The following is a 72,089-nucleotide window of genomic DNA, read 5'->3' on the forward strand; positions in this document are numbered from 1 at the left end:
TAAAATTTAATGCTTAACATGTGTTCACACTAGAAAAATTCATAATAATATGAATTCAAACCGGTCCCACAATCAGGTCCCACAATAAAAAAAACAGTCAAATATTTTTAAAGCAAAAATATATAATATATGTAGGATGGCATATCACAGAAAAACAACCAAATATGAAACGTTTTTCAAGAGTTGAATGTTTGAATTTAATTTGTACCACGAAAATTGAGATAACGATATTAAAAAAGTATTGTATATAAATGAGATTATGATAATTTTAAATACTGAAAGGTTCATTTCTGGGACATTCAAAAAAATAAAAATAATTTATATAAAATGAGATGAAGGGAAAAATGTTTTACAAAGTTCTCAATCATAAAGATCCAAAATTGAAGAATTGATTAAAACAAATTATACAATTAAGATAAAAAAGAACAAATTAGTAAAGATGTAAATTTTAATGTTTGAAATTAATTTATAAATTTTCAACCATTTAAAAAAATCATAAAATAATATAACAAATATGTTCTGATGATGTTTAGAATCATGTGACAAATCCTTGATTTTTGTAACCAATGTGTAATACTCATGCCCAAACAAAGACAAAAAAATAGAAGATATGACTTTTGTTGTCGGAAGAAATGAAAAATACCCCCAACAACAATATGCATGGAAGGTTTTGGAACTTACGAAAGGGCCCACCCAGTTCCTGCACTGCACGAGAGAATCTCTCCTCAAGCTCTCCAGTCCAGCGAATGTAAGTCTTCGCAGTAAAGAGTGAAACATTTGGATTTAGAACCAGAACATCCTCCCCGGGATCTCTTGGCATCTCAATCTGCGGCTGCTGGGGCATCTCGAAATGTTCGAGTGGCTGCGGCTGGGGAGCTTGGTGGGGCTGCGGCTGTAAAGGTTGGTAGGGGTGCCACTGGGGTGGTGCCCCATAGTAGAGTGGCACCCACTGGGCTGGTATCCCCAACACCTGGGATGGCTCGGGCTGGAAAGGAATCCCGAACTGATCCTGGTATGGCTCGGGCTGGAATGGTACCCCGTACTCTGGGAATGGCTCGGGCTGGAATGGAATCCAGAACTGATCCTGGAGTGGCTGCGGCTGGGATGGTTCCTCGAAATGTGGGTGAGGCTGCGGCTGTGGAGGCTGGAGATGGTACATTGCTGGATTGTTGGGAACTGAATTCATCAGGTGCCTTCGGTTCACATCATTCCTGGTGTACATATGACGATGTGCAGAAGGATGACCCCAATTTGCACTCACTGGGAAGTACGACATGATTTCTGTGTTTTTGTTGTTAAATTTGTCTACGATCTTATTTCTGTGTTGTGCAAACATGGTGGCCTCGTTAATTTATAACAGTAAATATGTTGTGAGTTACAGATGTAACAGTTCTGTATTATTGTTTTTATGTGCTCCGCTGAATAAAAAGATACTTTTTTTCAGAGAAAATCGTGGGACCTATGACCCACTTGTTTATATTTTAAATAAAATATAATATTATGAAAATAAAGAATTCAATCTCATTCACAGATGAAATTTAAATCCATGAAATATATATGATCATCTTCTCCATGTTTATACATATCAAAGGTTTCATCACATTCCTGAACAAAAAACTTGTCAAATGCTTTTAGTTATAAGTTGTATTTTGATTATACTGGCAACTAGTTATATCCTCCAAATGATAATATTTTGATTATATTTTTGATTAGGTACATTCAGAGAGTAGTCAAAATTTTTAATAAAATCAGTCAAATTTTATATAAGATCAGAGATGGGAGTCAAATTTTGTGGGATGATAAATATATTAATTTATACAAAATAAAATTAACTATAGGTGTAATTTAATGGGGTCAAATTGAATTCTATTACCACAAAAATACTTCTTTAGTGGGGCCACCTTAAAATTTTTATACTACCAATATTTTTATAAACAAAAAACAATTATTTGGGGTTATGTCATTTTTGACTTTGTGACCGAGACTATTGCATTGTTTGCTCTAATGATGGTTTTTTGATTTTATCTGTATACATATGTTTATTGAATATTTCAGTTTTAGAATTTTAGTGGGGTCGGCTGCACCGTTGTCAATACATTGACTATTTTAGTGGGGTCAGTAGTTGTCAATACATTGACGATTTTAGTGGGCCAATTGCATCCAACAACAATACATTGATCACATTTATTGGTACATATTTTTGTAAGATGGTAATGAAAAATTATAATCAAAGTCAACCTTAACTTATGATTGGAATAATTAATTTGAAAGAAATATGCAAACAACTCATTAAATTTATAATCATTTGAATTTGAATACCATTCGATGTCGAAACAAAATGCATAGAATCTGAGGTGTCAAGTGAACTATTCATCCTTTCTTAGTATATGTATCTCTCATTTAGATTATTATTATAGAGTGACACTTTGAGATCTGTTATATAAATATAAAATTCAAAAGAGAAATAGTTGATAAATAATTTTTTTCACTAATCATCTATTCATCTTCACTTATAATGTCTTTTTACATATTTTATAGTATATTATATATTCTGCTTATAACATATCTACGCGTGATTTTATCCTCTTATAAAGGATTTTCGCATCAACAAAATATTTATGCGTCTAACGTCACTATTTTCGTACTCTTCAATTTAAATTGTTATTTTTCTTATAAATATGATAAATATATTAATTTATACAAAATAAAATTAACTATAGATGTAATTTAATGGGGTCAAATTGAATTCTATTACCACAAAAATACTTCTTTAGTGGGGCCAACTTAGAATTTTTTTACTACAAATATTTTTATAAACAAAAAACAATTATTTGGGGTTATGTCATTTTTGACTTTGCGACCGAGAATATTGCATTGTTTGCTCTAATGATGGTTTTTTGATTTTATCTGTATATGTTTATTGAGTATTTCAGTTTTAGAATTTTAGTGGGGTCGGCTGCACCACTGTCAATACATTGACTATTTTAGTAGGGTCCGTCGTTGTCAATTGTAACACCCCAGTCCCACATCGAGTCGTGTGGAGACTTTAGTTCAGTTTATAAGCATAAGTATTACTACGAATTGCACCAACAAATCATGATCTTTTGGGGGCTTGTGGTGGGCTTGTGAATTACTCAAGTTGTTGCAATTAGGCTAGTTTATTTGGGCTTATTTTCGGATTCGGATTTCGGGACTTGACCCGATTTTCGAAAAATACTCGGGATTTGATCCGGGTTGTTTCATATGGTATCAGAGCGAGGTTCTCGAAAGCTTGATCCGTCAAGTTGCCGGAGGTGGGGACACGAAGGCTGGTGGTATTATCCCGCAATGGACAGAGATCCGGTGGCGGGGACACGAAACCAGCCGGTATTATCCCACAATGGCTAGAGAGGTTCGATCTGGGCCTATGGGCTATCCATTTCGGCCTGATGAGGACGTCAGGAATTTAAGTGGGGGAGTTTGTAACACCCCAGTCCCACATCGAGTCGTGTGGAGACTTTAGTTCAGTTTATAAGCATAAGTATTACTACTAATTGCACCAACAAATCATGATCTTTTGGGGGCCTGTGGTGGGCTTGTGAATTACCCAAGTTGTTGCAATTAGGCCAGTTTATTTGGGCTTATTTTCGGATTCGGATTTCGGGACTTGACCCGATTTTCGAAAAAGACTCGGGATTTGATCCGGGTTGTTTCATAAATACATTGACGATTTTAGTTGGCCAATTGCATCCAACATCAATACATTGATCACATTCATTGGTACATATCTTTGTAAGATGGTAATGAAAAACTATAATCAAAGTCAACCTTAACTTATAATTGGAATAATTAATTTGAAAAAAATATGCAAACTCATTAAATATATAATCATTTGAATTTGAATATCATTCGATGTCGAAACAAAATGCATAGAATCTGAGGTGTCAAGTGAACTATTCATCCTTTGTTAGTATATGTATCTCTCATTTAGATTATTATTATAGAGTGACAAACAACTCATTAAATTTATAATCATTTGAATTTGAATACCATTCGATGTCGAAACAAAATGCATAGAATCTGAGGTGTCAAGTGAACTATTCATCCTTTCTTAGTATATGTATCTCTCATTTAGATTAGTATTATAGAGTGACACTTTGAGATCTGTTATTTAAATATAAAATTTAAAAAAGAAATAGTTGATAAATAATTTTTTTCACTAATCATCTATTCATCTTCACATCTTTTTACATATTTTATAGTATATTATATATTCTGCTTATAACATATCCACGCGTGATTTTATCCTCTCATAAAGGATTTTCGCATCAACAAAATATTTATGCGTCTAACGTCATTATTTTCGCACTCTTCAATTTACGTTGTTATTTTTCTTATAAATATGAAATTGTATTAACTTAGTTTTTTTTATTAACAAGGAAGATTTTATACTGTAAATCAGCTAACAAGACGGTCATCAACTTGATAGAAACATTCCTCCTATCAATGACTCGATCATGACTCCTTAGCTAAGAAGTGAGCAGCAGACCATCTAATAAAGACTAACTACACATCGTTAAACACTTTCATAATATTCTTACACTCCTCGATCACTACCTCAAATGATGAAGATATAGAAACTTTGCTTCGAATGGCTTGCACCACGAACAAGCAATCAGCTTCAACTATCACCAGATTCCATCTGTGTTAACTTAGTTTAATCCTGCAAAATTAAACCAAATCATACTTAATGGGTTGTTTTCATCAATAATAAACTTAAAAATCAAATATGATATAGATAAATTAATGATATTCATATTATACTACCGTCTGTTCGAATATTATAATATAATATGGGTCTTCCTATTACACACTAACAACCACTTTTTAATTAATTAGATGAAAAATTATGATTGATGAAAATTTTTGTGCATAATAGGCCATCATTATTACTGAGAACACCAAAATAAAAATGATTCTTACTTTTTGTCATGTGTGAAATTCATTATACTAGTACAAAATGGACATTTAGCATCGGTCAAATTAGGCCTTTAGCGTCGGCATTCCAGCGTAGTATATGCACGCGACGCTAAAGGGTGATCCTTTTGCATCGGTCAAATTAGGCGACGCTTAAAGTATATTTTCGTCGGTTCAATGCCGACGCAAAAGAACCATTAACCGACGCTAAAAGCTGTTTTATTGCTTCGGTAGTCAAACAGCCGACGCTAAAGGGTGAACTTACAGCGTCAGTCGGTCAAAGAGCCGTAGCAAAAAGTTGACCTTTTTGCGTCACCTGGTCAGACAACCGACACTATATGGTAAGCTTATAGCGTCGGTTGGTCAAAGGGGCGTAGCTTATAGTGGATGCTTTTAGCGTCGGCTGTTTTTCTGAATGCCGTCACTTAAAGTTTATCCTACTGCGTCGGTTCCTTTTGAAAATGCCGTCGCTTAAAGTCCTTTTTTTAATAAAATATTTTTATATATATACAATAATAACCTGCTCATCCTTAATTAATAACCTGCTCATCCTTAATTCATGTAAAGAAATCTAAATGAAAGTACACAAAGAGAATAACACTAAATCAAACAAATTTAGTTAGCTAGGAATCTACATCCATTACAGCAATCAAAATGTACATTGAAATTATATTACAATCTGAGTCTATGAATTCTAGTAATCAGTCTAAATTTTTCTTACTACATACAAACACTAAGAAAGTCTATGAAATCTACCAATCAGTCTGAGTCTTTTCTTCATTTCTTCACTAAAAACTTGGAGTGACCTTCATAGACTGTCCATCTGCATAATATAAGTAAATCAATACATGAGTTCTATATATGATTTCAAATAAGTACACATGTAAGTTAATTAGTTATGGCAACAAAAAATAATCTAATTCATCTAAGTCATACCTGATTATAGACATTCAACGGTAAAAAATTCAGCCCACAACTCTTGAACCTCATTAATTTCTTTCTTCGTATACCTCCTTGAACCAAGACCCTTGCAATTGCAGATAATAAAATATTCAGATGATAACATATTGAGTTTAATATTTGATCCTAAAAGATTTATTAACTAGTTTTTTCTTACCTCTTTCCAGTTAGTGTTAGGATTTTTTTGAGAAAGCGTGATTATTTCATACATGTACCTCATTATAAAAAATCCACACTCCGTACCTCCTAGTTGTTGAGGACACTACAAAGAGAAACAAAAAATATTTATGAGAAAGAATCATGTCAACGAAGAGAATCATATTAATGAACAAGATTACTACCTGAACTTCTGTATGATACCAAAGAAATTCCTTTCTGTTATTCTTCCTGCCACCTTGTGGTACATACAGTTTAAATGCACTATGCAACAGGAATAGGTCAGTATGTAATCCACATCTTTTATGTATAATTAAGTACTGTAAATTAAAATTAAAATATGTCTTACGTTCGTGCTGGTGTCGTCAACCGTATATCTCGTTCCCTCCTCAAAGAATCGAACACATAAATAACACTTTCTTCCAAACTGAACATAAGCAACATCCAGTGATCACTACAGAAATGCACACATAAAATGATGATTACACATACACATAGATTATAATATCAACAAAATGACTCAAATAAATTAATTTTGTTCTTACTCTTGGATGTATGGTGCAAAGATAAAACGCTTATCTTTGTTCGCAACTAAAAACTCTGTCATATACTGAATGACTTCATCAATACGTTTATAGTCACGCTTGTGATTTATCACCAGTCTAGATGGTGAAAAAAATGCAAATGTATCATCGTTCAGCTCTTTGCATAATTTCGCAATGTACCTGCAACATTATATATCACAATAAACATGCATAATAATAAACAATTCAAGAGCAGATATTTTAAAAAAGATTATTCTTACTTCGAAAAGATTTCCAAGATGGGTATATTTAACCAACACTTTTTTAGAAATTGATCAACATTTTCATATGTCACATAAATGGGAATTCCTCCATCTTGAAAAGTAAAGGTTGCACCTTTTGAACCAGATTGCTCAAGCAAGTACCGTAAGGATCGACAATTTTGAGTTGAATTTTCATCACCCGAGCCTTTCTTCACTGGAGTGGTTGAACCTTTACTCTCAAGCCTTCTGACAACATTTTTCGGGCTTTTTTCAAGACCTTTTTTCTTCTCCAAAGATACGGGATCCTAATAAATCACCATTAGAAGCAAAAAAAAAAAAGCAATTGAATGCGAAAAAAATTCAATGCCAAGATATAAATTATATACCTGTCCTAAGTTCACGAGCTCCTTAGGCCACTGCACAAAACTGCCCTCAGCATTTCCTATTGTTTCATGTTCAGAACAAGGCACTGGAAGGGGAGTCAGTTGATATTCTGGTACAACATCATCAACAGATACTCTAATATTTTGTGGGGCGACTGGATTATTATGGATCATGTTACCCCTTTCATTGTTCGACGGGAATACAGTGCCCCTAGCCACAACAACTCTACCTTTGACCTTATCCAGCACGCAAAGCCGACAAAGAGTTGGTGTCTGCATTTTAATACAAGTACAGTAGCATTACTTAGAACTTTAAATAAAGAAAATGAAGACAATTATAGTATAAATACTAACTAGACAATTGTTATACCATCAGCTCTGATATATGATCTTCTCCTCCTACTGACTGGCAGCTACTTCGAACAATACCAGGACTTGGGTTTTCGATATCATCCATGAAATTATTCTCAGGGAGTGATAGGCCTATTTGTTTTAAATACTGAAAGATCCCATGAAGTTTTGTGTTCATCATCTCCATCTTTTCATCACACTCCCTCTGAACTTTCTTTGTGATTTCTTGTGTGATCGTGGCCAATTCATCCATTGAGATGACCCCACTCTGTTTGCTTTTTCCCGATCCAAAGACATCTTTGATTTTTGCTCCTCCACCAACACCTCTAACACGTCCTCCATGTTCCCTACGTCCAAGTGCGCGTGATAATATATCATCATGACCCTGTGGTGTCCAACTTCCGTCTGAAACTTGCTTCTGCAACTCTCCCTGCATGATAAGAATGATATGAAGTCGTGAGAATTCAAAATAATGAGGTCTAAGGCGCAAGAAAAAGGTAATCACAATTTAATAAAGCGCAAAATTAAATAATTTACCATTTTATCAAAGACTTCCTTTGTCTGGCTATTTGGGATGTAATAACTGCCGTCCTCCTTCTTTTTTGTACGTGCTCTAACCCAGTCATAACTCCGGCTGCTACGATCACTCGATAAAATTGACGAGTCAAGAGATTCCAAATTTTCTAGATTAGCTATGGGGTCCTCAATCCATACCCCTTCATCATGGTCATTGCGTGCATAATTTATATCTACATTGTCTTCCCTTAATGTGGTCGTTTGTATACCAATGGAGAAAGGGGGATTATCGTCAAATTGATTATATTCCTCCTCGTCTTCAACATTATCAATTCCAACAATGCATCGTTTACTTTGAAGAACAATGGACCACTTAGGATCAGCGGGGTCTCGAATATAAAATACTTGGTTAACCTGTGTAGCAAATATGAATGGGTCATCCTCGTGGCCAAACCGAACAAAGTCTACTAAAGTGAAACCCGAGTCATCCACCCGAACACCACGCTTTATATCGAACCATTTACATTTAAAGAGAGCAACCTTGAAATCCCTGTAGTCAAGCTCCCAAATTTCTTCAATCACCCCATAGTACGACTTCTTTATATCTCTTGAGGTCATGGAATTGCCTCTATCAAATTCCGTGGAAGAAGCTTCCACACAGACTCCAATATTTTGCACTGTACTTTTCTGATCTTGACATTGTGTATAGAAAGTATACCCATTAACATCATATGCTTGGTAAGATCTCACTGGCATGTCAGGACCATATGCTAGCCATTTAACTGTATTAGAAACGGAAGAATGACTTGATGAATATTGCAACATCACTCGATCTCTAAACCATTTAACAAATGATCGATTGTGTTCATTTGTAACCCATTTTCCGCTCTTAGAAGGATGATTTTTTTGAATATCGAACAAGTGCTCTTGTAAGTAGGAATGGACATCAGTCATGTGTTGCAATACGAATAAATGGGCTCTGTCAAGCATTTCAGCACTAGGAGATATCATTTTATGTCCCAACGTACCCTGACCTTGAAGTCTTCCTTCATGACGAGATATTGGAATTCCAACCCGATCAGTAGATGCTAGATAGTCCGTGCAAAATCCAATAGTCTCTTCAATTGTATACCCTTCAACTATACTGGCTTCGGGCAGACGTCGGTTTCTTACATATGCTTTTAAGATACACAAGAATCTCTCGAAAGGATACATTTGGTGCAGATATAAAGGACCACAAATCTTAACCTCTCTCACAAGATGAACCACTAAATGCACCATTATGTCAAAGAATGAGTGAAAGAAGTACATTTCAAATTCACAAAGTGTGACAATAATGTCAGCTTGCAATTTATCTAATGTCATGGGATCAATTACCTTACTGCATATAGCATTAAAGAAGAAGCAAAGTTTCGTGATCGCTAGTCTCACGTCCTTGGGCAATATGCCACGAATTGCAACAGGAAGTAGATGTTGCATTAAAACGTGACAATCATGTGACTTCAAACCTATCAGCTTCAAATCTTTCATTGAGACAAAAATTTTAGGGTTCGAGGAATACCCAGATGGAACTTTCACAGTAGATAAACACTCACACAAGCTGATTTTCTCTTTTCTAGACAAAGTGAAACAAGCTGGAGGTAGATATGTACGTTTACCAGATTGTTGCGGTGCTAACTCTGCCCGAATACCCATCTCCTGCAAGTCTAATCTGGCTTTCATGCCATCCTTTGTTTTGCCAGGTATATTCAACAAAGTTCCAATAATGCTTTCACAAACATTTTTTTCAATATGCATAAAATCAAGACAGTGCCGGACTTGCAAGTGCTCCCAATATGGAAGATCCCAGAAAATAGATCTCTTCTTCCAGACGCTACTTACGGTTGGCCTTTTATATAACTTCCCAAGCACAACATCAATATCTCTCGTTGAAAAACCTCCTTCCCGGTTAAAGGTAAACGAGCCACTCGAGTTTCGATAGTCCCATCAAAAGACTTTTTGTTCTTACGATAAGGGTGGTTAAGAGGAAGAAAAGTACGATGACCCATGTATACATTTTTTTTGCAATTGTGTAAGCGAATGTCAATCGTCGCATCTACACAAATCGGACAAGCATTAGCTCCTTTGACACTGTACCCAGATAGATTTCCGTATCCAGGAAAGTCGCTTATGGTGCAGAAAACCATGGCATGCAGGATGAAGTTTGTTCGGCTGTAGGCATCATATATCTCCACACCTTGATCCCACAATAACATTAGATCTTCAATAAGTGGCTGGAGATAAACATCTATGTCATTCCCTGCCTCTTTAGGGCCGGGTATTAGCAACGCCAACATTATGTACTTGCGCTTCATGCATAACCAAGGAGGCAAGTTATAAATGGTTAAAACAACCGGCCAAGTATTATGTTGTGAGCTTAAAGTGCGATACGGATTCATGCCATCTGCAGAAAGGCCAAGTCGAAGGTTTCTAAGTTCTCCACCAAATTCCGGAAACTTTCCATCAATGGTTCTCCATTGTGGTGAGTCGGCTGGGTGTCGGAGCATCCCATCAGATTTTCTTCCTTCAACATGCCATCTCAAAAGCTTCGCATCATTTACATTTGCAAAGAGTCGTTTGAATCGTTCCACTATAGGCAGATAACGCAAAACCTTGACCGGAGGCCTCTTCTTGTCATTAGTACAAGAATTACTTCCTTCCCGCTTGAACCTAGATGCTCTGCATTTTGGACAGGCGTGTAGATGTTCATGCTCGTTGCGAAACAACACACAGTGATTTGGACATGCATGTATCTTCTTCACATTCATACCCATCGGACACAATATCTTCTTCGCCTCATAGGTGGAAGTGGGAAGCTCATTCTTCAGCGGAAGAATGTCTGCCAGAAGTTTTAGCATTTCAGTGAAACTCTTGTCACTCCACCCATTCTTCACTTTAAGCTTACACAATTTAAGGGTAGTTGACAACCTCGTAAACTGATCACTGCACCCGGGATACAAAGGTTTTTTGGAGTCATCAACCAAGTGTTCAAGAACTTCCGGCTGGTGCATTAGAAGATCTTCAACATCTTCAATCATCTCATGGACCCTGTCGTTTTCTACATCATCTTCTTTATTGGTATCCTCCATATCATCTCCATAATTTTCATTATTTCTGCTAATTGTCTCTGTTTTTTTAGATTGTATTCCTTCACCATGCCAAATCCACTTAGTATAATCTTTCATGAAACCACGTCGAAATAAATGTTCACGCACTGTCTCGACATTAGGATACTTTTTTAAATTAGAACAGTCGCGACAGGGACATGTGATCATTTCTTCATTACCATGTTCAGTGCCTTTCTTCTTTAAGTTCTCCACCGCACATGAAATGAATTCATTAACCCCACTAACATACTCATGTGCGACCCGCGGTAATTTATACATCCATGTGGCACGATCCATGTTATATATCTATATACAATATATGAAAGAAAAGTTAGTAGATAAATATATATATATATATATATATATATATATATATATATATACACAATTCATCATGAATAATCTACTTGAGGTGAATCAAGAACTCTGTTTAATCTCGTCGTGTTTTGGTGTTTAAAATGTGTAGTTGGGTGTTTGGGTGAAAGGGGGTTGGTTGTAGGGTGCACAACAATTATATAAACCTTGGCATTAAAACCAAATTTGCTAGAGAATTATGGGGCAGTCAACGCTAAATATTTATATTGCATAAACTGGCCATGTTTTAGAGTTTTCTGTAATAGTATATATCATCACCTTACAATACAATTAGGGGTCATTTAATAAATCTGAACAATTAATATATGAATGAATAATATATCTGATTAATCTGAACGAATAATATCATTTGATTTGTTTTTGAAAATATCTGAATGACTATTTTTTTAATAAATATATGTTTTAGTTAAATAAACTTTAAACTCATTAATCATCATAAAAATATTTTATGTGTAATATGAGATGCATATGATCTTGTTAAATATATTCTATAATAATAGTCTTTTTGATATTTAGCACATAATTTGAGGTGGAAAATATATTTTTACATATTATCTTTCAGATATTCTTTTTTGAAATATAAATGTTAAATTTATCTATAACAAAATTAAAAACAATATAGAAAGAATAATGATTTTTTTTCATAGCTCAAACTAAACAATGTAGTTGGGTGTTTGGGTGAAGGGGGTTTGTTGTAGGGTGCACAACAATTATATAAACCTTGGCATTAAAACCAAATTTGCTACAGAATTATGGGGCAGTCAACGCTAAATATTTATATTGCATAAACTGGCCATGTTTTAGAGTTTTCTGTAATAGTATATATCATCACCTTACAATACAATTAGGGGTCATTTAATAAATCTGAACAATTAATATATGAATGAATAATATATCTGATTAATCTGAACGAATAATATCATTTGATTTGTTTTTGAAAATATCTGAATGACTATTTTTTTAATAAATATATAGTTTAGTTAAATAAACTTTAAACTCATTAATAATCATAAAAATATTTTATGTGTAATATGAGATACATATGATCTTGTTAAATATATTCTATAATAATAGTCTTTTTGATTTTTAGCACATAATTTGAGGTGGAAAATATATTTTTACATATTATCTTTCAGATATTCTTTTTTAAAATATAAATGTTAAATTTATCTATAACAAAATTAAAAACAATATAGAAAGAATAATGATTTTTTTTTCATAGCTCAAACTAAACAATGTAGTTGGGTGTTTGGGTGAAGGGGGTTTGTTGTAGGGTGCACAACAATTATATAAACCTTGGCATTAAAACCAAATTTGCTACAGAATTATGGGGCAGTCAACGCTAAATATTTATATTGCATAAACTGGCCATGTTTTAGAGTTTTCTGTAATAGTATATATCATCACCTTACAATACAATTAGGGGTCATTTAATAAATCTGAACAATTAATATATGAATGAATAATATATCTGATTAATCTGAACGAATAATATCATTTGATTTGTTTTTGAAAATATTTGAAAGATTATTTTTTTAATAAATATATAGTTTAGTTAAATAAACTTTAAACTCATTAATAATCATAAAAATATTTTATGTGTAATATGAGATACATATGATCTTGTTAAATATATTCTATAATAATAGTCTTTTTGATTTTTAGCACATAATTTGAGGTGGAAAATATATTTTTATATATTATCTTTTAGATATTCTTTTTTGAAATATAAATGTTAAATTTATCTATAACAAAATTAAAAACAATATAGAAAGAATAATGATTTTTTTTCATAGCTCAAACTAAATATAAAAAGTTAAAATATTATTTCAGAACAAATAAAATATGATTTTTCTAAATTGTTATACCATAGAGATGTATAATTATATGACTGATTTTGAAGTATTAAATCATTCTTAATGTAAATCCTTACCAGGAAAAAAAAACCATTTTTCATGTAAAGGTTGATTTTAAGGTAATCTAGCTGGCACATCTATAATCTGTAGCTGAAGTTAACTTCTGTTATGTGCTGGTATATCTGTGTTAATGTCTTACGGTTTATTTGTATCTATAGCTACAGCTGAGAAGTAAGGAAGTAGCTAAATTTGTCAATTATTTTTTCTGTTGTAATTAGTTGTTTTGTACTTTCAAAAGCAAGATTCTACCAGATAATTTCAAATATCATAATTTCTCAGGCCCTTAACAAACAATAAACAGAAAAGTCATAATATAATTTAAGTTGATGCAAGTTGTACAAGTACTAATAGCTCAACTATCTTCCACGAAAAAAAAGTTGTAAAGAGCAAACAGAACTTACGAAGCAATTAGCATGCAAGTATCACCAAGCAGTAGAAGTCTTTGTTCCTCTATAAAATTTTTAGAAAGAAGTCCTGTAGTTTACTCACCTACCTGGATCCAACAGCAAGTTATCATTTAAAAGACCAGAGACAAGAGAACCAGAAATAGTGGACTACTTAAGTAAAAAGGGTATAATGTAATAATCTATATTTATCTTGAAGGATTGATTCACAGTGGTCCTATTAGCACAGAAATAAAAAGACAGTGGAATATGCATGAGCAAGTTGATAAGATTATCATACGCATACAATGAAGGTATGTGAAGTAGACCAATGGCCCAGAGCCCCTTACAACTTCTGTTAATTACTGCTAGGCTTAGAGAACAAGAATTAAGTAGCATATTCTATACTTTAAACTAACAGTGTCTATATATACAGACATAAGCTACTGAATTCTAGAAAATGTTAATGTATACTAAGCAGACCTAATAGGAAAAAGAGAAAAGAAGCTCATAACTTCTTTTGACAGCAGTACTCTGTTATGCTTTTTGATATTATGAGCTTCAGTGTTGTGCTAGAGAATTACCTGTTTAGTGTATTATATTTTAATCTTTATCTAGAGTTAACCACCTATTGAAACTCACGAGTCTAAGTCGAGTTGTCTGTTAGGTTGAATCTGTAGAACTAGCAGACTCGAGCAATAACTAAGTTATATGGAGGCATGTGGTATATACTAGAACCTGAATTGGCACAAGCCGATACTCTAAGGGAAACAGGGTATTATTATTTTCATGCCTCTTCTGACATAAATAACACAACAAAATGCCTACTGCCAGACTATATTGTACATTTTTGCTAGTACTGCAATTTCTACTGAATTTCCAGTTTACGATATTCAGAACACGGAAAGAAAAATAGAAACAGAGAATTTCAAGAACATTCATAACACGAAAGAGACTGATCTTATATATCCTCTCCTAAAATCTGTAATGGCCTTGAGAATAATAGTAGAATTTGCAGAGCTAGCTAGCTTAATTTGTACATGATCAAAAGCTAACAATTAACACCTAAAATCAGATATTAAATTAGTAACTACTACCAGTAACAGAGCAGGTATATCAAGACATTTAAGACACCATAGTTTAGCTATTCAAAATATCACTTAGACATACTTTGCGTTCTGCTAAGAGAAAATAATAGTACTTAAGTCAACTGAGAATTTTAATACAAGCATTTTTGGAAAATCTTTTATAACCAGCTATGCTCTAAACATGCCCAAAAAATCTCTCAAAATTTCTTACCATAGTTATGTCACGAGTTAGAAAGAAGACTAATCAAACATTGTACAGGGTAACAATACATATTTTAACAGTATGTTCGATTTAAAACATTTATCATCATAGAGAGTACATAATCAATTAGCATTGAGCCACACAGCATATTCAGATCAGAGGGCACACACAAGTTTCAAAATATCATTATAATTAAGCTAAGAAATGGTATCAAATATGGTAAAAATTCATGTTTGCAGGGTAGAAAAAACAGAACAATTTACATATGTATCTATGTATGTATGAAGATTCTAACTTCTTCAATGTTATGTATGTCGATCAGTATAATCAAACTCAGCAAAAGATCATTTCTAAGTGGGCAGTTTCACCAAAAACCGTACAAATCACTCTTATACTGTACAATCAGAGCAATCAAAACAATTTGAAGCCAACAAATATAGCAATTAAAGATACACCCAACAAATATAGCAGAAACCCCTCTTTTAGTAGAACCCAACAAATTTAAACCAACGAATTTGGCAAGAACCCATCTTCTTCTGATTAAATACAAAATAATAAAAACCCAGCGATTTACATACCCAGCAATTTGGCAGAAACCCTTCTACTTGTGATTTAACAGAAACCCCTCTTGTGAATTGAACCAATGGATTTGGCAGCAACCCCTCTTCTTGGGTATAAACCGAACGAGCAAATTGTAGATAGATATAGAAGATTTAGCAGCAGTAGAGGCCAAAGAATCTATACACGAATCTATCGCAGCAGCAGAGGCCAACGAACCCAACGAGCAGCGAGCGAATTGAGAGAGAAGCGAATTTACGTGTGAAGCTATCGTGGGTGAGAGGTGAGAGTACTCGATATATTATGTCCTGAGTATACCCGATATATTTGAGTACTGCTCGTAAGTTTTGACTTTTAATTTTTAATTTTTAAAAACCAATTATCTATGGCGTCGGCATGTGAAAGAGGCGTTGCTTGACAAACTCTATTGCGTCGGTGTTAGGTGAACCAACACAAAAACCAAATTTTAGGCGTCGGTGTTTTCAAGACCGACGCAAAAGGATGCCTTTAGGTGTCGGTGCTTTGAAGAACCGACGCAAAAGGATGCCTTTAGGTGTCGGTGCTTTGAAGAACCGACGCAATAAATTGAAGAAAATCACTTCTTGCGTCGGTTAATATCAAAACTGACGCGAAAGAGTGTTTTAGGCGACGACATTTTAAAAAGGCGACACAAAAGGTGCGTTGCAAAAGGTGTTTTTTGTACTAGTTTATATTATGTGGTGGCCGTTTATGTGTGCTTATAAACACACACTAAATATCTATTGCAACAAGCAGAACTTATAACATCTGGGGAAGTATGAAATTAATTTCTGCCTTGGTGTGAGAGTATGCCGGCCAACTGATGAAGAAGTTCGCAAAATGGGTAAAATTATACTTCAGCAGTATTGAAAAGATGATGAGAACCACATCTACATCCAGCTTCAATATGGAAGCACCACCACCTATAGCAACGTTTGAGTGCTATCGCCTCCCGCCGTCCTGTGTTTGGGTTCTTCAGCTCCATTTCAATCTGTGCAAAAAAAAAAATCTTATACATTAGTTACTGTCACACAAGGAACATAAATTATTGTTTGAAACATGTCATACTAGAATTTATGTTATAGTTTTGACAAGAAAAAGAAGAATTTACGCTAAAATCATATATGATAGAATATGTAAAATATTTAAATTTGATAGGTGACAATAAATTCATGTATTAATATTATATCTACATATTATATATATATATATATATATATATATATATATATATATATATTTGTGTGTGTGTGTGAGAACTTAAACATTATTTTATTAGAACATCTTTAGCTATCATTTTATTAAATAAAATAAAAGAATAAAAAGTTTGGAAATGACAAGATGTAAAGGAAAATATAAAAAGAAATCGGCAAAGGAAAGTAATTCATATCTTGTTGGTGATTACATTTCACTTTAGAATATAAACTTTTCTTCCATAAAAAAATAAAAGTTTATTCTCACTCACATAAGATATATTTTTTTATAAATTAACAGGATACTATGGTTTCAAATAAATAAATAATATTATGTGAGAGAAGAGTTATAATTCTATCTTTATGGCTATTATCTCCGCATACATGTATTTTTAGATATTCTCACATCATTATGTGTGTAGCTTTGGGTTTTCTAAATTTTGAAAGTAAACTTTTAACAAATTAAAATTATGTATATATATATGTACTATCAATTTTTTTATATCATTATATGTTTTTCAAATTAAATTAATCTTTTGGTTATTTCAATTATTTTGATTACAAGACAGAAATTGTCATAAGATAAAATATGCTATTATTTTATTTTAATTTTGAAATAATGTAATAAATTATACTTAGAAAAAATAATCAAAACTGTGAATACTTTTACTTTTTTGAGTACGTCAAAAAGTAAAAAATAACATATACTCTCAGCTCTCAAATACCTGACTTCTTACTTTTGGACATGTGTTAAAGTGCTTTGAATATAGTCTAAAATATTCTATATTTCTTGAATGAAAATATTATATCAATAGTTTTATTCAAATAAAAATATCCATAAATGATATTTTTAGTTATGTGTCAAATCATTTTAAAGTACTTGCTAAAATGTCAAAATAGAGATATTTAAAAACGGAGAGAGTCCTAAAGTTTTTGCTTAAACTGCAAAATCTGTATAAACCAATCCGATATTAATCCGATCGAAACCGAACATGAAATGAGGTTTACGGTTTGATTCGACTAATTTAAAAAACCGTACGTGGTTTGCGGGTTTGTTTGGTTTTATATTAAAACAATCTATTATACAACCGAACCGCATATATATGTGAGTGTGCGCGCGGAATATTGTAAACACTATAATCTAGCTAGAAAATATGTAATTTTCATGGGATATGTGAGGTTTCAAATTAAGTGTTAAAGAGTATGAATTCTTACTATTATAAGTTAATCTGACAATAAGACTTATTGGATCTGTTTGGATCAATTTTTACCAACTTTTTATGTGTATGTAAATTTTTTTCAAATCAAATTTTCATTTTGTGTAAATTCTTACTAGCAATATGTAATTAAGTGATATATACATATAGAGGTACACATTACAAATTTAGTTGTTAATTAATATTAATTTTTTATAAAATTAAATTTTATATTCACTTTTTTCACTTCTATGTAACTCAAAATAATTTTTTCCAATATTTTTTATCATTACACCATGCGGAGCAATATCCATAAATTAACTTTTAACTAATTTATATATATTTCAACTCACATTGACATATATATATAATTTTTTTTATACAAATTCAAATATTGATTCCACATATTTCATGTCAGTTATTCATATTCGATTTCATATAATTCTGGTCAGTTTTTCTGAATCACATTTTACCAAATTTAAAGGCGTATAGTAGAGATAATACAAAATTAATACGGAATACATATGTATATATATAAGGAAATGATATCTCTTAACTAAATAAAAATATGATAATTTGTTCCTTTTGGAGAGCAACAATTTATATTTGGGGACATGTCTTGGTAGCATTAAGAGAGGGCAATCATCATAGGGATAGATCACAAGAAATGGGACCAATCAAATCTCTGGTTATAACAAATCCTCTCAAGCTTCTTCTTTTTCCCTAGCCGTCGTGAGGGGCTTTCATCGGTTTTCACCGGTGGAAAGCCCCAAATCAGTTATTTTCTTTGTTTTGCTCTTGTTTTTCAATAATACTCCTCCCCAGGTAAGGTTTTCTATATTTCAAGATTGTATCTTTGTTTGATAAAATCTTTTTTGGGTGAGTTTTGTTCCCAATTTATTTGGGTTTTGTTTATTCTCTCCTTGTGAGAGCTTGGTGTGTTTTTTTGTGTGTTTTGGCGTGATTCAATGTCCAGAACGTTAGATCTGCCAGATTTTCAAGAGATTGATTGCAGTTACGATCAATAGCTCAAACGAGTTTTGATGAAGTTTTGATGAAGGCTATACGTGTATATATCAATTTCAACAAATCGTTTGATTGTGTCTTTATAAAGACTAGATTAATCAGCGATATGATTTGTTTTATGTTTGTTCGACTCGATTGTTCTTGTAGATGCCGTATGGCTTTTCATTATTGAATTAATTTCTTTTTTTCAAAAAAAAAAATTCTCTGGCTATAACAAGAGGGGAATGTTTTCTGCAAAGATTGTTGATCAGGGGTTGCATCATCTAACATAATTCAAATAAGACTGATTGGTATGCTTGAACCAATATCTCACAAACAGTTTGAAATAATGTGGCTCAAAGATTTTGATTTAAATATTTTAAATAATTAATATGTAGTTTGCACTTTGACGGACAATGAATGTCTTATCAAACGAGCCATGTAAGATCTTAAAACTGATTATGAAAAGGAAAATTGAGATTTTTAAATTAAATTAGACTTATAAAATGGATGTGTATGTCGTATGGGTCATTATTAATCTATTATATACATTTTTTTTAAAAATAATTTGATAATTATGCGCGTATGTCACACATTATTTGAGATTATTGACTCGTTCATTCAAAACTTGTTAGGTATGAGGAGATATACTTTCAAGAATTGGGTATACGATGTTTTTCCTATTCTGTGAAACCGTGATATGCTTTCAAGATTACATCTGCACATACACATTATATTTGAAAACCAAACTTTATACCCATTCTAAGATGAATCTACCTTACAATTTTTTGTAAAAAAAATATTTTGTTTGATACTTCTATGAAGTTTGTTGTCCCACACATTTTTTTTAAATTGAATAACAAATTCTCAAAAATCAATATCATATAAGAATATTTTTTTTAATTTTCTTCTTAATCTACAATTTAAAATTTTATAATATCAAATATTACAATCACGAAATACAGTATCTGTTATAGAACTAAAAACGGGGGTGAGCGATTCGTGCTTTGGACTGGTCTCGGTGCGAGATGCCTACGTATCTTCCGCGTGGAGAAGAATCAAGTCCAAAACGTAGTTCTATTTATGAGGGGTAGAGCCCTTTATATAGGCGCTTCGGAGTCAGAAGTCGGATGGAAGTATGTGTCCGTGTATCAGACTTCTTATCGAAGTATGCCTCGAGGCAAGAGATAAGATAGAACTCTTATCCTTCCGTTGTTGATATTTATTCGAACTCTAGAATCAGATGTATTGTAGAACTTGTATTCGTAACTGGACCTACAATTGGGCCTTTATTAATTACGAAATTAATATTTAAGAGCCTCAGGCCCTATTTAACTGGGCTTTAGTGTTCTTGGGCTTTTAATATCTAATAATAATTAAATATTACTTCTGACCCATATCATTTGCCCCCCAACTTTCGACAAGTTTTGTAAAAACTTTTCAAAAGTTGCTGAGACCTTATCGGCTTTCTGAGCTTCGTACGTCATGCGAGAAAGCTAACTTCTGTCAATTCCTATCACCCAAGGTCTGAAGTTCCATAAATAGCGCAAGGATCTCACCGATCTTGACTACTTTGAGATAATTCGAGAGATGATTTGAATTGACTGTATAGTAAAGATAGCTCTGTTTCGTATCCTTCGGGATTGCATTTCATTTTTTAATTGGAATATCAGAAGATACGAGTCCTTTTTATGACCTTCTGAGTAGTTTCTGAATCATTACGGGTCCTTTTTATTTGTACAACAAGTATCCTTTTCAGATGTATGCTTGTAATGGTGCTCTCGAGCATTCCCGTATTTATTCCAGGGCTTAATTCAATTAAATTGGAATTTCTGCGGTCAAATTCCAATTTTCTAGAATTTTTTGAGCCTTTAAAGAATTTTCAAAATATTTTTTGAAATTAAAATCCCAATTTTACTATTTTTCCTGATTTTCCAGGAATTTTTCCTGTATTTTTCCAATTTTTAGGAATTCTCAGAATTTAATTAAAGAATTATTTAATTCTTTAATTTGATCAATCAGCCCTTGAATGGAATGTGTCTCCCGGGCGTGCTTTGCCACGCCAAGGAGACATATTCACTGCCACGCCTAGGAGACATGTCTCCTGGGCGTGGTTGCTTTAAGCCAGCCATGGCTGGTTCGTGTGGTGCTTCCTTGGCGTGTCTTGCCACGCCAAGGAGGTATGTCACCTGCCACGCCAAGGAGGAATGCTTCCTTGGCGTGGATGAGTTAGCCACCCGTGGCTGAGTGCCATGCTGCTTTCTTGGCGTGCTTAGCCACGCCAAGGAGGCATGATATACACGACGCCTAGGAGACGTGTCTCCTGGGCGTGTGTGGTTGATGCCTCCTTTGGCCCGTCAAATTGATGCTTCCTTGGCGTGCGTGGGCACGCCAAGGAGACATGTTTACTCAGGGTGCCTCCTGGGCGTTGATAGATAAGGCCTGTCCTGGCTGATTAAGATGATGCTTCCTTGGCGTGCCTTACCATGCCAAGGAGGCTCGTTATTTAACAGGCCAAGGAGATATGTCTCCTAGGCGTGGATGAGTGTAACTTGCCAAAGATTGATAAAATAGTTGTTTTCTAGGCGTGCTATGCCGCGCCTAAAAAGCATAGTTCTGTACCCACGCCAAGGATACATAGTTAATTTATGGCCTTAACGAAATTGCCATTTATTTTTCAAGTAAACGATGTTTTTTGCTCAACAAGTGAATGTGCCCTAGGCGTTGCATGCCCCGCCAAGGAGACTTGGTATGTACCACGCGTGGAAGATGTCTTTTCGGGAGCTCAGTAGTGTTATATGCTGTGGGCCTTAGTCTATAACTTGTCAGGCCTATATAGCTTATTTTTCTTTTAATTTTTTGTGGGTGTCTCCCAGAATTCTCGAGATCCTTCTAGAATGGATTCAATTTTTCAAATTCGTGGGCTTCCCGCCCCTGACACGGCCTAATGACCGGCCCAAAGCCCATTTTATCGGTAGCAACCTGTTCATTTTAGGGTTTACCGGCAAGTGAACGGGTTGAGCTCTTCCTATATAATGTGTGACTTGGGAGTTCATTTCTCATTTCACCCAAAAGTTTCCAAGTTTAAGTGCTAGAAAACCCTCTCAAACACTCTCAAAATTCTCTAGTTTCTCGGCGAATTCTTAGGCGTATCTCCGGCAATCTTCAAGTTCTTTCCAGATTCCGGCCGATATTCAAGGGTTTTCCAGTTTTCCGGGCGATCTTCAAAAATTTCCCAGGTTCCGATCAATCTTCATCTTCTCTTCATTCATTTCTGGGTTTCAAACCTTCATCACAAAGATATCAATGGCGGATTCTTCATCCTCTCAACAATCTCAACAATCTCAGCTATCCCAGCCTCCTGTGGCCACCGCCAAGGTCAATCGAGGTAAAAAATCTCTCGTCCATGCAAGTGTTTTTTCTCTTCGTGACTTGCTTTCTGAATTCGGCCAAGCTTTTCCAAACTTACTCCATTTAGATGCATATAAATTTCCTTCCAAATATGATCAAAAGGACGTTGATGCCATAGCCTATCTTTTTGGCATCAATGGGCCTTATAGTGCCGTGGCCCCAGGCCCAAATGACCGAGCCTGCTATCCCAAACCTGGGGCCCTTAGAATTTACAAAGAAACTTTTTACGCGGGCTTCAGATTGCCTCCTCCAGAGTTCGTTTTTAGACTTCTGGCCGAGGCCCGCGTTTGTCCGACCCAACTCCAGCCCAATGGCTGGAAATTTATTTATTGCTTTTTAGTCCAGTGCAAAAAGCACGGCATCGAGCCCAGTGTCTCGGTTTTTAGATACCTCTTCAAATTCGTTAATGCGCCCAACGATGAGGGTTGGGTCAAGATCCAATATAGGACCTTGGCCCGTAGCATCTTTGTTTCAGGCTCCGCCCCTGACTCACTTCCCCACTGGAAGAAACAGTGGTTTTATTTATATTTGAATGAGGGGAATTGGGCCGACTATTTTTACTCGGACTTTAGCAGAGCCGAAGATGGGCCTGTTAGGTCCCTAAAGTTGGGGGTGGAGGAAGAGGCCGCAATAAAAATCTTGACCGGGGACTGCCTCCACCATTGCTCCGTTCTTGTTTCTGAGGCCTCGCTCCAGGAACACGGGCTTAGCGATTTGGGCCCAGAGGGTATTTTACTTTTACCCCTTTTTTTTTTTTTTGGGGCCGTATTTATTTATCTTGTGTTCTAATTATTTCTCGTCTTTGTGTTCGCAGCCCAGGAAAGATTGAACACAATCTTTGCAAAAAGGGAGAAGGCCGCGGCGAAGGCTGTACCGGCCGAGGTCCAGCGGGTCAAGAGGCCTAGGAAAAGTGGGGCCCAAGAGGTAGTGGAGAAGGTCCCTACCTTCTTGGCTCCAAGGCCCAAGACCGTGGATGAGGACCCGAGTCCTTATGTGGTCCAATGGGGCCTTTTAAACAAGGACACCATTGTGGGCGACGCCCGGGCCGCTGCGGAGTGGTCCAAGAACGTCGTGACCCCTCGCGACCGGGCCCACGTGGTTGAGTCCTCAGAAGACCTCCAAATAGGGATGTTGGGGGCCCAGGCTGTGGCGACGGTAAAGCCCATTTCTCTTTCTATGTCATTTCTTTACTTAGAAATATTTCTTCCGTTATGTTTTACTTAGTCTTTTTTGCTTGCTTTCTCGCAGATGAACACCTATCTCCAGGCGGCCGTCCACAACCTGAAAACGGTGAGGGCGGAGAAGGCGATCGCGGAACGCGACCGCGATCGTTATTTCGAAGCCTCAACTGCCAACTTTGAGCAGTTCAGGAAGGTGGAGGCCGAGCTAGTGGCCGAACAAGAGAAGGTGCGGTCGTTGGAGGCGGAGTTGGAGAGGGTGCGCCGGGAGGCGATTGCTGATTTTAAGGCATCGCCGGAGTTTGATGACCTTGTCGCGGCGGAGTATGACGCCTCCTTCCCTGAGACCTTCAAGTCCTGTTGGGAGAGGATTATCGATGAGGTGGGGGCCCAAATCGAGGAGGTCACCTTGGAGCGTTTTCCGGTTCCCACACTTCCCGGAGAGGAAACTCCCTCTCCGATGGCGGTGGAAGACCTCGGAGAATCGCATCCAATTGATTCCCAGGATGGGGAAGTCCCCACTGAGACCCTCATGATCGAAGATCCCAAACGGGCCGAGGAGGATCTAGTGGAGGAGGTTGAGGCCCAAGATGAGGCCAAAGCGACGGAGGCCCAGGAAGCAGCCCAGGACCAGGAAGACGTCTTTGACGACGGCCTTCCTTAGATTAGGTCTATTTACGGCCATGCGCGGCTTTTGTTTGTAAAATATCTATTTAAACATTTATGTCAACCCTTCGGGGTTTAACTTATTTATCTAAGTCATATTTGCATATCGCGCATTTAACATTCCTTACTTAGAATATTCAAATCGCTGGAACTTAAACTTTCGCGAGTCAAAGTAATTTTTACTTAGAATTTCAAACTCCCAGTTGTCTTCTAATTAAGATGACCCTTCAGGGCTAGTTGACTTTTAATCGTCATATTTTAACTTGGACTTCACTTAGAGTCTTTTCTTAGCTTCAGGCTTTTCTGACTTCTCCATGTTTAGGATGTTATATTTGAATATAAATAAGTCGAAGTCATTTGGGAGAATCAAGGCCAAAGATCCTTGGAACTTTTATTAATATCATAGTATAAGAGATAAACTATTCTCGGAATCAACTACATGGCAGTGGTCAACATGACCTTATTTTTGGGATAACTATTAACTTCTGTTATCACAGAGTATACATTTAAATATAATATATCTTTAAGTTGGTTGCATGCCAACTTCTAGGGACTTCATCTCCTTCCAAGGTTTGGAGTTTGTATGGGCCATGGCCTGTGACGGTCTTAACTTGGTAGGGGCCTTCCCAATTTGGAGCCATCTTGCCTTTGGGACCTACCCCTGAAGCCTCAATTTTTCTAAGGACCAGATCTCCTTCTCTAAAGTATCGCTCCTTAACCCGCAGGTTATAGTAATAGGAAGCTCGTTTCTGGTTTTCCACAATCTTAGCATGAGCTTCGTCACGAATCTCATCAATCATATCAAGTGCAAGTCTCATACCTTCTTCATTGGCTTCTGGCTCATACTGCTGGACCCTGGAGGACGTATGAGTGATTTCAAGTGGCACCACTGCCTCGGCTCCATAAGCTAGCTGAAAGGGGGTTGCCCCAGTTGAAACTTTACAAGTTGTTCGATACGCCCATAGTATAGGGAGTACCTCATCGGCCCATGACCCCTGGGCTTTCTCAACTCTTTTCTTCAGTCCATCAAGGATTATCCTATTGGCCACCTCAGCTTGTCCATTAGCTTGAGGATGGGCAACTGAAGTGAAGCGTAACTCAATCGAGTAATCCTCACAATAACTTCTAAACTCGGCATTATTAAACTGAGTCCCATTGTCTGTAACCATGACTCGAGGTATTCCGTACCTACAGATAATATTCTCCCACGCAAATTGTGCAACTTGCTTGGTGGTTATCTTGGCCAACGGCTTGGCCTCAATCCACTTAGTGAAATAATCAATCGCAACCAATAGAAACTTTCTCTGCGCACTAGCAAGTGGAAACGGTCCAAGAATATCCATCCCCCACATTGCAAAGGGGATAGGAGTATTAATAGACGTCAGCATCTCAGGTGGCTGTCGTACAACGGGTGCAAACCTTTGACAACGATCACACCTTTTCACATAGTCTTGAGCGTGCTTTAGCATATCTGGCCAATAGAATCCAAGGCGAGTTACTTTATGAGCTAATGCTCTTCCACCGAGGTGTTGGCCACATACCCCTTCATGAACTTCTCTAAGGGCTTCTCGAGCCTCATCCGGCCTCAAACATCTCAAATAAGGGATCACAAACGATTTTCTATATAAGACCCCCTCAATGAGTACATACTTAAGGGCCCTCACCTGTAACTTCCGCGCTTCATCAGCATTAGGCGGTAGATGACCGCTTTGTAAGTACAACTTAATCTCATCCATCCAAGTGGCCCCGGTATCAATGGGGGCAACTAACTTTGCTTCGATGCTTGGGGTTCTCAAAACCTGATAATAAACGCTTCCTGAACACACCTCATCATCGGAGGATGCAAATTGTGATAAGGCATCAGCCTTGGTGTTCTCCTCCCTCGGCACATATTCTACCAAGCATTCTTCGAATACTGCCATCTGGGTCTTTACAATCCTTAGATATTTTAACATAGTCTCCTCATGGGCTTCAAACTCACCATTCACTACGAGCTTTGAGTCACCACAGACTTTCAAATTCTTTACCCTCAAGGTTCTAGCCAAACCAAGTCCAGCTATTAATGCTTCATACTCTGCTTCATTATTGGTGGTCGGAAAGTCTAGCTTAATAGCATATTCCACAGTAAAGCCATCAGGGCTTTGGAGCACAAGTCCTGCACCACTACCTTTTGTTTTTGAAGCCCCGTCAAAAAATAGTAGCCAATATTCTTTTGGTTTTTCTTCCTGAGTAGGTTCTTCTACCTTGTCTCCCTTCCCCCCGACTTCCTGGTTGCTAATGGTGCATTCAACTAGGAAGTCAGCTAAGGCCTGAGCTTTAATCGCCGTTCGAGGTTTGTATCGGATATCAAATTCTCCAAGCTCAATGGCCCACTTGATCAATCTTCCACTAGCCTTAGGGCTATGTATAACATTTCGGAGAGGTTGGTCTGTTAGGACTTCTATCTTATGAGACTGAAAGTAAGGTCTCAACTTCCTCGAGGCCGTAATCATGGCCAAAGCAAACTTTTCGATCACTGAGTAATTGAGCTCCGCTCCATGCAGAACCTTGCTTACATAGTATACTGGTTTCTGGACTTTGGATTCCTCCCGAACCAAGATGGCACTTAGCGCTTGTTCCGAGACAGCTAAGTATACATACAGGGTTTCGCCCTCTACGGGTTTTGATAAGAGTGGTGGCTCTGCCATATATTTCTTTAGATGTTCGAAGGCCACTTGGCTCTCATCCGTCCATTCAAAGTTCTTAACCTTCTTTAATGCTTTGAAGAAAGGCAAGCACTTGTCTCCTGACTTGGATACAAATCTTCCTAGGGCCGCAATCCTTCCTGTTAGCTTCTGTACATCCCTTACATTCTTGGGAGGTTCCATGTCAAGGATAGCTTTTATTTTGTCAGGGTTGGCCTCGATACCCCGTTTAGAGACCATTAGACCAAGAAATTTCCCGGAACCAACCCCAAAGGCACACTTGGCCGGGTTTAACATCATCTTATGCGTCCTCAGGACTTCAAAGGCCTCTCTAAGGTGTTCAAGGTGATCCGCTTTGTTCAAGCTTTTCACCAACATATCGTCTACATATACCTCCATAGTCTTTCCAATCAGATGTTTAAACATCTTGTTTGCAAGGCGTTGGTATGTTGCTCCTGCATTCTTAAGTCCAAAGGCCATAACCAAATAGCAAAATACACCAAAGTCAGTGATAAACGATACCTTGGGTACATCGTCCTTGTCCATCCGGATCTGATTATATCCGCTGAAGCCATCCATGAAGCTCAGCATCTCATGGCCAGCGGTGGCATCTATCAACGTGTCTATCCTTGGAAGAGGGAAACAATCCTTGGGACAAGCATCATTCAGATCAGTGAAGTCTACACACATCCTCCACTTTCCATTGGCCTTCTTGACCATAACCGGGTTAGCTAGCCATTCTGGAAATTGAATTTCCTCGATAAACCCGGCTTCCAACAACTTATCGACCTCCTGTTTAATGGCTTCCGGCCTTTCGGGAGCGAAATTTCTCTTCTTTTGCTTAATCGGTCTCCTATCAGGGTTCACATTCAACTTATGAGTCATGAATAAAGGATCAATACCTGGCATGTCAGCCGCTGTCCAAGCAAAAACATCACGATTGTTCCTTAAGAATTTTACTATTTCTTGCTTCAAGCCTTCCTGAAGTAAGGCTCCAATATAAGTAACCTTTTCGGGTTCCTCAGTATACAATGGGACTGGAATCAAGTCTTCGGCAGGCTTGCCTCTTCTTTCTTCCTCTTCTCGGACATCGAGATCCTCTATGGGTAGTACTTGCCCCCCGGCTCCTCCAGATCTTAAGGCCCCAATATAACAGCTTCGGGCCATTTTCTGATCTCCTAATTCTTCTCCAATTCCGTTTTTAGTCGGGAATTTAATCTTCATGTGGTAAGTAGATGGGATTGCCTTAAAAGCGTGTATCCCGGTCCGTCCAAGGATGGCATTATAGGTTGACGAAGCTTTAACAACCAAGAAATTTATCATGCATGTGGCTTGTCTAGGCTCGGTACCCATAGTTACAGGTAGTTGGATCATGCCTTCAATCTTGGTTTCCACATTGTTAAAGCCATATATTGGCATGTCCGAGGGTGTTAGTTGAGTATCGGAGTATCCCATTTTTTCATAGGCGTCATAGAATAAGATGTCCACTGAGGCTCCATTGTCAATGAGCACTCTCTTTACGGACGAGTTGCCAATCACTGGTGTAACTACTAGGGGGTCATCATGGGGAAACTTTACCTTCTCGAGGTCGACGTTATCGAATGCCATGGCATAGTCAATTTTTGCCCGCTTCGGGGGTTCTCCAACTATACTCATTACTTCTCTCGCATAAGCCTTTCTCGAGTTACTGGAAGTACCAGCGGCTGTAGGTCCTCCGGAGATCACATTAATAACAGGCCCTCTAGGCTGAGTTCTTTTGTCATCGTTGTCTCTTCCACGATTATCATTGTCTCGATGATTCTTATCTCCATCCTTGGTAAATTTGGATAACTTGCCTCTTCGGATCAAGAACTCAATCTCATCCTTCAACTGCCGGCAATCATCGGTCTTATGTCCTGTGTCTTTGTGGAATCGACAATATAAATCTTTGTTACGTTTTTCCGGATCGGTCCTTATAGGCTTCGGCCATCTAACACTTTCGTCCTTCTCAATTTCCAACAGGATTTGACTCCTCGGGGCGTTAAGCCTGGCATACTCAGTAAACCTCGGCCCCATCTTCTTTTTAGCAGGCGATTTTTCCTCATCTTCCTTCCGGGAGTACTTATTCTCAGCATTATACTCCGTGTCATTCCCACGTTTCTTGAAGTTGGTATTCGGTCCCTGATTATTCTGGGATTTTCTCAAACTTTCCTCCGCCTTTATATACTTTCCGGCTCTCTCTTGTAAATCGTTCATATTGTCCGGAGCCCTTTTGGCTAGAGATCGGCGAAAATTGTCATCAGTAGTGCCTTGTTGGAGTGCAATCATGGCTACCTTCTGATCAAGGTCTGGGACCTTCAAGGCTTCTTTGGTAAAACGATTCATATATTCCCTGAGTGATTCGTTCTTTCCTTGATGCAAATTCATTAGAGAGGCAGAGCTTTTAGCATGTGTTTTGCTTCCAACAAATTGCCCTATGAAAGCCCTGCTTAAGTCAGCAAAACAAGAGATAGAATTAGGGGGTAGGCGACTATACCAATGTTGGGCCATCCCACTCAAGGTTTGGGGGAAAGCGCGGCACTTGATTGCTTCGGTGACGGGCTGGAGTAGCAGAGCGTTCATGAAGGTCCGGACATGATTAGCGGGATCACCCGTACCATCATAAGCTTTAATGGTGGGGAGCTTGAATTTTCGGGAAATCCTTGCACCCATGATTTCTTGCGTAAAAGGGGGAACCGGGTTATCAGGATCGCCTGCTGGTAACAAGTGAATTTGATTCATCACGGTTTGACGAGGGATTTCCTCCCTAGATTCTGGGGGTTGCATCCTTGCCTGGTCTCTCTTTAACCGTGCGATTTCCTCTTCATGGGCCCAGATCCTTTCCTCATAAGTTATTGGCCCCCGGGGCTCATTAGCTTCTTGCCTATGGCGGCGTCGACGGTGTCGATCAGCATCTCTCCTCCTTCGAGGGGGTGTATCATGCTCCTGCTCCGATTCGGAAGAGTCGTAGTCAGTTACATGCACATAGTCATCTCTTGTGCCTCCACGGGTGGTTGTAGTGACCGTTGAGTAATGTGTGCCGGCGTCGGTGACGGTTGCAATTACTCGAGTCAGAGGGGCAGCGAGCCAAAAGTCAGGGGAGTAGTAGTTTGAGCAATGGTCGTACCAAGCGGGAGGGTGGTAGTTACAGGGGTTGACTCAGTCGAGACCCCGGTGGTGGTTCGACTGCGTGGAACATGGATTTCAGAACGTGGTCCGGTTGGGTTCGTCATGGTTGTTGTTGTCTTCCCACAGACGGCGCCAAATGTTATAGAACTAAAAACGGGGGTGAGCGATTCGTGCTTTGGACTGGTCTCGGTGCGAGATGCCTACGTATCTTCCGCGTGGAGAAGAATCAAGTCCAAAACGTAGTTCTATTTATGAGGGGTAGAGCCCTTTATATAGGCGCTTCGGAGTCAGAAGTCGGATGGAAGTATGTGTCCGTGTATCAGACTTCTTATCGAAGTATGCCTCGAGGCAAGAGATAAGATAGAACTCTTATCCTTCCGTTGTTGATATTTATTCGAACTCTAGAATCAGATGTATTGTAGAACTTGTATTCGTAACTGGACCTACAATTGGGCCTTTATTAATTACGAAATTAATATTTAAGAGCCTCAGGCCCTATTTAACTGGGCTTTAGTGTTCTTGGGCTTTTAATATCTAATAATAATTAAATATTACTTCTGACCCATATCAGTATCGTTTTATATATTGATAAGAACTAATAGCAGTAGTATTCATGTATGCAAAATATATAAATCTAATAGTAATATATTTTAAATTAATATATATATATATATATATATATTATATTTTTTATTTAATAAAAAATTAAATTAAAAATTTCTTATATAATTAAAAGTTAAATATAAATATATTAATAGTATATTAAATAAGAAATAAGTATATAAAACTAGTAAAAAAATAATTACAACGGTATCGTCCTAGCCAAAACATTAGGGATGAGCAGAAACCGAACCGCAAACCGAAACCGAACCAAAAACCGCAAAAAACGTATGAAATCGCACCAAATAAAACCGCACCGAATAGAAACCGCACTGATACTTTGGTTGTGGTTTTGGTTTTCAAAATTTTAAAATCGAATACAAACCGAACCGAACCGCAACAATATTTATAATTATTTATTTATTGTATATATTGAAATATAATATATAAATTATATTATATATATGTATATATTATAAAATATATAATTATATAATTATGTACATTAGCTGATCTAATAAGTCAAATATAATGCATGTTTTTGAGTTATTATTTATTTATTGTATATATTGAAATATAATCTCAATCTAAAAGCCTCAAACTACTACTAAGATGCAACTCTCACTGGTAGCCACTTGCAGAATCACATACCATGGAGAATGTACAAAGAATTATCTCTTACTGCTATATTTTACAAGTAATTAAATTTTTATACAGAATCAATGTTAAAGAAGTAATATTGTTAGAAGTGAACTTCAGTGTACGCACTGCAGGGTCTGGTTGTAATTGGTATATCATAAATGTTTACTGCTATGTTAAGGGGAAAACATTGTGTATATACTACTGGTTAGCCTGCAGGGATGTAAATCTCGTGGTTCCGGTTGCGGTTTCATTATTTTCTGGTCGAATTTATAATTTCAACCACAATTGATCAAATTAATATACAAGATATGGTCGAATTTAATGACCCTTTAGGGTCGAATTTATTTAACCGACTCTCAAAATCATTTGATATATACTGATTCTTTATAACCTCATACAAATTTGATAACAATTGATTCAAATCATCATCAAATTTAACCTACCACTTAAATATCATACAAAAAATATAAATATAAAATGTGAGACGAATAACCGATATGTAACTAAAAGTTATTATCAAAATCGTTATAAGAAACTGGTCCATCAGCGACCGCAAAGTTGGTCACTAGATTTGATCAACATCGATTGTCTTCTGCGACTTTTATATATATATATATATATATATATATATATATATATATATATAATTGTGAGCGTGCAATATATGAAACATGCTCAATAATGATTTTTTAACTAATAAAATTGTAAAATATTATTTTGAAAAATAAAAAATAATTCTTAATTTCTATATTTTCATCGGTGTAGTAAAAAATGGACGTAAATTTATTAATTTGAATATTCTCAAATAAATATGATTAATAATAGTAAGAAAAATGTCCTTGAAAATAATATTCTGCCAACTATAAAGGGGTAGTTGCTTTTATATATTCCATCAATTGGTCGCTTTTGTTTTTTCATTTCTCGTGAAAATTATCCCGGTCACCATAGAAAAGCCAAAAACGACCCGCTACTTTATGTGGTCGTTTTTATATTTAAAATCAACCGAACAAAAGAAACCACCAATAATAGATACTAATGGCTTTTATTTTTCAATTAACACAAAATTATGTTAACCGTAAAAGCAACCACTTTCAATAGTTTTTATCGGTGGTTGTTTTTATTTGGTGATTTTTAGCATTTTTTCTCGTAGCGTTCTAATGAATATTATATGATAAAAAGATTAAAAAGGAGAGAAGAAAAACATATCATTCATATCAATAGATGACTGAAAGATGAACACTAAGATATTAGTACGCAAGTAGGGTTTGGTATTTGAGAGAACGCGGCCTCTCTTACTCAGTAAAATTGATTTTTATGTAGGATTTTGGTAGCGTAGCGATTACATTTTCATCCTTCCAAACATTACACTTATGTGATTTATAATTTAATGCCCCTCACGCTTACTTTCCGATCCCTAGCAGTTTAAATCTATTAATTTTATATGATGCTTGACGGGTTCTATACCATGCCTATGATATTTATATTTTGCCAGATCGTCTTTTGGATGGTCGTAATTAAATACCTGGTCTTGGGTTACGATTTATGATGATAAATATATATTTAGAAATGTATTTTAGCTCATATCGCAGAAGATTCTTTCTTATTCTTTCACTACTTTGTGCAATGGTCAAAACCTGTTGGAGATTTAATCTAAACTCATTTTATTTATTACCTTAGTTTATTTTATTCAAATAAATTGTTGTGATTAAACTTGTGTTTAAGATCAGCAAGACTAGGTCGTGTAGGTAGTTCTATTTCCTGTTTTGTAGGAGATCAGGCAGTTGTGGAGTAAGGATTGGAGTGTCCTACCTTTTCTCTGTAACTTCTCTGCAGTTTAGCATTTAAGTAGTTATTCCCACGACTCTGAATGTTGAGTGTGTGGCTTGTCATTTCTGTAAGCAGTATTGAATATAACAAAAGCTGAGCTTGTCTCAAACTGGTGCATTGTTTCTTTCTTACTGCAAGCATACTTTTACACATATAACGTCTGTAGTCTCTACAATCTGGTATCAGAGCTACGGAACCTTAGTACGTGTATGTCTAAGACAACGTCAATGGATGTAAACAAACTCAAGGGAGGATCAGTTGGCCTGAGTTATCCAACGCTGACAAGGGAAAATTACACAGCTTGGTCCATGAAGATGAGGGTGTTTATGCAAGCGCATGGAGTGTGGGAGGCTGTCGAGCTCAGTGATCCAAAGGCTACGGTTGAAGGGAAAACAGACAAGATTGCATTAGCCATGATCTATCAAGGGATACCTGAGGATGTACTGTTGTCTTTGGCAGATAAAAAGACAGCAAAAGATGCTTGGGATGCAATAAAAACTATATGCCAGGGTGCAGATCGAGTTAAGGCAGCACGAGTTCAGACACTGAAAGCAGAGTTCGAGGCTTTGAATATGAAGGACACCGATCAACTAGATGATTTTGTGATGAAAATGAATGGGCTGGTGTCGAACATCCGAGCACTAGGGGAGACGGTGAGTGAGAGTTACGTTGTAAAGAAACTGCTCCGTGCAGTCCCGTCGAAATTTTTGCAAATTGCTTCAACAATTGAACAATTTGGCAATCTTGAGAAGATGTCGGTTGAAGAAACAATCGGGTCACTCAAGGCCCATGAGGAGAGGTTAAAGGGTCAGTCTGGGACTAAAGGAGATCAACTAATGTTGACAGAAGAGGAATGGCTGAAGAGAGAGAGCACTGAGGGGAAACTCCTGTTTACGAAAGAGGAATGGCGAAATCGCTCTAGTAGAGGAAGCTCTGAGGGGTCATTAACTCCAAGGGGACGTTGGGGACGAGACAAAAGTCGTGTAAGGTGCTACAATTGTCAAAATTATGGCCACTATGCAGGCGAGTGTCGAAAGCCAAAGAAGGAGAAAGAACAGAAGACAGAGGTGAACTTATCACAAGTTGATATTGATGGTGACGAGCCAACGCTACTTTTATCTGAATGTGGTGAAGAAGGAAAGGGATGTATGGTATTGCTGAACGAAGAGAGTGTAATTCCAGAATTTAAGCAGCCTGGAAATAATTGTAAAAATACAAGTATATGGTATCTAGACAATGGGGCAAGCAACCACATGACGGGGCAACGAAAAAAATTCAGTGACTTGGATGAGAGTGTAACTGGCGAGGTACGTTTTGGAGATGACTCTACGGTGATAATCAAGGGGAAAGGATCCATCCAATTAAATTGCAAGAATGGTGAAAAAAGATTTCTGCGTGAGGTATATTACATTCCCTCTCTTTGCAATAATATTATAAGTTTAGGACAATTGTCCGAGGAGGGAAATAAAGTAGTCTTGCAAGGAGAGTACTTGTGGGTTCGTGATAACCAGAGAAAGTTGCTGATGAAAGTGAAGCGTACTGCGAATAGATTGTACAAGATAAAGATTGAAGATAGTGATTCTGATGAGGAAAGTGGCTGTAATCTGGCTTGTTTACTGTCAAAAGTAGAAAGGGACTCGTGGCTGTGGCATTCTCGCCTTGGCCATGTGAACTTTGCTGCATTGACTCTCATGTCCAAGGAGGAAATGGTCTATGGCCTACCAAAACTGATTCAACCAAAGAAGACCTGTGAAGGCTGCCTAATGTCTAAGCAGGTTCGAAATCCCTTCCCTTCTCAAGCAAATTTCAGTGCCAAGGTCGTACTTGAATTGATACATGCAGATACATGTGGCCCTTTCACACCATCGACTTCAGCAGGTAACAAGTTTTTCTTACTATTAGTAGATGATTGCAGTCGTTATATGTGGGTTTACTTGTTGAAAACTAAAGATGAAGCATTTGAGACATTTAAAAAATTCCGCAAATTAGTTGAAAAGGAATCAAAGAAAGAGATAAAAGTGTTAAGAACTGATCGTGGAGGTGAGTTTTGTTCCAACAAGTTCAAGAATTACTGTGAAGAGTCTGGCATCAAAAGACACTACACTGCACCATATTCCCCACAACAGAACGGAGTGGTAGAACGTCGAAACAGAACAGTTGTGGCAATGGTCAGAAGCTTTCTTAAAGGAATGAAAATGCCTGTTACTTTCTGGGGGGAGGCTGTGAGACATTCAGTGTATGTCTTGAATATGCTGCCCACACGAGCAATTGTGGGAAAAACACCCTATGAAGCCTGGAAAGGCAAAAAGCCTCACCTGCAACATATTAAAGTGTTTGGTTGCACTGCTCATATGAAGGTGCCAGGGGTCCAAACAAAGAAATTGGACGACCGTAGCAGGACTATGATTTATCTAGGCAGTGAACCTGGAACAAAGACACACCGCCTGTATGACCCAAAAGATGGAGAAATACACGTGAGCAGGGACGTAGTGTTTGAAGAAGACAAAAGTTGGCTTTGGGAGGTGTCACCTCAAGCAGGGTTACAGGAATCAGGTGCGTATACACTGGTTGGGACGTCATTTGATGTTCCTGATTTAACCGACTCGACTACGAATTCTGGGGGAGATTCAGTGCCTGTATTATCGACTCCTGTACACCATAGTGGTGGTGTTAGCTCTGTTGTTTCTTCTGAGAATTCTTCGTCGAGTGAAGAAAACACTCAGTCAGCTACTAGTGGACCGAGAAGAATGAGACTCCTCAGTGATGTATACGATGAGGCTCCAGAAGTTGATTTGTTCAATGATGAACTCATGATGATGACGATTGATGAACCGAGTTCATACAAGCAAGCTGCCACAGAAGTCGAGTGGATGGATGCAATGAGGACAGAAATTGATGCTATTGAACGAAATAATACTTGGAAATTAACTGAATTACCACCTGGACACAAGGCAATTGGATTGAAATGGGTTTTTAAACTAAAGAAAGATGCTGAGGGGAAGGTTATAAAGCATAAAGCACGGTTGGTCGCTAAAGGGTATGTGCAACAACGAGGGATTGATTATGAAGAAGTTTTTGCCCCTGTCACTAGACTCGAGACTGTGAGATTACTTCTTGCACTAGCTGCTAAAAATTCCTGGGAAGTTCATCATCTCGACGTCAAGTCTGCATTCCTGAACGGGGAATTACAGGAGGAGGTTTATGTAGTGCAGCCAGAGGGATTTGTAAAGAAAGGACAAGAATACAAAGTTTATAAATTGATAAAAGCTTTGTATGGCCTACGTCAGGCACCCAGGGCTTGGTATGCTCGCTTGAGCAAGTGTTTGGAAGAGCTAGGATTTATAAAATGCCCTTATGAACATGCTGTGTATACAAGAAGAGAGGGGGGCGAAGTACTTGTTGTTGCAGTTTATGTTGACGACCTCCTAATTACTGGAACCAGCCTAAAAAATATAAGTAAGTTCAAAAAGGAAATGAGCAGTGTTTTTGACATGAGCGACCTGGGAAGATTGTCATACTATCTGGGCATGGAGGTGGATCAGAAAGATGGTTATATTGAACTAAAACAATCAGCTTATGCGAGAAAGGTGATAGAGAAAGCAGGGATGACTGGGTGCAACACGGTTAAATATCCCATGGAACCAGCAGAAAAGTTAAACAAGGACGAGCGAGGGAAATCAGTGAACCCAACACAGTATAAATCGATGGTAGGGGGTCTTAGGTACCTTGTGTTTACAAGGCCTGATATAGTATACTCTGTTGGTGTGGTAAGCAGGTTTATGGAAAGGCCCACGGAATTGCATCTAGCTGCTGTTAAACGGATATTCCGTTATGTCAGTGGAACTCTTGGTTTTGGTCTGATTTATACAAAAGGTGAAGGAAATTATTTGTTGACAGGCTTTTCAGATAGCGATCTTGCAGGTAATGTGGATGATAGGAAGTCTACCGGGGGCATGGCATTCTATTTGAATAAAAATCTCATCACTTGGGTGTCTCAGAAGCAGAAATGTGTGGCGTTGTCATCATGTGAATCCGAGTTTATGGCAGCAACAGCTGCTGCATGTCAAGGGATATGGCTTTATAATCTTCTGAGGCAAATAACAGATATAAGGCCTGGTCCGGTGATTCTCTATATTGATAATAAATCTGCAATAGATTTGGCCAAGAATCCGGTGTTCCACGGGAGAAGCAAGCACATAGATATTCGCTACCATTTTATACGTGAATGTGTTGAACGAGGTGAGATAGTTCTCAAGCACATTAATACTAATGAACAGCGAGCTGATGTGTTAACTAAAGCGCTGTGCAGAGCTAAGTTTGAAGGAATGCGTGAGCTGCTAGGTGTGAAGAATCTGCAACCAGTTTAGATTAGGGGGAGCTTGTTGGAGATTTAATCTAAACTCATTTTATTTATTACCTTAGTTTATTTTATTCAAATAAACTAGCTTCTTAACCCGTGCAAAGCACGGGTTGCTTTAAATTATTTTTCAATATATCTCATATGTCTTTGTTCATCTTTTTTAAATTGAGATTATTTGTATTATTAAAATAATTATATTTAATATTTGTTTGTATTTTAAGTCATATTGTCCCTGCTTCATGCTTCTTTTTCGAAAGAAGTCGGCTTCAAATTTTTGCCCTTTCTCTATTAAGGGTACACCCACTGTCTAACTTACTTGTATAGTATTTGCCTGGCTAAAATCTTATCCTACTGGGACTTCGATGGGGGCTGATTGACAATAGCCTTTTCTTTAGAAATATTGCAGGACTTTGATTTGAATGAATCACAAACCGTGCCAAGTCACAAGTGAGTCTTGTAATTCAGCATATGTCGTGATGCAACAAATAGCACCACTGAAAACTGATGTGTCCAGGAGAGTTAACTCCTCGAACCTTCGACAGAATAACAATTTTCATCAGTATGCTACCTCACCAAGTATGACCAAGTCCCATTTTCACACTAAACATGTAAGATCATTAAATCAGGTGCTTAATAAACTATGATACCCACTACCCTGCCACCCATTCCGCATTCCGCTACTAATGGCCCATACACTACTCACTTCTCTGGTCCTCAATGGCAATCTGCACTTGTCCCGTTTGTTGGATTCAAACCAGACCGTTCACCCATTAATTTACTCCACCCCCATATACCTACCAGTGCCCTCTGTTGTTAACACCAATACCCACCCTCCACCATTTTCTCACAAAGGACCTCCACACGCAATGTTTCATCCCAGGTTCAAAATGTAACCGCTACTTAGGATTCACATGCATGGCAGTATTGTCTATAACGACGTTGTTTGCTAAATGTAACCCCATAAGCTAAAACAGTTTCACAACACACCACGAGGGACATATTTACCAAAATTTGTAATTATAAAGTTATAGTTGAGGTAGATAACGTGTTTGTGTATATACTTGTGAGAGGAAGGGTGATGACCTAAACTAACCCAACAATTAAAAGTTAGAGAGAGACACCTAAGGCTCGAGGTGGCCGACATATGCAGTGGCGTCTTGGTTCCTTTCGGCGGCGTGCTTACCTGGCAAGTTTGTTCCTACTCCCGCGAGATTTGATGATTAGTTTTGTGGGTTTTCATCTGAAGGGCACATTGATGGGAAGAATGATAGGAGAAAAGGCGTGGAGAATGCCCATGGAGGAGGAGATAAGTATATTTTTCAGAACTTGGGTAGCACTGCTTATTAATTGTGGTCATTAAATGTAGAGGTTTAATATGTGATTAGCAATAATTTTAGGGGCCAGAATGTAAATTCATATCAAATAAAATTGATCATAGTTGTCCTATTAGATATATAATAGATTGTTGTGATTAAACTTGTGTTTAAGATCAGCAAGACTAGGTCGTGTAGGTAGTTCTATTTCCTGTTTTGTAGGAGATCAGGCAGTTGTGGAGTAAGGATTGGAGTGTCCTACCTTTTCTCTGTAACTTCTCTGCAGTTTAGCATTTAAGTAGTTATTCCCACGACTCTGAATGTTGAGTGTGTGGCTTGTCATTTCTGTAAGCAGTATTGAATATAACAAAAGCTGAGCTTGTCTCAAACTGGTGCATTGTTTCTTTCTTACTGCAAGCATACTTTTACACATATAACGTCTGTAGTCTCTACAAAACCTAGCCACTACATTGATTTCGTTCATACTATTTTACATGATGATAATCCATTGTAGATAGTCTTATTGTTTGATTCAACAACTGTTGAGTATTTAAGAAGGAAGTATTCATTGATGGCGGAGTTTATCTAGAATTTTAAGAAATTTTATATTATGTGTTGAGTTTATCATTGTATAAATTTGTATAAACACGTAATTTGTATTATCAGACCGTTAACACTGTCATTGTGGATTGAGATGCAACTCTCCCACTAAACTACTGTATTACTCCTAAAATATCAACCCTCCTGAACTTTTTTCACTACGGATAGACGGATAAATAGGCTCGGTAAATTAAAGCAAAAAAGTCACCAACCCTGTCTGCTAAAAAGTTGGAACTCTTTAATTCACAATATTTTCAAACCGAGTAAAAAGTGTGCAGTACATATATTACTTTTTTAAATAGGAATATATTATCTTGATAATTTGAACTCCAAGAAAACAAGATGCACACACTATTAATATATGTATTAGGTTCCAGCGTCTCATGAACAATAATATATATATTATAATGATGATTTCCCCTCTAATAATACCAGATCAACAATTGTAAATGAATGAACGTCATCCTCTTGTCTCTTTGGTGAAATCGCAGGTATTTCTTGCAGTCTGTAGGGCACTTAACCACGGAAGCCACCGGAATCCTGACGAATCGAAAGCTTCTAAAAATGTATACTCCCTCCGTCCCAGTGAATTGTATACAGTTTCCTTTTTGGGACGTCCCATCAATTGTATACATACCTAAAATAGTAAATTTTTATAATATAAAATACTATTACATCCACTACTTTCTTCCACTATCTTCATTTTATAATAATAAAAACACTATTACACCCACTACTTTCCTCCACTATCCCAAATCTATTATTAAAAATAAATGGGTCCCACCACTTCACCTACTTTTCATCTAACTTTACTCATTTTTTACCATTTTTCTTGATCTCCGTGTCCCAACCATTTGTATACAAATGATTGGGACGGAGGGAGTATATATAATAGTTTGTATGTCCATGGGGAAGTTTCAGTGTTGCTGTGGTGGATTCAGGAATGAAGCCTCATGAATTTATGAGTTTACACCATTAATATCAACGAGTATGCCTCTACTTGTAATGGGAAATGATTACATTATGGAAATGGAATTTAGGATAGGATGATGTGACTGGTTATCATATTGTTACGATATAGGTGCTTATCAATAAAAATAAAATATAAATGTCTAAATCATGAATGCAACCGATAAAAGTGAAAAATATTCGACTAAACCAAAAGTTGCTCCATAAATTGAAAACAAGGAATAACATTCAAATGAGAAGAAATACATTCCATCTGCCAAGAGATAGGAAATACAGAGAACTACTAATATTAGCTGCCAAGAGATAAGAAATACAGAGAACTACTAATATTAGCTGCCAAGAGATAGGAAATACAGAGAACTACTAATATTAATGCTCATCGAATATCATGCACCAAATCATTTGTAGACGGCATAGAGGGCAAGTAGCACTTAGAACCTCTTCAAAAATAGGATGTCAGCTCTGGACAAAGAAATGGTTACTCAACCTCAACTTACCCAAAGGACATATTTCCCCTACATTTGGAGTGTATCGCTGAATTGTTTTGGACTCGTATAAGTTGCGAAGCACTTTCACTACCCATCGCAGATCTGCTCTATAATGAATAGACTTGAGATGGTTATGAATAGCTGTAGCACATTCTTCTAGGGAAAGTGGCTCATATATAGATTTGAAAACATAAAAACCTAAAATGGAGGGTGAATGGTTAATAGAAAGTTGTTGAAGGGTGTTCAAGTTATTTTGAATTTCTGATCTCTCAAGAAGATGTCTGCATGAATCATAAAAAATTGCCTGGTAGATCCCTTTTCTCTTGCAGTGTTCAAAAAAACCAAAAAATTTCGAGTATGCCCAGCGGTCCCAACAGTTAACTCTAATGTGTGATGGATGCCAATCTTCTTGCCGAGCATGCATTTTGGACCAATCTAAGTTCTTAATTATGAAATTAATTTCTGCCTTGGTGTGAGAGTATGCCCAAGTGAGGAAGAAATTGGCAAAATCTGTAAAATTATACTTGAGCAGTATTGAAAAGATGATAAGAACAACATCTGCATTCAGCTGCAATATGGAAGCACCACCACCTCTAACCAGGTTTCGAGTGCTACCAGCCCTTGCGCCTGCCTCCTGCCTTCCTGTGTTGGTGTTCTTTGGCTCCATTTGAATCTGTGCAAAAAAAATATTTCATACAATATTAGTTACTGTAACACAAGAAACATTAATTATTGTTTAAAAAATGTCATACTAGAATGTATGTATAATTCCGAGAAAAAAGAACAGAATTTATGCTATAATCATAACAAAATATTAAAATATTTAAATTTGGTAGGTGATAATAAATTAATAAATTATTGTTATATATGTGTGTGTGGATTCATTTGGTTAAATGTGTCATTTTAAAAATTATTTTATTATAATTTATTTTAGCTATCAAATTCATTAAATAAAATAAGAGATATATAAATTAATATAACAAAATTGGAAATGACAGGATGTAAAAGATAATATAAAAAAGAATCTGGAAAAGAAAGTAATTGATATCACGTTGGGAATCATATTTTGATTACATTTTATTTTAGAATATAAATTTTTCTTCAAGTCAAATAAACTAAAAATTTCTCACTCATATAAATACAATTTTTTGATGAATTAATAAGATAATTCGGTTTCAAATAAATAAAAAATATTAAAAGAGAAGATAAAATACATGAATGATATGTATATCTTACACGGAGTAAGAAAATAGTATCTTATAATTAAAAAAAAGAAATATATAATACAAAAAAAATCATATTTTGGTAACAAGTATTATGCGCCACTATCCAACCATCTGGCACATCACATATCACGTGGAGTTTTGACAAATTTGACTTGAAATTTATACTAAGGAATTATAGTATTTGTATATTGGTTCATAAGTGTATTGATTGTAAATGTCAATAATAAATATACAAATGATATGGATAGATTTCAAACACCAATAATTGTATGATGCTATCAATTGAAAATGTCAATAGCAAAATATACATATGATACCAATAGCAAAATATACATGTGACACCAATAGATGTTATACACTAACAACTATATGATGTTATAACTAAAATATATGAATAATGTTAGACATCATAATAATATGATGTTATAATAGAGAAAAATATGAGTGTCATATATAACATCACCTCAAAGACAATAATCAAATGGTGGTTAAATGTAAAGAAATATGAAGGTGATCACTTAAATCTATATAATCTTTTGAAATGGTGATTGAGCAATAAAGAATTGTGGGTTGAGAATTACTTGGGTGCAAACACGCTCTTCTATATATAGGACGGGATGTAAATTTCTAGAGAAAAAAACGCTAGTAAAAAGATAAGATCGAATCTTAAATTTGATTTTATAAAAAGATAAGATTGAATCTTAAATTTGATTTTAAAAATATATCGGTATCTATAATTTTTCCTGTTACTTTTACATACATGTATCTTTAGATATTCTCACATCAGTGTGCGTGTGATTTTGGATTTTCCAAATTTTAACAGTAAAATCTTAACAAATTAAAACTATGTACATATATATTCTATCAGAATCATTCTGTTAGAAAAAATCATTATATATGCACAAAACACATGTACCAATCAAATATATATTTAATAATAATAATAATAATAAAGGTTTAATCATTTTTCATAAAAAAAACGTTGAAAATTAATCTTAATATTTTAACCGGTTCTAGGTACTATAGGATTGTCCAAAGTGGTTCTGCAATATAACAAAATTTAGTGTTATGTACGACTAGTATTCTACAATAAAATCAAATTTTATGCATAAATATGATTAATTTTGAAATTATATGTGAAATTTTAAAGCAGAATCAAATGGTTATATATATAGAGAGAGAGAGTCGAGTTCTATGGAGTACAAAAAATATTGGAGTATTAGAGTACAAAATTGATATAATATAAATTAGTCATTTAAATCTTAATTTTTTTTGTTCTACAATATTTGTAAACATCCGACAACCTGCACATTCTACAACATAAACATTGTAATCAAAAAAAGATAGAACAGTTACTTTTATAAATCGGAGAACTGCAATATAACTTATAAACAGAACAACAATCTTAATGCTTGTTAAAGTTGAAAGATATTAATGATTAATTGATAATTATGTTTAACACTGCTTATAAATGATAAATTACATATAAATTTGGATAATCAGTGATATTATTCATGATTAAACAAAAAAATTATGATTTGTACTCCAATACTCCAATGTTTTTATTTACTCCATATAACTTAACTCTATATATATATATATATATATATATATATATATATATATTTGTATTACTCTTTCGAAATTCTATTTAATGTTTTATAAATTGAATTAATTTTAGTTATTTTAATTCTCTTAATTACAAACATAAAATTTTCATCAAATAAAATATGTTATTTTTTAGTTTTTTATTTTAGTTTTTTGAATCAAATTTTAAAAAATAAAATAAGGGATACATAAAAAAACAAACCAAAACTATATATGTGTGCATAGTCATTAAACATTATTTTTTTGAATACGAAAATTCAGAAACTAAAAATAATATATACTCCCTCAGTTCTCAAACTTTTTACTTTTCACACATATGTTCAAAGTGATTTAATTATATATATAGTCTAAAATATTATTTTATTTTATAATTTTTTATGAATAAAAATATTACATTAATATTTTTATTTACAAAAATATATATTCATAAATGATATTTTTAGTTATGTGTCAAATTATCTCAAAATGCTTGCTAAAACTTTAAAACACAGATATTAAGAAGAGGATTTCTAAAGATTTTATCCACCTAGGTGGCTCTCTATTTTGTACTAATAAAAAAATATTTAGAATTTCATAGTACACGAGTCAGGATAGAGATTGGATATATTTATATGCTCAATAAATTTAACTAATTTCATGGCAAAAGCCTTTGCTCTACTCAATTCCAAAAAATATATTAGTCATAACTTGATGACCAAAAACTCAATACATAAAATTAAAACATATTATATCCCTAAATCCAAAGTTGCTCCATAAATAAAAAAGTTAAATAACAAATACTCTGGATATATAAGTTGTTACTCAACCTCAACTTACCCAAATGACATATCCCCCTACATCTGCTGTGTATAATTTTTTGGACTTGTTTAAGTTGCCAAATACTTTCACTAACAATCTCATATCTGCTCTATAATGAATAAGCTTGAGAAGATTATGAATAGCTGTAGCGCATTGTTCTAGGGGAAGTGGCTCATATATAGATTTGAAAACATAAAAACCTAAATGGAGGGTGAATAATTAATAGAAAGTTTTTGAAGGGGTGTTCAAGTTATTTTCAGTTTCTGATCTTTTAAGAAGATGCCTGTATGAATCCTAAAAAAATTGCCTGGTCGATCCTTTTTCTTCAAAAAGCCTAAAAAATTTCGAGTACATATGCTGAGTAACTAATTTGCTGAGTTTAAGATTAATCCTAAAAGTCCCAACAGTTAACTCTAATGTACGTTGGGTGCCAATCTTCTAGCCAAGCATGCATTTTGGACCAATCTAAATTCTTAAGTATGAAATTAATTTCTGCCTTGGTGTGAGAGTATTCCCAATTGATGAAGAAGTTTGCAAAATCTGTAAACTTATACTTCAGCAGTATTGGTAAGATGACGAGAACTACCTCTACATTCAGCTTTAATATGGAAGCACCGCCACCTCTAACCAGGTTTCCCCTCCCCTCGGGCCTGCCTCCTGCCGTCCTGTGTTGGGGTTGTTTTGCTCAATTTTAATCTTTGCATGCCATAGCATTAGGCCTGTACATTAGTTATGGTTATATTAGGAGAAAATTCTGATATATATGATATAATATTTGTATAGTATTCGAGATCAAGCGGATATTATCTGTGTAACCGAGATAAAACGATATTATCCGTATCCGAATCCGATAATTCTGAATAAGGTATGGATATAGACATATTCGTATTCGATAATATCCGATCCAAATCTGAAATTAAACATATATGATATTCGAATATTAAATATTTATCCTATAAATTTCATAGTGTGTATTTTTTTTGTATTCGTAAAATAATATATTTATATGAACTTTATATATTTATAAAAATATTATAAGTATATATCATTATATCATTTGAATTAATATTTTAAAGATAACAAATCTTAATTGAAAGATGAATAAAAATTAATATTTGAATAAATATAAATAATCTTTATTGACTTTAACTCTTTACTCGATTTTTATAAAATTAATTTTTAATTTTTACTATATATTGTCCCAGAAAAATTGGAAATGGATCATATATATAGATTTAAAAGATAAAAAACCAAAATAAAGGTTAATGGATATAGAAAGTTGTTGAAGGGTGTTTTAAATTATTCATAGTTTCTTCTCTTTCAAGAAGATGCCAGCATGAATTTTAAAAAATGCCTCGATCCCTTTTCTCTCCTGCAGTGATACATCCGGTGCCAACTTCATGCCGGGCATTCATTTTGGACCAATCTGAATTCTCATCAAGTATGAAATCAATTTCTGCTCAATTAAGTGATGAAGAATTTGCAAGATAATTAGACTACACAAGTAAAGATAAGATATGATGAGCAGTACTACAGCGATAATCAGTTTGAGTATGAGAAAGTATGTTTGGGTTGTTTTGCTTCATGTGATCAGGCTAATGTAACATGTATAGTAGATTAATGTCCTATTAGACCATATTTTTTTTCACATCCTAGCTGTTTGAAGTTTAATAAATTTTATTTTGTGCCTGACGGGCTATATATGGTGCCTAACTGTCTTTATATTTTAACCGATGGTCTTTCCTTAATTGAATTCATGGTCTAGGTCTTCAAATTAAGACATTAATTATTTCTTCAGGATTGTATTTTACCTCATATCATAAAAGATTCTTCTTCTTCCACTTTTTTTGTGCGATGATCAAGATCTAGACTCTAGTTCATTCGTGCAATTTTATATGATGATAATCCATTGTAGATAGTTTTCGATCAAGAATCTTAGTGTTCAATTTAACGATGGTTGAGCGTTTTAAAAGGAAAGATTCATTGATCGCGGAGTATTCATCGAGAATTGTTAGAGTTATTTCATATAATATGAGTTATACTCGTATAGATTTGTATAAACATGTAATTATGTTTTGTCATTGATGACCACTTCAACTTTTTTCAATAAGGATAGTAGGCTTGATGAACTAAATGATACCCCTTGGACACATTTTCATGTGGTTTGGTTGTTTGGCTCTTACATCACCAACTGTGTCTACTAAACACTTGAGGCCCTTTAATTCACAATATATTTGAAATGATTAAAAAGTATATATTATATATTTTATTACCAAACCTCAATGTATCATATTGATGATTTAAACCCCAAGAAAACAAGATGCACGATACTATTTTTGTATTAAATTCGAGAGTCTCATGAACATACATAATGTTGAAAATTTAAATTCTAAGAGAACAAGATGCTAAAATTCTTATTTTTACTATAAATCCTTAACTTGGCTCTAATATTCCAGATCAACAAATGTACATGAATGAATGTTATCCTCTTGTTTCTCTAGTGAAATCAACAGATATTTCTTGCGGACATACTGTATAAGCATAGGGCAACTAACCAGGGAAGCACCCTGCATAATCGTGAAGAATGAAAGGCTTCTAAAAATGTCTATCTATGTACGTTTTGTGTAATTTAGATGTTTCAGTTTTTTCGTTATGAAATATTGACTTTACACCATTATCAAGGAATATGTCTCTTCTTGTAATGGAAAATGATTACTTTTGAAATTAAAATTTAGGATTGGATATTGTGATTGGCTATCAAATTGTTAGATATATGTTTTTATCAATAAATTAAAAAATATAAATGTTGGAATCATGAATACAATACATAAAAGGATTTACTCTTAAGGGTTTTAACGAGACCTTTTTTATGACTTGAAAGGTGATGTTCTGAACATCCGAAGTACTTGCTTACTTTTGGTTAGATGATATATTTTGTTGAATGAAGCAAACTCTGTCTAACTTTCAATCTTGGTTTAATACAATTGTTTTATGACAAAAAAAAATCATATGTAACTCCATAAATGAAAATTTAAATGAGAACAAATGCATTAGATCTGTCAAAGATAAAAATACACAACTACTAATATTAATGATCATCGAATATTATGCACCAATCATTTGTAGACAGCATAAGGGCAGTAGAAATTAGAACATCTTCGAAAATAGGATCCTAACTGGGGATATAGAAATGGTTACTCAACCTCACTCACCCAAAGGACATATTTGACTTGTCTAAGTTGCAAGTACTTTCACTAACCATCGCAGATCTGCTATATAAGAAGACGCCTGCATAAATCAAAAAAAGAAAAAGAAAAAAATGCCTGGTCGATCCCTTTTCTCTTGCAATGTTTAAGGAACCCCAAAAATTTCGTGTATGCTGAGCGGTTCCAACAGTAAACACTAAGTACATAGGATGGCAAGCTTCTTGCCTAGCATGCAATTTGGACCAATCTAAATTCTCAAGTATGTAATCAATTTCGAGCAGTGCAGTGTGGGTATGATCAGAGTATGCACCAGGTGATGAAGAAGTTTGCACTGATATCGATTGATCCTTTCAACACACCAATAATTGTTGATGCATCAATTGAAAATGTCAATAGCAAAATTACATATGATCCAATAGCAAAAATATACATGTGACACCAATAGATGTTATACACTAACACTATATGATGTTATAACTAAAATTATGAATAATGTTAGACATCATAATAATATGATGTTATAATAGAGAAAAAATTGAGTGTCTATATAACATCACCTCAAAGACAATAATCAAATGGTGGTTAAATGTAAGAAATATGAAGGTGATCACTTAAATCTATATAACTTTTGAAATGGTGATTGAGCAATAAAGAATGTGTGGGTTGAGAATTACTTGGGTGCAAACACGCTCTTCTATATATAGGACGGGATGTAAATTCTAGAGAAAAAAACGCTAGTAAAAAGATAAGATCGAATCTTAAATTTGATTTTATAAAAAGATAAGATTGAATCTTAATTTGATTTTAAAAATATATCGGTATCTATAATTTTTCCTGTTACTTTTACATACATGTATCTTTAGAGATTCTCACATCAGTGTGCGTGTGATTTTGGATTTTCCAATTTTAACAGTAAAATCTTAACAAATTAAAACTATGTACATATAATCTATCAGAAATCATTCTGTTAGAAAAAATCATTATATATGCACAAAACACATGTACCAATCAAATATATAAATAAAAAAAATAAAAGGTTAATCATTTTTCAAAAAAAACTTGAAGAAAAAATCTTAATAAACCGGTCTAGGTACTAAGAGGGTCCAAAGTGGTTCTGCAATATAACAAAATTAGTGTTATGTACGACTAGTATCTACATAAAATCAAATATGCATAAAAGATAATTTGAAATTATATGTGAATTTAAAGCAGAATCAAAGGTAATATATAGAGAGAGAGAGTCGAGTCAATGGAGTACAAAAAATGGAGGTATAGAGACAAAATTGATAATATAAATTAGTCATTTAATCTTAATTTTTTGTTCTACAATATTTGTAAACACCGACAACCGCACACTACAACATAAACATTGTAATCAAAAAAAGATAGAAGTTACTAATATCGGAGAACGCAATTAACTTATAAACAGAACAACAATCTTAATGCTGTAAAGTGAAAGAAAAAAGAAATTCACAAAAATGATAATTACATATAACGGATAACATATAATCATGAAGAAACAAAAAGAAACAAAAAAATAAGTCCAAATGTACCCAATAATAACTCTACTATATATATATAGTATATATATAAAATATATAGTATTAGTACTCTTTCGAAATTCTATTTAAGTGTAATGAAAGAATTATTAATTCATCCTTAATACAAACATAAAATTTTCACTCAAAAAAATATGTAGTAGTTATAGAGAACAATTAAAAAAAAATAAGGGATACATAAAAAAACAAACCAAAACTATATATGTGTGCATAGTCATTAACATATTTGAATACGAAAATCAGAAACGAAAAATAAAGATACCCCTCAGTTCGTCAAACTCTTTACAACACAATGTTCAAAGTGATTTAATTAATAGCTAAAAAATTATTTTATAATTTTTATGAAGAAAAATATTCATTAATATTTTATTTACAAAATATATATTCATAATGATAGATTTTTGTTATGTGTCAAATTATCTCAAAATGCTTGCTAAAACTTTAAAACACAGATATTAAGAAGAGGATTTCTAAAGATTTTATCCACCTAGGTGGCTCTCTATTTTGTACTAATAAAAAAATATTTAGAATTTCATAGTACACGAGTCAGGATAGAGATTGGATATATTTATATGCTCAATAAATTTAACTAATTTCATGGCAAAAGCCTTTGCTCTACTCAATTCCAAAAAATATATTAGTCATAACTTGATGACCAAAAACTCAATACATAAATTAAAACATTTATATCCCTAAATCCAAGTTGCTCCATAAATAAAAAGTTAAATAACAAATACTCTGGATATATAAGTTGTTACTCAACCTCAACTTACCCAAATGACATATCCCCCTACATCTGCTTGTATAATTTTTTGGACTTGTTTAAGTTGCCAAATACTTTCACTAACAATCTCATATCTGCTCTTATAATGAATAAGCTTGAGAAGATTATGAATAGCTGTAGCGCATTGTTCTAGGGGAAGTGGCTCATATATAGATTTGAAAACATAAAAACCTAAATGGAGGGTGAATAATTAATAGAAAGTTTTTGAAGGGGTGTTCAAGTTATTTTCAGTTTCTGATCTTTTAAGAAGATGCCTGTATGAATCCTAAAAAAATTGCCTGGTCGATCCTTTTTCTTCAAAAAGCCTAAAAAATTTCGAGTACTATGCTGAGTAACTAATTTGCAGTTTAAGATTAATCCTAAAAGTCCCAACAGTTAACTCTAATGTACGTGGGTGCCAATCTTCTAGCCAAGCATGCATTTTGGACCAATCTAATTCTTAAGTATGAAATTAATTTCTGCCTTGGTGTGAGAGTATTCCCAATTGATGAAGAAGTTTGCAAAATCTGTAAACTTATACTTCAGCAGTATTGGTAAGATGACGAGAACTACCTCTACATTCAGCTTAATATGGAAGCACCGCCACCTCTAACCAGGTTTCCCCTCCCCTCGGGCCTGCCTCCTGCCGTCCTGTGTTGGGGTTTTTTGCTCAATTTAATCTTTGCATGCCATAGCATTAGGCCTGTACATTAGTTATGTTATATTAGGAGAAAATTCTGATATATATGATATAATATTTGTATAGTATTCGAGATCAAGCGGATATTATCTGTGTAACGAGGATAAAACGTATTATCCGTATCCGAATCCGATAATTCTGAATAAGGTATGGATATAGACATCATTCGTATTCGATAATATCCATCCAAATCTGAAATTAACATATATGATATTCGAATATTAAATATTTATCCTATAAATTTCATAGTGTGTATTTTTTTTTGTATTCGTAAATAATATATTTATATGAACTTTAATATTATAAAAATATTATAAGTATAGATCAGTATCCCCTCTAATAATACCAGATCAACAATTGTAAATGAATGAACGTCATCCTCTTGTCTCTTTGGTGAAATCGCAGGTATTTCTTGCAGTCTGTAGGGCACTTAACCACGGAAGCCACCGGAATCCTGACGAATCGAAAGCTTCTAAAAATGTTACTTACTCCCTCCGCCCCAGTGAATTGGTATACAGTTTTCCTTTTTGGGACGTCCATCATTTGTATACATACCTAAAATAGTAAATTTTATAATAAATACTAGTACACATCAACTACTTTCTTTCCACTATCTTCATTTATAATAATAAAAACACTATTTCACCCACTACTTTCCTCCACTATCCAAATCTATTATTAAAATAAATGGGTCCCACCACTTCACCTACTTTTCATCTAACTTTACTCATTTTTACCATTTTTTCTTGATCTCCGTGTCCCAACCATTTGTATACAAATGATTGGGACGGAGGGAGTATATATAATAGTTTGTATGTCCATGGGGAAGTTTCAGTGTTGCTGTGGTGGATTCAGGAATGAAGCCTCATGAATTTATGAGTTTACACCATTAATATCAACGAGTATGCCTCTACTTGTAATGGGAAATGATTACATTATGGAAATGGAATTTAGGATAGGATGATGTGACTGGTTATCATATTGTTACGATATAGGTGCTTATCAATAAAAATAAAATATAAATGTCTAAATCATGAATGCAACCGATAAAAGTGAAAAATATTCGACTAAACCAAAAGTTGCTCCATAAATTGAAAACAAGGAATAACATTCAAATGAGAAGAAATACATTCCATCTGCCAAGAGATAGGAAATACAGAGAACTACTAATATTAGCTGCCAAGAGATAAGAAATACAGAGAACTACTAATATTAGCTGCCAAGAGATAGGAAATACAGAGAACTACTAATATTAATGCTCATCGAATATCATGCACCAAATCATTTGTAGACGGCATAGAGGGCAAGTAGCACTTAGAACCTCTTCAAAAATAGGATGTCAGCTCTGGACAAAGAAATGGTTACTCAACCTCAACTTACCCAAAGGACATATTTCCCCTACATTTGGAGTGTATCGCTGAATTGTTTTGGACTCGTATAAGTTGCGAAGCACTTTCACTACCCATCGCAGATCTGCTCTATAATGAATAGACTTGAGATGGTTATGAATAGCTGTAGCACATTCTTCTAGGGAAAGTGGCTCATATATAGATTTGAAAACATAAAAACCTAAAATGGAGGGTGAATGGTTAATAGAAAGTTGTTGAAGGGTGTTCAAGTTATTTGAATTTCTGATCTCTCAAGAAGATGTCTGCATGAATCATAAAAAATTGCCTGGTAGATCCCTTTTCTCTTGCAGTGTTCAAAAAAACCAAAAAATTTCGAGTATGCCCAGCGGTCCCAACAGTTAACTCTAATGTGTGATGGATGCCAATCTTCTTGCCGAGCATGCATTTTGGACCAATCTAAGTTCTTAATTATGAAATTAATTTCTGCCTTGGTGTGAGAGTATGCCCAAGTGAGGAAGAAATTGGCAAAATCTGTAAAATTATACTTGAGCAGTATTGAAAAGATGATAAGAACAACATCTGCATTCAGCTGCAATATGGAAGCACCACCACCTCTAACCAGGTTTCGAGTGCTACCAGCCCTTGCGCCTGCCTCCTGCCTTCCTGTGTTGGTGTTCTTTGGCTCCATTTGAATCTGTGCAAAAAAAATATTTCATACAATATTAGTTACTGTAACACAAGAAACATTAATTATTGTTTAAAAAATGTCATACTAGAATGTATGTATAATTCCGAGAAAAAAGAACAGAATTTATGCTATAATCATAACAAAATATTAAAATATTTAAATTTGGTAGGTGATAATAAATTAATAAATTATTGTTATATATGTGTGTGTGGATTCATTTGGTTAAATGTGTCATTTTAAAAATTATTTTATTATAATTTATTTTAGCTATCAAATTCATTAAATAAAATAAGAGATATATAAATTAATATAACAAAATTGGAAATGACAGGATGTAAAAGATAATATAAAAAAGAATCTGGAAAAGAAAGTAATTGATATCACGTTGGGAATCATATTTTGATTACATTTTATTTTAGAATATAAATTTTTCTTCAAGTCAAATAAACTAAAATTTCTCACTCATATAAAATACAATTTTTTGATGAATTAATAAGATAATTCGGTTTCAAATAAATAAAAAATATTAAAAGAGAAGATAAAATACATGAATGATATGTATATCTTACACGGAGTAAGAAAATAGTATCTTATAATTAAAAAAAGAAATATATAATACAAAAAAAATCATATTTTGGTAACAAGTATTATGCGCCACTATCCAACCATCTGGCACATCACATATCACGTGGAGTTTTGACAAATTTGACTTGAAATTTATACTAAGGAATTATAGTATTTGTATATTGGTTCATAAGTGTATTGATTGTAAATGTCAATAATAAATATACAAATGATATGGATAGATTTCAAACACCAATAATTGTATGATGCTATCAATTGAAAATGTCAATAGCAAAATATACATATGATACCAATAGCAAAATATACATGTGACACCAATAGATGTTATACACTAACAACTATATGATGTTATAACTAAAATATATGAATAATGTTAGACATCATAATAATATGATGTTATAATAGAGAAAAATATGAGTGTCATATATAACATCACCTCAAAGACAATAATCAAATGGTGGTTAAATGTAAAGAAATATGAAGGTGATCACTTAAATCTATATAATCTTTTGAAATGGTGATTGAGCAATAAAGAATTGTGGGTTGAGAATTACTTGGGTGCAAACACGCTCTTCTATATATAGGACGGGATGTAAATTTCTAGAGAAAAAAACGCTAGTAAAAAGATAAGATCGAATCTTAAATTTGATTTTATAAAAAGATAAGATTGAATCTTAAATTTGATTTTAAAAATATATCGGTATCTATAATTTTTCCTGTTACTTTTACATACATGTATCTTTAGATATTCTCACATCAGTGTGCGTGTGATTTTGGATTTTCCAAATTTTAACAGTAAAATCTTAACAAATTAAAACTATGTACATATATATTCTATCAGAATCATTCTGTTAGAAAAAATCATTATATATGCACAAAACACATGTACCAATCAAATATATATTTAATAATAATAATAATAATAAAGGTTTAATCATTTTTCATAAAAAAAACGTTGAAAATTAATCTTAATATTTTAACCGGTTCTAGGTACTATAGGATTGTCCAAAGTGGTTCTGCAATATAACAAAATTTAGTGTTATGTACGACTAGTATTCTACAATAAAATCAAATTTTATGCATAAATATGATTAATTTTGAAATTATATGTGAAATTTTAAAGCAGAATCAAATGGTTATATATATAGAGAGAGAGAGTCGAGTTCTATGGAGTACAAAAAATATTGGAGTATTAGAGTACAAAATTGATATAATATAAATTAGTCATTTAAATCTTAATTTTTTTTGTTCTACAATATTTGTAAACATCCGACAACCTGCACATTCTACAACATAAACATTGTAATCAAAAAAAGATAGAACAGTTACTTTTATAAATCGGAGAACTGCAATATAACTTATAAACAGAACAACAATCTTAATGCTTGTTAAAGTTGAAAGATATTAATGATTAATTGATAATTATGTTTAACACTGCTTATAAATGATAAATTACATATAAATTTGGATAATCAGTGATATTATTCATGATTAAACAAAAAAATTATGATTTGTACTCCAATACTCCAATGTTTTTATTTACTCCATATAACTTAACTCTATATATATATATATATATATATATATATATATATATATATTTGTATTACTCTTTCGAAATTCTATTTAATGTTTTATAAATTGAATTAATTTTTAGTTATTTTAATTCTCTTAATTACAAAACATAAAATTTTCATCAAATAAAATATGTTATTTTTTAGTTTTTTATTTTAGTTTTTTGAATCAAATTTTAAAAATAAAATAAGGGATACATAAAAAAACAAACCAAAACTATATATGTGTGCATAGTCATTAAACATTATTTTTTTGAATACGAAAATTCAGAAACTAAAAATAATATATACTCCCTCAGTTCTCAAACTTTTTACTTTTCAACACATATGTTCAAAGTGATTTAATTATATATATAGTCTAAAATATTATTTTATTTTATAATTTTTTATGAATAAAAATATTACATTAATATTTTTATTTACAAAAATATATATTCATAAATGATATTTTTAGTTATGTGTCAAATTATCTCAAAATGCTTGCTAAAACTTTAAAACACAGATATTAAGAAGAGGATTTCTAAAGATTTTATCCACCTAGGTGGCTCTCTATTTTGTACTAATAAAAAAATATTTAGAATTTCATAGTACACGAGTCAGGATAGAGATTGGATATATTTATATGCTCAATAAATTTAACTAATTTCATGGCAAAAGCCTTTGCTCTACTCAATTCCAAAAAATATATTAGTCATAACTTGATGACCAAAAACTCAATACATAAAATTAAAACATATTATATCCCTAAATCCAAAGTTGCTCCATAAATAAAAAAGTTAAATAACAAATACTCTGGATATATAAGTTGTTACTCAACCTCAACTTACCCAAATGACATATCCCCCTACATCTGCTGTGTATAATTTTTTGGACTTGTTTAAGTTGCCAAATACTTTCACTAACAATCTCATATCTGCTCTATAATGAATAAGCTTGAGAAGATTATGAATAGCTGTAGCGCATTGTTCTAGGGGAAGTGGCTCATATATAGATTTGAAAACATAAAAACCTAAAATGGAGGGTGAATAATTAATAGAAAGTTTTTGAAGGGGTGTTCAAGTTATTTTCAGTTTCTGATCTTTTAAGAAGATGCCTGTATGAATCCTAAAAAAATTGCCTGGTCGATCCTTTTTCTTCAAAAAGCCTAAAAAATTTCGAGTACATATGCTGAGTAACTAATTTGCTGAGTTTAAGATTAATCCTAAAAGTCCCAACAGTTAACTCTAATGTACGTTGGGTGCCAATCTTCTAGCCAAGCATGCATTTTGGACCAATCTAAATTCTTAAGTATGAAATTAATTTCTGCCTTGGTGTGAGAGTATTCCCAATTGATGAAGAAGTTTGCAAAATCTGTAAACTTATACTTCAGCAGTATTGGTAAGATGACGAGAACTACCTCTACATTCAGCTTTAATATGGAAGCACCGCCACCTCTAACCAGGTTTCCCCTCCCCTCGGGCCTGCCTCCTGCCGTCCTGTGTTGGGGTTGTTTTGCTCAATTTTAATCTTTGCATGCCATAGCATTAGGCCTGTACATTAGTTATGGTTATATTAGGAGAAAATTCTGATATATATGATATAATATTTGTATAGTATTCGAGATCAAGCGGATATTATCTGTGTAACCGAGATAAAACGATATTATCCGTATCCGAATCCGATAATTCTGAATAAGGTATGGATATAGACATATTCGTATTCGATAATATCCGATCCAAATCTGAAATTAAACATATATGATATTCGAATATTAAATATTTATCCTATAAATTTCATAGTGTGTATTTTTTTTTGTATTCGTAAAATAATATATTTATATGAACTTTATATATTTATAAAAATATTATAAGTATATATCATTATATCATTTGAATTAATATTTTAAAGATAACAAATCTTAATTGAAAGATGAATAAAAATTAATATTTGAATAAATATAAATAATCTTTATTGACTTTAACTCTTTACTCGATTTTTATAAAATTAATTTTTAATTTTTACTATATATTGTCCCAGAAAAATTGGAAATGGATCATATATATAGATTTAAAAAGATAAAAAACCAAAATAAAGGTTAATGGATAATAGAAAGTTGTTGAAGGGTGTTTAAATTATTCATAGTTTCTTCTCTTTCAAGAAGATGCCAGCATGAATTTTTAAAAAATGCCTCGATCCCTTTTCTCTCCTGCAGTGATACATCCGGTGCCAAACTTCATGCCGGGCATTCATTTTGGACCAATCTGAATTCTCATCAAGTATGAAATCAATTTCTGCTCAATTAAGTGATGAAGAAATTTGCAAGATAATTAGACTACACAAGTAAAGATAAGATATGATGAGCAGTACTACAGCGATAATCAGTTTGAGTATGAGAAAGTATGTTTGGGTTGTTTTGCTTCATGTGATCAGGCTAATGTAACATGTATAGTAGATTAATGTCCTATTAGACCATATTTTTTTTCACATCCTAGCTGTTTGAAGTTTAATAAATTTTATTTTGTGCCTGACGGGCTATATATGGTGCCTAACTGTCTTTATATTTTAACCGATGGTCTTTCCTTAATTGAATTCATGGTCTAGGTCTTCAAATTAAGACATTAATTATTTCTTCAGGATTGTATTTTACCTCATATCATAAAAGATTCTTCTTCTTCCACTTTTTTTGTGCGATGATCAAGATCTAGACTCTAGTTCATTCGTGCAATTTTATATGATGATAATCCATTGTAGATAGTTTTCGATCAAGAATCTTAGTGTTCAATTTAACGATGGTTGAGCGTTTTAAAAGGAAAGATTCATTGATCGCGGAGTATTCATCGAGAATTGTTAGAGTTATTTCATATAATATGAGTTTATACTCGTATAGATTTGTATAAACATGTAATTATGTTTTGTCATTGATGACCACTTCAACTTTTTTCAATAAGGATAGTAGGCTTGATGAACTAAATGATACCCCTTGGACACATTTTCATGTGGTTTGGTTGTTTGGCTCTTACATCACCAACTGTGTCTACTAAACACTTGAGGCCCTTTAATTCACAATATATTTGAAATGATTAAAAAGTATATATTATATATTTTATTACCAAACCTCAATGTATCATATTGATGATTTAAACCCCAAGAAAACAAGATGCACGATACTATTTTTGTATTAAATTCGAGAGTCTCATGAACAATACATAATGTTGAAAATTTAAATTCTAAGAGAACAAGATGCTAAAATTCTTATTTTTTACTATAAATCCTTAACTTGGCTCTAATAATTCCAGATCAACAAATGTACATGAATGAATGTTATCCTCTTGTTTCTCTAGTGAAATCACAGATATTTCTTGCGGACATACTGTATAAGCATAGGGCAACTAACCAGGGAAGCACCCTGCATAATCGTGAAGAATGAAAAGGCTTCTAAAAATGTCTATCTATGTACGTTTTGTGTAATTTAGATGTTTCAGTTTTTTCGTTATGAAATATTGACTTTACACCATTATCAAGGAATATGTCTCTTCTTGTAATGGAAAATGATTACTTTTTGAAATTAAAATTTAGGATTGGATATTGTGATTGGCTATCAAATTGTTAAGATATATGTTTTTATCAATAAAATTAAAAAATATAAATGTTGGAATCATGAATACAATACATAAAAGGATTTACTCTTAAGGGTTTTAACGAGACCTTTTTTATGACTTGAAAGGTGATGTTCTGAACATCCGAAGTACTTGCTTACTTTTGGTTAGATGATATATTTTGTTGAATGAAGCAAACTCTGTCTAACTTTCAATCTTGGTTTAATACAATTGTTTTATGACAAAAAAAAATCATATGTAACTCCATAAATGAAAATTTAAATGAGAACAAATGCATTAGATCTGTCAAAAGATAAAAAATACAACAAACTACTAATATTAATGATCATCGAATATTATGCACCAAATCATTTGTAGACAGCATAAGGGCAAGTAGAAATTAGAACATCTTCGAAAATAGGATCCTAACTGGGGATATAGAAATGGTTACTCAACCTCAACTCACCCAAAGGACATATTTGACTTGTCTAAGTTGCAAAGTACTTTCACTAACCATCGCAGATCTGCTATATAAGAAGACGCCTGCATAAATCAAAAAAAGAAAAAAGAAAAAAATGCCTGGTCGATCCCTTTTCTCTTGCAATGTTTAAGGAACCCCAAAAATTTCGTGTATGCTGAGCGGTTCCAACAGTAAACACTAAGTACATAGGATGGCAAGCTTCTTGCCTAGCATGCAATTTGGACCAATCTAAATTCTCAAGTATGTAATCAATTTCGAGCATGCATTGTGGGTATGATCAGAGTATGCACCAGGTGATGAAGAAGTTTGCAAAATGGGTAAAATTATACTTCACGAGTTATTGAAAAGATGACGAGAACTACATCTACATTCACCTATAAGATGGAAGCACCAACACCTCTAGCCAGGTTTCCACTGCTACCAACTCCTCTTGGGCCTGCCTCCTGTCATCCTGTGTCGAGCTTGTTCTGCTCCATTTCACAAAATCTTCATCAATCAAAATCTTCTGCCTCAGTAGATAGTTGTTGGTGTGTGTTATTGATTGGACACACACTAAAATAACAACATATATAAGATATCATCAATACTTAAGACATATAAGATAAACTTATAAGATGACTTAATAAAAATCCAAACCCAAATCTGTTACAATGGTTCATTTCATGTTTGATAATAAATCACTAAAAAAACGATGTGAAACAGGAAGTACACCCAAAAAGCCTTAGGTTCATTCTCCATCCTCTTGATGCTGTGGGTGGTCAGGTTGTGTAACTCCATCCTGGTGCTGTGGGTGGTCAGCTTGTGCAACTCCATCCTCTTGGTGCTGTGGATGGTCAGGCTGTGCAACTCCATCCTCTTGGTGCTCTTCGTGCTGTGGATGGTCTGGTTGTGCAACTCCACCCTCTTCCTGTTGTAGATGGTCAGGTTGTGCAACTTCGAGAAATTGCATGAAGCTTGGAGTCTACATTATGAAAAGAAATAAAGATATTAGCTCATTATTTATTATTTTAATTGAATTAACATAAACGTTTGCCTCTCAAAATTAATATTACCTCGGGACTTCCAAGCAATCTCCCATAATATTCAATGTCTTCCAAGAATGACCGGACGTCCCCACTACTATTGGCACATGTTGCATTTAGGAAAATAATACAACTATAAATTATTAAATTAGCAGTTAACACATGACATACACAGTAATAACACAACTACTATTTATACCAATTGCTTCTTAGACAAGTGAAAACCAAGTGTCATATGTATAAATCTAAAGGGAAATTATATATATAGCATGTATATAAATATGATTTTTTACTTACTCATTCAGACCCGTGTCTGAAGACGCCTCCCCTGGCGGGAGTTGAGCATTATCTGAGCTACTCTGAACCACTGGATGTGAGTACACAAATTTTCAAGTTAATTATATTCTAGTTAGAGGACGATGATTGAAATTTCTACATATTGAGCCTGATCAGCAAAAAGTTAAAAGAGTCTCACCAGCAGGTTCTTGATCCACAGGTTTGGGTCTGGCTTTGGATCTAACTTTCTGCATTAAGAAATTATCACAATTACACAAAAAAAATTCATATTATTATTATAATTTTATGACATCATTAATAATCTTGAATAATATATTAAGAGTGTGTATATATTCACTACAATATTAATACAACCTGCAGGTGGCTTTTGATGTGGTCGTGCTCAAGCCCCTGCACCTTCATCTTCTTCAAAATTGCTTTTGGCCTGGCACCTAAAACATAATAAAACAATTAATGTTAATACAATATAAAGATGATACAAAGAATAATATAAGCTAGAGTTAGATTAATTACAGAGTAAATAATTGAGCTGCTTGTGCACATACATACATGAATGATAAGCATTGAATTTTATACTTTTAGCTGGACTTTGATTTGTGTAATTTTTGTATATGTAACGGTCCGCCATTATTAACAAGTACAAATCAATTAAAAAATTAAATTTATAAAATTTAATGCTTAACATGTGTTCACACTAGAAAAATTCATAATAATATGAATTCAAACCGGTCCCACAATCAGGTCCCACAATAAAAAAAACAGTCAAATATTTTTAAAGCAAAAATATATAATATATGTAGGATGGCATATCACATAAAAACAACCAAATATGAAACGTTTTTCAAGAGTTGAATGTTTGAATTTAATTTGTACCACGAAAATTGAGATAACGATATTAAAAAAGTATTGTATATAAATGAGATTATGATAATTTTAAATACTGAAAGGTTCATTTCTGGGACATTCAAAAAAATAAAAATAATTTATATAAAATGAGATGAAGGGAAAAATGTTTTACAAAGTTCTCAATCATAAAGATCCAAAATTGAAGAATTGATTAAAACAAATTATACAATTAAGATAAAAAAGAACAAATTAGTAAAGATGTAAATTTTAATGTTTGAAATTAATTTATAAATTTTCAACCATTTAAAAAAATCATAAAATAATATAACAAATATGTTCTGATGATGTTTAGAATCATGTGACAAATCCTTGATTTTTGTAACCAATGTGTAATACTCATGCCCAAACAAAGACAAAAAAATAGAAGATATGACTTTTGTTGTCGGAAGAAATGAAAAATACCCCCAACAACAATATGCATGGAAGGTTTTGGAACTTACGAAAGGGCCCACCCAGTTCCTGCACTGCACGAGAGAATCTCTCCTCAAGCTCTCCAGTCCAGCGAATGTAAGTCTTCGCAGTAAAGAGTGAAACATTTGGATTTAGAACCAGAACATCCTCCCCGGGATCTCTTGGCATCTCAATCTGCGGCTGCTGGGGCATCTCGAAATGTTCGAGTGGCTGCGGCTGGGGAGCTTGGTGGGGCTGCGGCTGTAAAGGTTGGTAGGGGTGCCACTGGGGTGGTGCCCCATAGTAGAGTGGCACCCACTGGGCTGGTATCCCCAACACCTGGGATGGCTCGGGCTGGAAAGGAATCCCGAACTGATCCTGGTATGGCTCGGGCTGGAATGGTACCCCGTACTCTGGGAATGGCTCGGGCTGGAATGGAATCCAGAACTGATCCTGGAGTGGCTGCGGCTGGGATGGTTCCTCGAAATGTGGGTGAGGCTGCGGCTGTGGAGGCTGGAGATGGTACATTGCTGGATTGTTGGGAACTGAATTCATCAGGTGCCTTCGGTTCACATCATTCCTGGTGTACATATGACGATGTGCAGAAGGATGACCCCAATTTGCACTCACTGGGAAGTACGACATGATTTCTGTGTTTTTGTTGTTAAATTTGTCTACGATCTTATTTCTGTGTTGTGCAAACATGGTGGCCTCGTTAATTTATAACAGTAAATATGTTGTGAGTTACAGATGTAACAGTTCTGTATTATTGTTTTTATGTGCTCCGCTGAATAAAAAGATACTTTTTTTCAGAGAAAATTGTGGGACCTATGACCCACTTGTTTATATTTTAAATAAAATATAATATTATGAAAATAAAGAATTCAATCTCATTCACAGATGAAATTTAAATCCATGAAATATATATGATCATCTTCTCCATGTTTATACATATCAAAGGTTTCATCACATTCCTGAACAAAAAACTTGTCAAATGTTTTTAGTTATAAGTTGTATTTTGATTATACTGGCAACTAGTTATATCCTCCAAATGATAGTATTTTGATTATATTTTTGATTAGGTACATTCAGAGAGTAGTCAAAAATTTTAATAAAATCAGTCAAATTTTATATAAGATCAGAGATGGGAGTCAAATTTTGTGGGATGATAAATATATTAATTTATACAAAATAAAATTAACTATAGGTGTAATTTAATGGGGTCAAATTGAATTCTATTACCACAAAAATACTTCTTTAGTGGGGCCAACTTAAAATTTTTCTTCTACAAATATTTTTATAAACAAAAAACAATTATATTTGGGGTTATGTCATTTTTGACTTTGTGACCCAGACTATTGCATTGTTTGCTCTAATGATGGTTTTTTAATTTTATCTGTATATGTTTATTGAGTATTTCAGTTTTAGAATTTTACTGGGGTGGGCTGCACCGCTGTCAATACATTGACTATTTTAGTGGGGTCAGTCGTTATCAATACATTGACGATTTTAGTGGGCCAATTGCATCCAACATCAATACATTGATCACATTTATTGGTACATATTTTTGTAAGATGGTAATGAAAAACTATAATCAAAGTCAACCTTAACTTATAATTGGAATAATTAATTTGAAAGAAATATGCACACAACTCATTAAACTTATAATCATTTGAATTTGAATACCATTCAATGTCGAAACAAAATGCATAGAATCTGAGGTGTCAAGTGAACTATTCATCCTTTCTTAGTATATGTATCTCTCATTTAGATTATTATTATAGAGTGACACTTTGAGATCTGTTATATAAATATAAAATTCAAAAGAGAAATAGTTGATAAATAATTTTTTTCACTAATCATCTATTCATCTTCACTTATAATGTCTTTTTACATATTTTTTAGTATATTATATATTCTGCTTATAACATATCCACGCGTGATTTTATCCTCTTATAAAGGATTTTCGCATCAACAAAATATTTATGCGTCTAACGTCACTATTTTCGTACTCTTCAATTTAAATTGTTATTTTTCTTATAAATATGATAAATATATTAATTTATACAAAATAAAATTAACTATAGGTGTAATTTAATGGGGTCAAATTGAATTCTATTACCACAAAAATACTTCTTTAGTGGGGCCAACTTAAAATTTTTCTACTACAAATATTTTTATAAACAAAAAACAATTATTTGGGGTTATGTCATTTTTGACTTTGTGACCGAGAATATTGCATTGTTTGCTCTAATGATGGTTTTTTGATTTTATCTGTATATGTTTATTGAGTATTTCAGTTTTAGAATTTTAGTGGGGTCACCTGCACCACTGTCAATACATTGACTATTTTAGTGGGGTCTGTCGTTGTCAGTTGTAACACCCCAGTCCCACATCGAGTCGTGTGGAGACTTTAGTTCAGTTTATAAGCATAAGTATTACTACTAATTGCACCAACAAATCATGATCTTTTGGGGGCCTGTGGTGGGCTTGTGAATTACCCAAGTTGTTGCAATTAGGCCAGTTTATTTGGGCTTATTTTCGGATTCGGATTTCGGGACTTGACCCGATTTTCGAAAAAGACTCGGGATTTGATCCAGGTTGTTTCATATGGTATCAGAGCGAGGTTCTCGAAAGCTTGATCCGTCAAGTTGCCGAAGGTGGGGACACGAAGGCTGGTGGTATTATCCCGCAATGGACAGAGATCCGGAGGCGGGGACACGAAACCAGCCGGTATTATCCCACAATGGCTAGAGAGTTTCGATCTGGGCCTATGGGCTATCCATTTCGGCCTGACGAGGACGTCAGGAATTTAAGTGGGGGAGTTTGTAACACCCCAGTCCCACATCGAGTCGTGTGGAGACTTTAGTTCAGTTTATAAGCATAAGTATTACTACTAATTGCACCAACAAAATATGATCTTTTGGGGGCCTGTGGTGGGCTTGTGAATTACCCAAGTTGTTGCAATTAGGCCAGTTTATTTGGGCTTATTTTCAGATTCGGATTTCGGGACTTGACCCGATTTTTGAAAAAGACTCGGGATTTGATCCGGGTTGTTTCATAAATAAATTGATGATTTTAGTGGGCCAATTGCATCCAACATCAATACATTGATCACATTCATTGGTACATATTTTTGTAAGATGGTAATGAAAAACTATAATCAAAGTCAACCTTAACTTATAATTGGAATATTTAATTTGAAAAAATATGCAAACTCGTTAAATATATAATCATTTGAATTTGAATATCATTCGATGTCGAAACAAAATGCATAGAATCTGAGGTGTCAAGTGAACTATTCATCCTTTGTTAGTATATGTATCTCTCATTTAGATTATTATTATAGAGTGACAAACAACTCATTAAATTTATAATCATATGAATTTGAATACCATTCGATGTCAAAACAAAATGCATAGAATCTGAGGTGTCAAGTGAACTATTCATCCTTTCTTAGTATATAGTATATGTATCTCTCATTTAGATTATTATATATTCTGCTTATAACATATCCACGCGTGATTTTATCCTCTCATAAAGGATTTTCGCATCAACAAAATATTTATGCGTCTAACGTCATTATTTTCGCACTCTTCAATTTACGTTGTTATTTTTCTTATAAATATGAAATTGTATTAACTTAGTTTTTTTTATTAACAAGGAAGATTTTATACTGTAAATCAGCTAACAAGACGGTCATCAACTTGATAGAAACATTCCTCCTATCAATGACTCGATCATGACTCCTCAGCTAAGAAGTGAGCAGCAGACCATCTAATAAAGACTAACTACACATCGTTAAACACTTTCATAATATTCTTACACTCCTCGATCACTACCTCAAATGATGAAGATATAGAAACTTTGCTTCGAATGGCTTGCACCACGAACAAGCAATCAGCTTCAACTATCACCAGATTCCATCTGTGTTAACTTAGTTTAATCCTACAAAATTAAACCAAATCATACTTAATGGGTTGTTTTCATCAATAATAAACTTAAAAATCAAATATGATATAGATAAATTAATGATATTCATATTATACTACCGTCTGTTCGAATATTATAATATAATATGGGTCTTCCTATTACACACTAACAACCACTTTTTAATTAATTAGATGAAAAATTATGATTGATGAAAATTTTTGTGCATAATAGGCCATCATTATTACTGAGATCGAAATCAATTAAAAACTATCACCTAAATAAAAATGATTCTTACTTTTTGCCATGTGTGAAATTCATTATATTATATTATGTGGTGGCCGTTTATGTGTGCTTATTAACACACACTAAATATCCAATTATATTTTATCATTTCAACAATGCACCAAATCATTGGTATACAAATATTGCAACAAGCAGAACTTATAACATCTGGGGAAGTATGAAATTAATTTCTGCCTTGGTGTGAGAGTATGCCGGCCAACTAGTGGTGGCAATCGTTTCGTTTCGTATACTTTCGTTTCGTGTATTTTCGTGTTTCGTGTACTCGAAGGTGAAACCCGTATCCGCCCGTTATTAATTTCGTGTACCTAATTTGAAACCCGTATCCGTTTCGAATCGTTTCGTGTATATTTCGTGTACTTTTCGTGTATATTATATATAAAAATATTAATATATTTTTTAATCAAAAAATGGATTTAATATATATTTTCCTTTATAAATTTATTAAATGTGAATGATATATATTATACTTGTATACAATTCTTTATAAATTTGTTAATGTATCTACAATATATATCCACACATACATATAAATATATACTTTATACTCAATTACATATTTAATATATCATTACATATATATAGTAAATATAATCTACAAATATTTCGTGTACTTTCGTGTATTTCGTGTACCCCAAATGAAAACCCACATCCGACACGAAATCTATCGTGTAATTCCGTGTTCGTGTACTTTCGTGTTTCGTGTATCAAAAATCAAAACCCGTATCCATTTTTTTCGTGTCGTTTCGTTTCGTGTTAGCGTGTTACGTGTCAAATTGCCAGGTCTACGGCCAACTGATGACGAAGTTCGCAAAATGGGTAAAAGATGATGAGAACCACATCTACATCCAGCTTCAATATGGAAGCACCACCACCTATAGCAACGTTTGAGTGCTATCGCCTCCCGCCGTCCTGTGTTTGGGTTCTTCAGCTCCATTTCAATTTGTGCAAAAAAAAAAATCTTATACATTAGTTACTGTCACGCAAGGAACATAAATTATTGTTTGAAACATGTCATACTAGAATTTATGTTATAGTTTTGACAAGAAAAAGAAGAATTTACGCTAAAATCCTATATGATAGAATATGTAAAATATTTAAATTTGATAGGTGACAATAAATTCATGTATTAATATTATATCTACATATTATATATATATATATATATATCTGTGTGTGTGTGCGAGAACTTAAACATTATTTTATTAGAACATCTTTAGCTATCATTTTATTAAATAAAATAAAAGAATAAAAAGTTTGGAAATGACAAGATGTAAAGGAAAATATAAAAAAAAATCGGCAAAGGAAAGTAATTCATATCTTGTTGGTGATTACATTTCACTTTAGAATATAAACTTTTCTTCCATAAAAAAATAAAAGTTTATTCTCACTCACATAAGATATATTTTTTTATAAATTAATAGGATACTATGGTTTCAAATAAATAAATAATATTAAGTGAGAGAAGAGTTATAATTCTATCTTTATGGCTATTATCTCCGCATACATGTATTTTTAGATATTCTCACATCATTATGTGTGTAGCTTTGGGTTTTCTAAATTTTGAAAATAAACTTTTAACAAATTAAAATTTTATATATATATATATATGTACTATCAATTTTTTTTATATCATTATGTGTTTTTAAAATTAAATTAATCTTTTGGTTATTTCAATTATTTTGATTACAAGACAGAAATTGTCATAAGATAAAATATGCTATTATTTTATTTTAATTTTTGAAATAATGTAATAAATTATACTTAGAAAAAATAATCAAAACTGTGAATACTTTTACTTTTTTAGTACGTCAAAAAGTAAAAAATAACATATACTCTCAGCTCTCAAATACCTGACTTCTTACTTTTGGACATGTGTTAAAGTGCTTTGAATATAGTCTAAAATATTCTATATTTCTTGAATGAAAATATTATATCAATAGTTTTATTCAAATAAAAATATCCATAAATGATATTTTTAGTTATGTGTCAAATTATTTTAAAGTACTTGCTAAAATGTCAAAATAGGGATATTCAAAAACGGAGAGAGTCCTAAAATTTTTGCTTAAACTGCAAAATCTGTATAAACCAATCCGATATTAATCCGATCGAAACCGAACATGAAATGAGGTTTACGGTTTGATTCGACTAATTTAAAAAACCGTACGTGGTTTGCGGGTTTGTTTGGTTTTATATTAAAAGAATCTATTATACAACCGAACTGCATATATATGTGAGTGTGCGCGCGGAATATTGTAAACACTATAATCCAGCTAGAAAATATGTAATTTTCATGGGATATGTGAGGTTTCAAATTAAGTGTTAAAGAGTATGAATTCTTACTATTATAAGTTAATCTGACAATAAGACTTATTGGATCTATTTGGATCAATTTTTACCAACTTTTTATGTGTATGTAAATTTTTTTCAAATCAAATTTTCATTTTGTGTAAATTCTTACTAGCAATATGTAATTAAGTGATATATACATATAGAGGTACACATTACAAATTTAGTTGCTAATTAATATTAATTTTTTATAAATTAAATTAAATTTTATATTCACTTTTTTCACTTCTATGTAACTCAAAATAATTTTTTTCAATATTTTTTATCATTACACCATGCGGAGCAATATCCATAAATTAACTTTTAACTAATTTATATATATTTCAACTCACATTGACATATATATAATTTTTATTTATACAAATTCAAATATTGATTCCACATATTTCATGTCAGTTATTCATATTCGATTTCATATAATTCTGGTCAGTTTTTCCGAATCACATTTTACCAAATTTAAATGCGTATAGTAGAGATAATACAAAATTAATACGGAATACATATGTATATATATAAGGAAATGATATCTCTTAACTAAATAAAAATATGATAATTTGTTCCTTTTAGAGAGCAACAATTTATATTTGGGGACATGTCTTGGTAGCATTAAGAGAGGGCAATCATCATAGGGATAGATCACAAGAAATGGGACCAATCAAATCTCTGGCTATAACAAATCCTCTCAAGCTTCTTCTTTTTCCTTAGCCGTCGTGAGGGGCTTTCATCGGTTTTCACCGGTGGAAAGCCCCAAATCAGTTATTTTCTTTGTTTTGCTCTTGTTTTTCAATAATACTCTTCCCCAGGTAAGGTTTTCTATATTTCAAGATTGTATCTTTGTTTGATAAAATCTTTTTTGGGTGAGTTTTGTTCCCAATTTATTTGGGTTTTGTTTATTCTCTCCTTGTGAGAGCTTGGTGTGTTTTTTTGTGTGTTTTGGCGTGATTCAATGTCCAGAACGTTAGATCTGCCAGATTTTCAAGAGATTGATTCAGTGGTAAAGATTTATATGGGATTGCAGTTACGATCGATAGCTCAAACGAGTTTTGATGAAGTTTTGATGAAGGCTATATATATGTGTATATATCAATTTCAACAAATCGTTTGATTGTGTCTTTATAAAGACTAGATTAATCAGCGATATGATTTGTTTTATGTTTGTTCGACTCGATTGTTCTTGTAGATGCCGTATGACTTTTCATTATTGAATTAATTTCTTTTTTTCAAAAAAAAAAAAAATCTCTAGCTATAACAAGAGGGGAATGTTTTCTGCAAAGATTGTTGATCAGGGGTTGCATCATCTAACATAATTCAAATAAGACTGATTGGTATGCTTGAACCAATATCTCACAAACAGTTTGAAATAATGTGGCTCAAAGATTTTGATTTAAATATTTTAAATAATTAATATGTAGTTTGCACTTTGACAGACAATGAATGTCTTATCAAACGAGCCATGTAAGATCTTAAAACTGATTATGAAAAGGAAAATTGAGATTTTTAATTTAAATTAGACTTATAAAATGGATGTGTATGTCGTATGGGTCATTATTAATCTATTATATACATAATTTTTTTAAATAATTTGATAATTATGCGCGTATGTCACACATTATTTGAGATTATTGACTCGTTCATTCAAAACTTGTTAGGTATGAGGAGATATACTTTCAAGAATTGGGTATACGATGTTTTTCCTATTTTGTGAAACCGTGATATGCTTTCAAGATTACATCTGCACATACACATTATATTTGAGAACCAAACTTTATACCCATTCCAAGATGAATCTACCGTACAATTTCTTGTAAAAAAATATTTTGTTTGATACTTCTATGAAGTTTGTTGTCCCACACATTTTTTTTAAATTGAATAACAAATTCTCAAAAATCAATATCATATAAGAATATTTTTTTTCATTTTCTTCTTAATCTGCAATTTAAAATTTTATAATATCAAATATTACAATCACGAAATACAGTATCGTTTTATATATTGATAAGAACTAATAGCAGTAGTATTCATGTATGCAAAATATATAAATCTAATAGTAATATATTTTAAATTAATATATATATATATTATATTTTTCATTTAATAAAAAATTAAATTAAAAATTTCTTATATAATTAAAAGTTAAATATAAATATATTAATAGTATATTAAATAAGAAATAATATATAAAACTAGTAAAAAAATAATTACAATGGTATCCTCCTAGCCAAAACATTAGGGATGAGCAGAAACCGAACCGCAAACCGAAACCGAACCAAAAACTGCAAAAAACGTATGAAACCCCACCGAATAGAAACCGAAACCGAATAAAAACGGCACCGATACTTTGGTTGTGGTTTTGTTTTTCAAAATTTTAAAATCGAATACAAACCGAACCGAACCGCAATAATATTTATAATTATGTATTTATTGTATATACTGAAATATAATATATAAATTATATTATATATATGTATATATTATAAAATATATAATTATATAATTATGTGCATTAGCTGATCTAATAAGTCAAATATAATGCATGTTTTTGAGTTATTTGTCATGTCTGAATTTATAAATCTCAATCTAAAAGCCTGATCAAACTACTACTAAGATTCAACTCTCACCGGTAGCCACTTGCAAAATCACATACCATGGAGAATGTACAAAGAATTATCTCTTACTACTATATTTTACAAGTAATTAAATTTTTATACAGAATCAATGTTAAAGAAGTAATATTGTTAGAAGTGAACTTCAGTGTACGCACTGCAGGGGTCTGGTTGTAATTGGTATATCATAAATGTTTACTGCTATGTTAAGGGGAAAACATTGTGTATATACTACTGGTTAGCTTGCAGGGATGTTAAGCTCTTCCGTTATTCAATTATATTATTATTTTTGACATATTTTTTATGAACTTTTGATAAAGATTTTTCGAACTCCTCACGGTTTGAAAACCGAACCGCACCATATAAAACCGAAACTGATAATTTTATAAACCGAACTGCACCAATGACATTTGGTGCGGTTTCGATTTTGAATTTTAGAAACCGCATCTCGTGGTTCCGGTTGCGTTTTTATTAATTTATACAGTAAAAACTCTATAAATTAATAATGTCGGGACCGGAGAAACTTATTAATTTAGAGAGTTATTAATTTATCGATAAATTAATAATTATTAATTTAAAGAGTTTTTAACTGATTAAACCGTACATACCAAAAAAAAGTCATACTGTATATAAATTAATATACCAAACAAAAAGGCAAATTAGTTTATACTTCTTAGAATTACATTGCAACGACCTTGAGACTCAATATAAATTAGTAACTATTGTGTTTATATGTATTGAAAATCAATAATGTGTTTTGAAGTACTGTACATTAAATGTAAAAAAAAAAAAAGAAATAAATGTGTTCAATGTATTCTTAAGCAAGTTTGGCATATATAAATTATATGAATATGTTAGATTATTCAAACCATATCTTACAAGATGAAATCTAAAAGAAAAAAAACAGACAACTATTGAATCATATTTCGATAGAGTGTAATATATTTTTTTTCAGTTTCTATGAATTATTAATTTATGATTTTCTTGGGACAAAAAATTATAAAGATATCTCCCAAAAAATTATTGTCTTATTATTTTATCGAGTTTTACAATTTTTTACATTGGCCCAAGTCGGGACCGGACAAATTTATTATTTTAGAGAG

General features: G+C 33.7%; 2 protein-coding genes across 4 annotated transcripts; both read right to left on the bottom strand.

Moving 5' to 3' along the window:
* Positions 1–5,551: 5,551 nt before the first annotated feature.
* On the bottom strand, positions 5,552–16,096 carry LOC108223115 (uncharacterized). 3 transcript variants are annotated; one of them, XM_017397203.2, is made up of 12 exons: positions 15,798–16,095; positions 13,948–14,039; positions 8,131–11,561; positions 7,613–8,023; positions 7,246–7,515; positions 6,878–7,164; positions 6,618–6,797; positions 6,422–6,526; positions 6,258–6,336; positions 6,132–6,178; positions 5,893–5,983; positions 5,552–5,779 (listed from the first exon to the last, which is right to left on the bottom strand). In XM_017397203.2, exons 3-12 carry the CDS (start codon positions 9,904–9,906, stop codon positions 5,765–5,767), a joined length of 3,261 nt encoding a protein of 1,086 aa, XP_017252692.2. In that variant the 5' UTR covers positions 9,907–11,561; positions 13,948–14,039; positions 15,798–16,095; the 3' UTR covers positions 5,552–5,764. The 3 variants fall into 3 exon arrangements, with proteins under 3 accessions (XP_017252692.2, XP_017252691.2, XP_017252695.1); XM_017397202.2 differs by having other exon boundaries at positions 6,074–6,178; positions 15,798–16,094; XM_017397206.2 differs by lacking the exons at positions 5,552–5,779; positions 5,893–5,983; positions 6,132–6,178; positions 6,258–6,336; positions 6,422–6,526 and having other exon boundaries at positions 6,627–6,797; positions 6,993–7,164; positions 15,798–16,096.
* On the bottom strand, positions 9,987–11,552 carry LOC108221761 (uncharacterized). Its single transcript, XM_017395619.2, has one exon. The coding sequence runs from the start codon at positions 11,550–11,552 to the stop codon at positions 9,987–9,989; it is 1,566 nt and encodes a 521-aa protein (XP_017251108.2).
* Positions 16,097–72,089: the final 55,993 nt, after the last annotated feature.

Source organism: Daucus carota, chromosome 5 (genome assembly GCF_001625215.2).
Source record: "Daucus carota subsp. sativus chromosome 5, DH1 v3.0, whole genome shotgun sequence".
Classification (NCBI taxonomy): Eukaryota; Viridiplantae; Streptophyta; class Magnoliopsida; order Apiales; family Apiaceae; genus Daucus; species Daucus carota.

What these genes read in the sequence shown, in the direction of transcription:
- LOC108223115 (XM_017397202.2), bottom strand. Translation starts at nt 9,906, where the DNA reads ATGCATATTGAAAAAAATGTTTGTGAAAGCATTATTGGAACTTTGTTG. An exon ending in AGGAAGTCTTTGATAAAATG is followed by an intron (nt 8,024 to 8,130) that starts GTAAATTATTTA and finishes CTTATCATGCAG; the next exon opens with GGAGAGTTGCAGAAGCAAGT. An exon ending in ATCTTGGAAATCTTTTCGAA is followed by an intron (nt 6,798 to 6,877) that starts GTAAGAATAATC and finishes ATAATGTTGCAG; the next exon opens with GTACATTGCGAAATTATGCA.
- LOC108221761 (XM_017395619.2), bottom strand. Translation starts at nt 11,552, where the DNA reads ATGGATCGTGCCACATGGATGTATAAATTACCGCGGGTCGCACATGAG.